At 38.8% G+C, this 72,089-nt stretch overlaps 1 long non-coding RNA gene across 1 annotated transcript; it reads left to right on the top strand.

Moving 5' to 3' along the window:
* The first annotated feature begins 22,720 nt into the window (after window positions 1-22,720).
* On the top strand, window positions 22,721-44,135 carry LOC144306242 (uncharacterized). Its single transcript, XR_013373261.1, has 3 exons — window positions 22,721-22,808; window positions 23,791-23,860; window positions 43,087-44,135. It is a non-coding gene; the product is annotated as an uncharacterized LOC144306242 (long non-coding RNA).
* Window positions 44,136-72,089: the final 27,954 nt, after the last annotated feature.

Raw genomic sequence — 72,089 nt, forward strand, 5'->3', positions numbered from 1 at the left:
ACAATGTCAACTCCGCAATAGGTCACAGCAATAGCCACTGGAGAGGGGAAGAGAGTTAAGAAGGGATGAAGCCACCATATCTGTGAGTCTTTTCTGGGAGAGACCAGGGAGGCAAGAAGAGGCGTGTTTGTGCCTGAGTTAATGAAACTAAAACACTTTTGCTTCTAAACAGGAACTACAGTTTTTTTTTTTTTTTTAAGTAGAACTGCCGGATATATATTCAGCAGGTGACAATCTGAGCATATGCTCTATTTCGGGTCCTATGCTTGGCAAGGCAACAATTCTACGGTATCCAATTATTTACTGCACAAAAACTGGTAATTCAATATTATTAGCTCTCTTTTACATTGAGGAAATCTAAGCTGCGGAGAGGTATACAATCCGCCTAGAGTCACACAGAGAATAATGAATAAAAGCAAGCTTAAAAAAAAAAAAAATAAATAAATAAATAAATAAATAAATAAATAAATAAAAGCAAGTTTAGAAATTCTATCTCTAAATACTTTTTTTTCCCTTTGAACTCTTCTGATGAATGTGACAATATAGACTGGCTTTATAAGCAGATCCTGGGCGTCAATCTAGCTTAAAAAGATCTGATCGATATTTCCAAGACCACTGCAGGTCAGCTCAAGAAGGCCAAAGATCTAGGCCAAACATTTGACATCTACTAGGTAGTAGGTCGACAAATTCTACAATAATGATTAAAATAAAAATCCAGCTAGCAGAATTTATGCACAGCGCAAAGATAAGCTAAGCTGTATCTTAACCAACTGGTATCCCACGAGGTTGAGTGGCCTGCCCAAGGTCATACTGCTAATACACAGGAGGCCTGGGATTCCAGTTTGGGAAAGATGCTTTAGAAGGATCTCTTAAGCACTAGCTGTTTATACCAAGAGGGACAGCCCATTTAGCTGAAACCTCAGTCCCCAGTCTTAGTCCTTTGTGTTGATAACTGGGCTTGTCAGTTGGTTACACTTTTTCCCCTGACATTTCTTTTCTTCCTTCCCTTATCACCATCATCTCTTGATTGACGACCCCGAAAAGGCTGCGCAAAAGTCTCCCCTTGCATTCGCTAGAGCAGTCTACTGCCTGGCTGATATATGTGTCTGTTCAAAGTGTGGCACAAATGTTTGGTTAAAGATAATGACCCAGTCTGAAAATTACTGTGATAAAAATGTCATGTAATTTTCCAGGGTGACTTTGAAGTAAGGCTTACCATATAAATGTGGGGGATTGAGAGAGCCAGCTATTATTTTCTTCCTTGATGAGCACTAAATTAGTGTATTCCTCAGCACCAAGGTAGTGGGCAGTCTCCATGTTGTTCATTTCTCTCCTCCTCTCCTTGTGGCTGGGCTGAAGCAATACCCAAGACCATCCCTGAGCAGTAATTCCCAGGAGCATGGATTTTTTTTCACAACTCACTGCTTCAAATAGTTGAAAAGACACAGTCTGAAGTCAAGCAGAACTTTATTAGAATATCAGCTCTATGTGGATTTACAAGAACTATCTGGGCCCCCATTTTCTTTCCTGTAAAAATCAGATTTCGTTGCAAGCATTCCATGAAATAAAATATGAAAAATACCCGGCAGATAAAAAAGTGCTTTATAATTGTTAGTTTGAATCAGCATTTTATTTGTTCAAAATAAAGATTCTTGGGCCTTGCCCTGTGAGATTCTAATTTAAGATATCTCAATTGGAGTCTAGGAATCTACATTTCTAACCAGCATTCTAGGTAATTCTAACGTAGGCTAGGCAGGGCCATGCTTTGAGAAATATGGGCACTAAAGGACATAATAATTACAGTAACAATAATAACAACATAATTACTGTTCATCCTGTGCTATGTGCAAGGGACTGTGCATTAATCTGCTCTGCACTTGGCATAAGACATGACATCATACTCAGTACATGCCAATGTTTGCCATTCTCCTAACTCTCTTTTTCCTCACTCAGTGTTTTCTAAACATGGAGTTCTTGGAGAAAGAGTAGATGTAAAGGAGGCTTAGTTGTACGAAGCATTGTTGGCTGATCAGAGGCCAACTTAATGGTGGGGATGAATCTTTCATCCTCAGCAGGAACTTCCAGGAGGAATTTGCTTCCCAAATTGTGCCTGGTCTTTAGCATTTACCCTGTCTACATAAACTATTGAAATTCTCCTTCCCCAAGAAACTGTCATGAACTTGCCTAACTACTGTTTTAACAGCCTAGTGATGTACCCACCATCATGCAAAAATGGTGCCATTTTCTCCATGCCATAGGTAGGAATAACACAAAAGACCTTTAATATGCCCCTCTCTGTTTTGGGTTGTGTCTTTTACATATTTTTCTGCTCTTCCTTGACTTTTCTGTGCTATTCCAGCCTTCCAGTTTATATATTTTTTCTTCTTTCCATAACTCGTCTTTCTACCTTTTTAAAGATGAGAAATTCAAGGCATAGGGCCTTACTAATTCATTAGACCTCTTAATGTTTGTGCAATGCCATTTTTTAAAAATAAACAAAAAAAACCCACTAGTATTAATATACTATTTTAAAGACTGCTATTATTTTCTCCATTCTCTCATTGTACAAATAAGCAATGAGTCAAGAGTATTCGCAGGCCGCACTGTGTATGAACTGTGTATGAACAATATACTTTTCTTTTTTGAGATCTAATATTCAGTACGGAATATATATGGTTGACTGAAGTCAGTAACAATGTTCTCTCTGAAGGTCAAAACTTCTGACTAGTGACTCAATCTAATTAGGTTAAGCTTAAGGTGATAATGTGTGGATTGTCAGCGGCTAGAACATTTATTCTTATTTTTTTTTCTAAAGCAGTGTCCTTTAAAACAGTCAATTAACATGCTGCAAAGAAGAGTTTCCAGATAACTCGAGATTGAATTGAAAGGCTTTCCTTCCCCTGACAGAGCAGAGGGGTTGAGTACCTGACTTCCCTTTCAAAGTCAGTGATCCATGCAGCACTTCTGATTGGAAAGATGTGAACCTTTCCAGTCCTTCGTGTACATATAAATGGAGAGGCTAAGGAAATTAGTCAGAGTCTGGCCAAGAAGAACTGAAGGATCGAAGAAGCCTAACTGCCCTCCAATGTGCCCACCTGTCTCTGGAGTATTATGATTTATAGTTTTTTTATTTAAAATCCTGTATAAAGGAATTAGTACAGGATAAAAATATCTAAAGTAAGTGTGAGTCACAAAAAAACCTCTGTAAATTAAAATCATTTCTATATTATTTAATATTTTATTTGAAATTTGCCCTGACAGGCTTTTACTTGGGGAGCTTTAATAGAAAGCTGGCAGATATGATCAAGAACCTCTCTTTATATTAAGAACTGTTGGACACCCGCATTTATTGTTTCTATAATCTTTAAGTGTTCACAGAGAGAGACAAAATGTGATAAGAATTTCTTAGGAATAAATAGGCCCCCCACAATACACATGAAGTGTAAGGACTTGAGCTAAAGAGAACTAGAGGAGCATCATTGAATGAGGAAGCCTTGAGATAGTCCCCAGACCTGGCTTTCTGAGAAGTCTGTTTATGACTCTGGACTTTGATCTTCTTACCCTTATAATGAGGGTACAAACTAGAAGAATCTTAGGTCCCTTGTGCATAAATGACTTTAATCTAAAACTCAGTAAATGAATGAATGTTAGGTGTCAATAATATGTGTCAGGTATCGTGGCGAGCCCAATCAAATGCATTGTCCATACCACACCCCAGCGGTAAATTACATATGATGATGACGGGGAAAACTACTGAAAAGGAAAAGCATTAATTCTATGGGAGTATAAGAAAAAATGGCTTGGCCTAAGATACAGGACACCAAGGAATTAATGCAAAAGAAAATCTGGGAGAAAGCGCAGAAGGTCATTGAAAAAGGGTTGAGGCAATCGGAGAAGGACAAACATTATATGTTCTCATTCATGTGGGGAATATAAATAATAGTGAAAGGGAATATAAGGGAAGGGAGAAGAAATGTGTGGGAAATATCAGAAAGGGAGACAGAACATAAAGACTGCTAACTCTGGGAAACGAACTAAGGGTGGTAGAAGGGGAGGAGGGCGGGGGGTGGGAGTGAATGGGTGACGGGCACTGGGGGTTATTCTGTATGTTGGTAAATTGAACACCAATAAAAAAAAAAAGAAAAAGGGGTGAGGGCAGACAAAATGTAGTAAGAATTTCTCAGGAATAAATAGGCTCCCCTATTTATTTATTTATTTATTTATTTATTTATTTATTTATTATTAAGTATATTTACTTCGGGCTGAGGGAGGCATTTGCAAAGGGTCAAGGGTCAGTGGCAGAAAGGAGCAGGATAGAGTTGATCACTGACAAAAAGAGCAGCGTGCATGAATCACAAAGAAAAACACAAGGTAAGTACAGGACAGGAGTCAAAGGGCGCATCAGCAAGATTCGGGGGTACACTCTAAAACACGGGGAAGGCATTGCGGATTCCAAGCTTTGCAGTCATGTCGTGATCGCATTGCATTGGCATTTTAACTATTTGGGCAGCTATTTGGAGAAAATACTGGAGGAGAACAAGAGTGGATGCAAAGAGCCCAGCTTGTTGCTTACCATGTTCACCTTGTAAGGGGTGATAGTGGTTCTAAGAAGTAGAGTGAGAAATAGTTATGGAGAAAATCATATGGAGTGGAGACTCGTGCACTAGGTAAAAACCATGAGAGGGACAGTGAACGCAGGGTTTCACGCCGTCTGCCATCGCGATTCCCTAGAGGTTTTGGAAGAAATTGAGGAGACATGTTTAAATGCTTATCACTTCTTCAATACAAAAATGAATACTGGAGTAATAATCACGTATTGAGACTCCAGCTCTTCACACATACTTAAAATATGCCTTCTCTTTTTTAATTTCCATAAGGAGGCATTCTCGTATACACATAACCAATGAGAACAAGGAAGTCCTTTTTGCAAAGAGTTATAAAAATGTTTTGACATTTATGACAGAACCATGGGTAAACACAATTTAATTATTCTTCTGATCTTATATAAGTGTCTTATTTTCTCTGAGACTCAGTTTCTTTATCAGGCAAGGAGTGAAATAAAGTAATATCTAAGCTTTTTCTACCTCTGAGATTCTGTTCTTTCTTTATTTTTTATTTTTTAATTTTTTAAAATTTTTTAAATTTATTTATTATAGTCACACACACACAGAGAGAGAGAGAGAGAGAAGCAGAGACACAGGCAGAGGGAGAAGCAGGCTCCATGCACTGGGAACCCGACGTGGGATTCGATCCCGGGTCTCCAGGATCACGCCCTGGGCCAAAGGCAGGCGCCAAACCGCTGCGCCACCCAGGGATCCCTAATTTTTAATTTTTAATTTTTTATTTTTTGATTCTGTTCTTTCTTAACCCTCTTGCCAACTTTCCTTCAAAATCCTATGGTCAGCCTGATTGCTGACCTCGTCTCGTGATGTGTCGGAGTCATTGAGCAGGTGCTTGCAGCTCTCTTGTGCATCTCAGGGTGTGACTGAAAGGCCCTGATCTCCCCCGTCACGGAGTACTGGACAGAGACCCTGAGAATCCTTAGATCAAGAGAAAACCAAAGCTGTTTACAGCATGTGGGCCTCATCTTTCATTACATAGGTCTCGTTTTCTGGGACACGCCTGGATCTGCATTTCAATCGGAAGCACACGCACATCCATTAATCAGCCACACAGGAGAGTAAGCACAGAGCTCTGACCATCTCCCTCCCTCCCTCTCTCTCTCTCTCTCTCTCTTTCTCGTTAGCATACATTACACTACACCCCTTGGATTTATTTTTATCATTATTCTTTTTCTAAAGGAACGTCAAAGCCTAATTTCTCTATTAATATTGATGTGTTCAAGTTCTTGAAGCCAATTACTTTAGACAGTTTAAGTATTTAACCAATGCTTAGAATCTCAAGGATGTTAACATTAGGATCTGTGAGAATGATTACATGATGCATGGTGTAAAGCATCTTGTTCATTTAACAATTATAAAAGGGGAGATGTACCATAAAATGTCACCGTGGTACTTTGAGGAAGCCAATTCAAGAAAAACCACTTGGCTTGTATTGAGTACCCACAAATACTCAGATAGTACTATTTGCCTTTTCAGGATCAGGATGGATGGATCAGAGGATGGATCTTTTATTGTCATGTCTTGCACCGGCTCCAACCCAGTTAATTTGTTTGTTCTCAGTTGCTGAGTCCCTCTGGTTTCACTCGGATCCGTGACAGCTCTCCATCTCTGTTGCCACTGACTTCCTTCAGCCTACCATTACTTTTCATCCAACTGTGGCGATAACTTTAGAACAAATTCCATATCTCCATTCTTCACCTACACCAAGCATTCTCCACAGGAAGTCCAAGAACTTCTAACATGCATTTTTGCCTAGAGAATTTCAATGGCTTTTCACCTTTAGTGGGGGAACTCTGAGTCCTTCCTGGATGCAGAGTGGCCCTTGGGACTCCCCATTGCCCTCTCTTCCATTCTCATCCCGTCATTGCCTGTCCTGCCTGTCACTGTTCAAGACAAAATCAAGGCCATTTCCTCTCATTAGGTCATTTAGAGATACGTTTTAGGCTAAGAGAGCACCTTGGATTCCTAACAAACATCTTCAGGCAACAAGAAGGGACTTTTGGGGGCTATAACACAATGGTAAAAGTAATGGGGAATAAATCCAGAGATATAAACAGAGGATAGATGATGAACTATTCTAGAAATCATATGAAGGAATTGCTGATGAGGCAGTGTGATCATTGGAACCGTTTATCTGGGTGGACATTCCATGTCTATTCACCAACTCCAAGAGAAGTCATACTTCTCAGAAACCTCTTTGGTATGCCTGGCATCAGAGCACAAGATGTTGGTTGTGTCAGGCTCCTGGAATGATACCCTAAATCTCCACATTAGAGATTTGGACCATAACCTGGACTGCACAATTTATGTCTCTGGAACTCCACGATTCATCCGTTGGCCCATTCTTTCCTTAGATACAGCAACATAATTTATGCTAAAGCAGAATTTGTCAAGCCAATCCAACTAAAATTCCCTTGAAAAATCTTTAAAATCACCCGTTTCTTGAAGCAGTGTTCCATGGTTCCCCCTAAAAATGTCCCGATACATGTGATCTGATACTTGCTGGGGCAAGCTCCTTCCACATGCAAAAATTATCTACTCACAACTAAAATGGGGTGTAGCCCTTGCCAGCCAACAGAGATGGATTCCATCTAAGGATTGAGGGAGAGATGAGACAAATGCATTGTGATAGTTAAAAAGTGATGCAGAATATAAAATAACCGTGAAGAAAATAGTAGAATAGTTATCACCAGGCAGCTCCTGATAGACTACAGTGTGAGTGGCAGGGACAATAATCACAATAGAATTGGAAGAGCGGTCAGAGGAGCCTTTGAAAAAGAGAGGGGATTGGTGATAGGTCTGAAAGTACACGCGAGATTTGAGTGGTGGCCAGAGAGAAGAGGGACATTCTTGGTAGGTGGGTCTGTATGCTGAAATTACCTTTTTAAACAGATGATAAATTATATCTAATGTACAGTGAGGTTCTCTCTGAGACAAATTATGCAGCCTATCCTACAAATGGGACTTCCCTAGCTGTCAAGGGGTTCCGCAGACTGAACAAGTGATGGGCAGGTTAGAGGAGACAACAGTGAAAGGCCTGTCTTTTGCTAAACTCAAGAAAGGCATCAGACTGGAACTCGTCAAGGGAGAGATGTCATTAAAGTGGGGATAAGCTGTTTTTATGAGGCCGCCTGCCACCATCTTCTCACTTCCCACCTTCTTTCAGGATTTCACAAGGACTTGTTGAGTGACTACTGTGTGCCAAATTTGGATGTCATTCTTTAGCTGCATCTGAATATCCCCTGCTGTTCTCCATACTGTCCTGAGAGGCATCGCCTTTCATTACTGTCCCAGCACAGTGAGAATGAATCAAAGCCATGTCTTTGTAAAAGAGACCTTGACTTGAATCCCACCCTTTTTTCTCCCTATCTCTCTTACCTCTGTCAATCTCCTGACCACCTCTGAATTTCAGTTTCCTCATCTATAAAACAGAAGTAAGAAAGCTTATCTTACCATCCCACTAGCAACCTCAGTAAAGCAGGTTTCTCAGCCATGAGTATACATTAAACAATGTCTGGGTAATTTAAAAAAAACAAAACAAAAACTAAACACATCACACACACACACACACACACACACACACACACACTTAGGCTATGTCCCATCTCCAGAGAATCTAACTTAATTGAACCGAGGGGGAAGTGGACATCAGTATTTTTTACATTTTCTCCATGTACTGTAATTGTCATCAGAAGTAAGAAAGACAGAAATTAAAATACATAAACTGGCAAGTACCACACTTGAGCACAGGTTTCTAGTAAATGCCAGCAAGTGCTTTTTACGTTTTCTCCAGTTTTGTGATGAAAACTGGAAATAAGAACATTTGGAAGATATTGATCCATAAAAAAGTTGTATCTGGGGGGGCCTAGGAGGCTCTGCCAGTTAGGCAGCTGACTCTTGACCTCAGCTCCAGTCTTGCTCTCAGGGTCATGAGTTCAAGCCCCATGTTGGGCTCCACACTGGGCGTGGAGCCTACTTAAAAATAACTTAAAATAAATAAAAGAAGTGTTATATCTGAAATGTATAAATAACACAACTCGGTAAAACAACTCGGTTAAAAATGGGTAAAATATTTGAATAGATATACAAAGAGGAGAAACAAGATAAGTGAATAGAAATGTGAGAAAGTATACACAAAATAATTTCTTAGAGAAATGCAAATTCAAACCACTGTGCACTATCTGAAATGGATAAAATTAAAACGACAGACCCTACTAGCTGTTGAGGAAACGTAGAACAACCGAAACGCTCATATACTGCTGGTTGGAATGTAAAATGGTACAACTACTTTGGAGAACATTTTGGCAGTTTCTCAAACTGTTAAATATTTATTATGTGACCTAGCTGTTTTAATCCTAGTTATTCACCCAAGAGAAACGAAATATATGTCCACATAAAGACTCGGTGTACAAATGTTCAAAGCAGCTCTATTTTGAATAGCCAAAAACGGGGTGCAACATAAATCTCCATCAACAGGCGAATCAACAAACAAACAGTGTCATATCCCTACCAAGGAATGCTACTCGGCAATAAAAATAGACTATTTTGGTACACACGGCAATATCCGTGCATTTTAAAATAATGCCAAGTGAAAGCCCAACAAAAGGTAGTACGTACTGCATGATTCCACTTATATGACACTACAGAAAATGGAAGTCAATGTAAAGGGACAGCACGTATCCCTGGTTTTCTGTATTATACGGTAGGGCAAGAAGGAGGGCGGGATTACAATGAGGAGACTGGAGAGATGAGAGAAGTTTTCATTATCAATTATGGTGGATAATATGAATATATTCAAGTATCACAACAGATCAGATTTTACATTTCGAATAGGTGAAGCTTGTGGTATCTCAATTTTACCTCAATAAACCTGCATAAAATACTAAAAGGAAAAAAGAAACACGCCTACGGATAGAGGGCTAGGTAGATAGACAGCCGAAAGACTCATTAAAATAAGCTGCCTACCTGTTCCAAATATGATGTGTTAAAACTACTTTTGAGCCCATATTGCTGTCTTAACAAAGATTTTACATCCTGTATGACCTATATTTTATTGCAACTTGTTTTAGCTATCTATTACTACCTAGAAGATTACCCTAAAATTTAGGTGCTGATTTATCTTCTCAGCTCAATGACGGAGGCTTGGAATCATAGACCTGGGCAGTCTCGAAGCATCATGAAAGAAATCCAGCTATATGGAAGTTACGATGTTGGAGAGATCAAAAGGAGATTTTTCTTAGAGGTAGAGGGATGTGCCCAGGGAATCCCATCTGTTCCAGTGTCAGTCATTCGAGTCCTCCCAGACCAGCAACACACATAAGTGAGAAAGTCTTCTGATGACTCTAGCTCCAGCCTTTGAACTGCCCCAGCCAGGATCTAACGGAGCAGAGGTGAGCTACCGCTGCCAACTGCAGGCCAGACTAGAGATCCTTTAACAAATTGAACCCTGTTTCTGTTCAGAGCCACCACATCTTGTCGTGACTTGGTTCATGGCATCAGGCAACAGGAAGATATTTTGGTACCTGGGAGTAGAATGTCACCTACCATAACAAAGCCTAAAACGTGTGTTTGGGAGTCTGATATTAAGTATAAGCTAAAAGAACTTAAGGACATTCTCAGTGAATATGTAAAAGGCCTAAAAAAGACTATTAATGGAATCCTGGAGGTTCCTTAGAAGGCCTAGGGATGGAGAAAGGGGCCTTCTTTTGGATCAAGAGCCACAAACGAGGTGCCAGGGCACGTGCCCATTGACTCCAAATCAGATAAATTAGTAGAATTTCATTGGCCATGCAGATTTTATTTGAAGATCAGAGCAAAACCACTGGGTAGTTTAAACACGGAGGTGACATGGTATGATTTATACTCCAGAGGGATTACTCTGGCTTTCACGGAGAGAATGACGTCATTGATTCAAGTTGACATAGACCAGTTAGGAGACTACCCTGTTAGTCGGTGTGAGCCGTGTCGGAGCCTTTGAGTAAGGTGGCGTGAAGGGAAACACAGAGTGAATGGACTCAGGAATTATTTTGGGGTCGAGATAGCAGCCAGAGCTTGATGGTAAATGGATGTGTAGCAAAGAAGAGTTCCCATTTGTATCTGAGTGAATCTTAAGAGGGTCAAATGAAATAATTGGCGTGTAAGTGCCTTATAAATATAAAGCTTCTTTTAAATTCTCATGCCATGTCATGTCGACTGACATATCAAGAACCCAAAGCAGTTTTGCTTGACTGTGTTCCAGCTCTGTCCTCTATAGCACAATTGCATCTTGTTCAATAGCCTTAATGCGTATATATGAATACTACATAATGCTTTACCCGCTTTATGGATGAACACCGACTATATCTAAATGGTATCTATATTTCCTTTGAATAGTGCAAACTGGTATTTGATCATTTCATTTTCCTACAGAAGATGAAACATTATGATTTTCAATAATCCATAAAGGCAGACATTTGTTTCCTTTGTGAAACTGTACCCTCCAATGATTATTCCTCACATTAATCATAGTAAAAGCAATGCGTAAGGTAATCTCTTTCTTCCTGCAGATAATAAATGTCTGCTGTTGACAGAAGAAGTGTGGAAAGGTGAAAGGCAGGGTGAGCTCTGTGTGTTTGTGAGATAAACAACTGTCAGCCTTCCTAAGACTGCTGTGATCGCGTGAGGCCAAAGTTGCCTCTTTACATAACGATGACAATAAAACTAATTTTTCTCTGACTGAGGATTCAAAAGATTTCACTGGGGATATCTACCCTATAATTTGTGTCTAGAAATCTAACTTTATTAAATGCCCCAAAATTCATAGTTCATATTGTTAAACACTGAAGAGATTTGCATCTGCAATTGTCCGTACAGCTATTCTCTCCCTTAAAGCCGCTGCTGATGTGTTGGTCCACTAAAGTGTGAAATAACCTAGTTGTTTCCTGATCAGAAATCACCAAGACCTTAACCAAATGTGAAATCCTGAATGCGAGTTTAATCTGGGATGTAAAAGGTAAAGCATGAAATACATTTGAAGAAAAATAGGTGTTTTCCTGTAGCGTTCTTGGGGATAGGTTGTAAAGGTTGTATAGCAACGGATTCCACTTGGTATTTCTTGTAAGCAAAAGGAGAAGGGGGTTGACATTTATTTAATGCTCATTTGACATTGCACTTTATGAATAGTTTCAATAGATTGCCTCATTTAATTCTGATGAAAGCCAAGCAAGTTAGGTGTCACTATTAAGCTTTTTATCAGATTTTTAAAAATGAGACTCAGATGGGGGAAATGTGACTCACATAGGTCGTGAAAATTTCTGAAGATCTTATAAATGTCGCCATTATTAAAAGTACATAATTTCTGATTCCTAGCTCGTGTTTTCTCCATTATGACAAGCTGGATGAAGCATAAATATTTCAATGGGGTTTTTAGCAATTTTCAAAAGAAGTTTTAACAGTTTGGGGGCACCTGGGTAGCTCAGCTGGTTAAGGGTCAGACTCTTGATTTTGGCGCAGGTCATGATCTCAGGGTTGTGGGATCGAACCCCACATCCATGCTGGGTATAGAGCCTGCTTAAGATTCTCTTTCCCTCTCCCTCTGCCCCTCTGTCCACGTGCTCTCTCTCTCAAAAGAAAAAGAAAAGAAAAAATAAATTTTTAACAGTCTTATTACTCAGCCATTAGAAATGACCCACCATTTGCTTGATGGAACTGGAGGGTATGATGCTGAGTGAAGTAAGTCAATCAGAGAAGGACAAACATATGTTGTCATTCATTTGGGGAATATAAATAATAGTGAAAGGGAATAGAGGGGAAAGGAGAAGAAATGGGTGGGAAATATCAGAAAGGGAGACAGAACATAAAAACTCCTAACTCTGGGAAATGAAGTAGTGGTGATGGAAGGGGAGGAGGGCGGGGATTCACCCCACCGGGTGAATGGGTGACGGGCACTGAGGGGGGCACTTGATGGGATGAGCACTGGGTGTTATTCTGTATGTTGGCAAATTGAACACCAATACAAAATAAATTTATTATTACAAAAAAATGTTTTATTCATAGTACCACACATGCCTCACAAAATTTCTAAACCCACAACCATATACCTCAAATCTCCTCTTCCTGAATGTTCAGCCTTTCTGGAGACCTCTCGCATGAATTCAAGATCCAGATATCCTGATCCAGACCAAACCCATTCCCTTCTGGATTGAATGCTGTAACTCCTTTTTTTTTTTTTTTTTTTTTTTATTTATTTATATGTGAGAGACCCAGAGAGAGAGGTGGAGACACAGGCAGAGGGAGAAGCAGGCTCCAGGAAGGGAGCCCGACATGGGACTTGATCCCCAGACCTGGGATCTGGCCCTGGGCCGAAGGCAGATGCTCCACTGCCCAGCCACCCGGTGTCCCTGGATTCCCCAGCAACTACAGGAAGCACTTACTACTGCCTCGCCTCCTCCCTCACCACACATGTATACCCATCTCATACCACACTGCAGTGAAGTAAATAGTTGTATGACAGTCTATTTGTCTCCTCAAGCTTCCTGGGAAATATTCCAGGGAAGTGACCATATGTTAGTCAACTCTGAATCTTCAGTACCTGGCACACGGTTAGATGCCTGGCACACAGTCATTATATTAATCTTTTCTTAATGAATTAATTGATAAATGGACACATACTAAATTTAAAACATTATAGTGCTTATATCTCTGATATAAATATACTTATATATCAATTTATTTAGCTAGGTAAGGAAGACAGCACATTTATAGTCACAAAGAAATATTAATTTCTAAATAATTAATGGCTATAAGTTCAGCTGCTTTAGTCCTCCAATCATAGTGCCCATTTTGTAGCTTAGGAAGGGGAACATTTTAGGTGTTTTCTAACATATCTGGAAGTCATAATACGTGCCCTACATAAATACATGAATGCATTTTGATGAATATGTTGAGTGAAAGGATGGATAGCTGGATGGATGAAGTTCTTACATACAATGAGGTATAAAACTTAGTTCTAATCATACAGATATCAGACATAGTATGTAAGAGACATCATTTTTTCCTTTGAAAAATGAAATATGTAAAGGTCAAGACAGATTCAATACTATTTAACACATGCATTACTACTTATAGCAAGGAGATAGCTATATTTCTTTTCTGTTCTGCAAAAATATTGAAACCAGATGTTTCCTAAATTGGAAATTATTTTAGGAAATGTGAATAGTTAAATGCTTGTATCACTTTGGAAGAAAAGTGAGTTTCAAGGTAAACTGAGAGGAATTTAATAATAATAGCTAATATTTCCTTCACCAGGTTAACTGTCTAATTCTGATCTGAATTGCAGGCACCCTACTAGGGGCTTTAATACGTGAACTCTGGTCCTTAAATAGGGTAACCGACATTGGTCATGTTTTGTAGCATATTTGGATGAAGAAATAATTTCAGACAAATTGAGTGTCTTGTTTGTGTCTACACAGCTTATTTTTCTAAAAGTTTTACTTATTTTAGAGAGAGAGAGAGAGAGAGAGAGAGAGAGAGCGCACACATGAGGAGAGGGGCAGAGGGTGAGACTGGCGGAGAATCCCAAGCAGACTCCCAGCTGAGCAGGGAGTCCAAGGTGGGGCTCGATCCCATGACCCTGATATCACTATCTGAGCCCAAACCAAGAGCCAGATGCTTAACCAACTGAACCACCCAGGCACTCCCATGGCTACACAACTTATAAGAGATTGAAGTCCATATAGATATAATAATAAAGTCAATAAAGATGAGCACAAATGGAGGCAAAAGGAAGAAAGGGAGAGAGAGAGAGAGAGAGAGAGAGAAGATTATAGCTGTGTTCAGGATCAGGAACGTCAGAGTAGACCAACAGTATTCATGGCATGAATCTGAAGAGGTAAACAGGAATCCCCCAGGCAAACAAAAATGAGAAGGAATTCAAAGCAAAGGAATTACCCAGTGCAAAGTTGTGTATGTGTAGGAAGAAAAGAGAGGAAAGAAACTTCTTAAGAGTTGTTACCTTGAACAAAATCAGGTCAATAAAAGACGGAGGATGGGGCTGGAGAGGTAGGGCTAGGTCTCAGAAGGTCTTTAAAACCATGCTAAATTTTTTACATTTTTCTCTGTGAGATATCTATGAAAGTTTGAACAAATCATGTTGCCATTCTAGCAAGGCTAACGGTAGTATGGTTAGCTTCAATGGGGGATGGTGGTGAATTAGGTGGTAAGGGATGCGTTAGGAGGGGATTGTAGAAGACCAGCTGAAGAAATTGGCAGGAGAAAATAATGAAGATCTGAACTAGAGCAGTTCTTGTGTGATAAAGAGAAGTCACATGAGAAATAGCTTTATGGGGCAAATTAGATATGAATTTATAATCTCTTTTATGTGCTTGAGAAAAGGAAGGAAAAATTCAGGATGTGCCCTGGGTTTCCACACAGGTGGTAGTGGGAACCCTCACTATCAGACAGACGTATATAGGTCAAAAGATAAAATATCTTAGCATCCAGTTCCTGTTTACAAGTGTACATTTATCTTTTAGTTTTAAAATATGTAAGATATTTCAAATCATTTTGTCAATTGTGATCAGATATTTCTGACTCTATAGAAAAGAGAAAAGAAATTAGGAATCTTCCTAGCTCTGAAACTTACACATTGTAGGCCTCTGAATTTTGTTTTTATGAGTGAATTTTTATGTTCTATCTTTATGAATTGATACTCTAAATTATGTACACACAAGAGATACTTTTTTGCTTCTGAGATTTTTCTGGATTGTGCCATCAAGTTGTGACCCACTGGCTGTCTTTATCTTTTTTCCATGATTTAGCCCATCCAACCTTTTAAAGCACCCCAACCTTCTACTAATTCCTAAAAAAAATATCTAAGGGGAACCCTCTTACATTGTTGGTGGGAATGCAGACGGGGGAAACCACTCTGGAAAACAGTGTTGAGGTTCCTCAAAAAGTTAACAATAGAACTACCCTACAACCCAGGAATTGCACTACTGGGTATGTATACAAAGGATACTAACACAGTGATTCGAAGGGGCACCTCCACCCCGATGTTTACAGCAGCGATGTCCACAATAGCCAAAGTATAGAAAGAGCCCAGATGTCCACCAACAAATGACTGAATAAAGAAGATATGACATATATACACAATGGAATATTAACCATTAAAAAGAATGAAATCTGCCATTTGCAATGATATGGGTAGAACTAGAGGGTGTTGTGCTAAATGAAACAAGCTAGTCAGAGAAAGACAAATACCACATGATTTCACTCATATGTGGAACTTAAGAAACAAAATAGATGAACACAGGGAAAAGGAGGGAAAATTAAAATAATGCAAAAAGAGAGGGAGCCAAACCATAAGAGACTCTCAACTATAGGAAACAAACTGAGGGTTGCTGGGATGGGTAACTGGGTGATGGGCATTAAGGAGGGCACGTGATGTAACAAACGCTAGGTGTCACATGCAACTGATGAATCGCTAAATTCTACCCCTGAAACTAATAATACAGTGTGTGTTAATTAACTTGAATTTTATTTTAAAAAATTTAAAAATTAGAGTGATCAGACAGCACTTTGATTACCTTTGAAGAATTTCCAGTAAAGAAGGAAGGGATGGGGGAAAGGTTATGACCTCTAAAATCTCATAAAGCAGCTACCGGCAAGAGTTTATACCAGGATTTTTATCAGAAACTCTTCAACTTTTCCCATGTTTTAGATGATATATCCACCAGTAACCAATGGCTGGGAAATTGTACATTTGAATATAACCATTTATGTTGCTTCATTTATTTTTTCAATACTTTAATGTTTAATACACCTGGTTGCCTGTTCCAGCTATGGAGTGGAATTTCTGCTTTGGGTTTAGGTTAGTTTGCTGGTGTCCCAAAGATCAAGTGTGCTTTCAGGAGGACACCCTTAGTGTTAAGTTCTAGGAACTTGATGGATGGAGATGTACAAGATAGCTTAAAACTGTCATGCTTTATGAAACAGCCTGGGACATTAATTGAAAGTCTAACACATTATATTTCATTTTGTGTAAAATGTACAAATGTTCCTTACAACTTTGACATTTCAGTAATCACTTAGAAAAAAAAAATCTTAGGCAAATCATACAGGAAGATAGTTATCTTCCGTCCTTAACAAATCTGACTGCTTTAGAAATAATCAACTCATAAATATTTAGCTAATATACACCCAGAGCAATGGATTGTGCAAAATTAAATGCCTCATTGAAACAATTAATTTCAAATGCAATGATTTATTGAGCATACTTTACTGGAAATTTAATAGAAATATGGACTCAAAGTAATTTGAGCAGAGGATGTTTGCAGTGTCTTTGATTTCTGGCCAAAATATATTCTTTCCTACCCTGCAGGTGAACCTCAAGAAAGAGCAAACTTCCAGGAAAGCTCTCTAATTGAATCTGTGGGTCAGAGTTTGATGAGAGGAGGCAATGGCCATATGCAGTAAAATAAAAATATGTAAATAAATAAATAAAATAAAAAGACTAAATAAATAAACAAAATGAAGTAATCCTTTCATTTTTCACGTACCTCCTGCAGCTAAGCCCTCAGGGAAGAAAATGCCACTTCAGTAAAAGCTTGTTGTCATCATGAGTCCATTTCAAAAGAATACAGCTCATGCTTCTCAGAGCATCAATAACCAAATACATCCCCCAGACATCTCTGAAACATTCAGTCCCGCAATTTCCTGTAAGCAGGTTTGCGCTTGGGCTTTAAGCAAGTGTTCCACAGGGCAATGGAAGGCGGCATGAGTAGTAAGGAAGACCTGGATGGAAAGATGGAAGAGTGTGGATGGAGATTCTGGGGGGAGGGTACGGGGATGGAGCAGGAGGTGACAGACAGGTGCCGACATAGTGTCTTGGGTTAATCCAATCTATTTGGTGTAATTAAAAAGACCCTAAAGTGGGACTGAAGACCCGAGTTCTAGTCCCAATCTAGCTATTATCGATCTCAAGGAAGTCACTCTCTTGTTTGTTAGATGTAGTTTTCTTGCCTGTAAAATGACAAGAGACAAACAGGCCAGGTAACTCTAAGATTTCTTCCAGTTCAGGCACTTATGAACTGACTTTATCTTATTACACACCTTTTTTCAACTTTGCCAAAGTCAGCATTCTTCTAAAAAAGTGGAGTGTATGGTCTGGTCATGTTATTTTCTGAATGTGTGACTATGTAAACAATGTGCAAACAGATGTTTGTTCCCAATGAGCTCAGCACTTCTAGAAAATTAGTGAACATAAACAAAATCTGGGTTCCTTCATACCTTAATGATGCTACATTTTAATTTACCTAAACAGAAACTTGTATGGTTAGTCCCAAAGTCTAGCATATGGACAGATACCACTCTCCAATCATCCTTTTAAGAAGGAAAATACAAAAATATATGCATATAATCACACAGAAGTGATGGAAGTATGTGAATTTTTTTTTTGTTTTTTGTTTTTTGTTTTTTTTTTTTTTTTACCACTTGCTTACTGTTTGTATATACATGGATATTTTCGTCATACAGTTTCTTCTTCTGTTCATAGAAATGAATATTTTCTATTATTCTTTTTGCTTAACAGATGGGGAAACAATATATATGTGAATGGATTTGTGTGTGGGTATTTTCATAGTTTTGTGTAGTGCTTAATGTAGGGGCCTTCACCAATACCCATATCTAGAATTTCTCCAAATTTTCTTCCTTTAGGAAAGCAAAAGAGACTTCATAATGTAAAGGCCAATACCATTACCATCAGCCAAGTTAGAGCATTTTTCTGTTAGCTGGCTTTGTAAGACATTCAATAAGCTTGAATCATCAGGTCTGAATTCCAATGTGCTAAGAGAAAAAGGTGGAGTCTTGCTTTCTTAGCCTGTTTTCTCTTTCTATAAAGCATTCCTGAGATAAGGGCTTTCTCACAATAGATTATTATTTGGGAAGTGATTCCAAGAAACAACAGTGGAAGAAAAGGATGAGCTGACAATGAAGGAAGGAAATAAAAATCCAAAGACGTTATTAAGTTGGCCCGCACGGGTTGCAGCTAGGGCTCAACTCTGAAGGGTGACCTCTGTGGAGCTGAGCCGAGGATGCCTCTGAATTATCAGCCCGGGAGATAGAACACAGGAGTTTTCATACGTTCTACTCCTTCAGAAGCCCTTTTCTGCTCTCAGGTTATTTGATTCAATGAATATTGTCTTTATTCTGTATAACACATTAATTAGATCATAGTTTTCCACCTCAAAACTATTGACATTTTGGGCCAGATGATTGCGTGGGTGGGGCTGTCTTGTCTGCTGTAAAAGGTTTAACAACATCCCTGGTTTCTAGCTACTAGATGTCAGTTGAACCTTCCTCTTCAGTTGTGACGGGCAAAGATATCTCTAGACGTCACCCTATGTCTCTAGGGGGCAAACACCATCCTGCCATCCTAATTAAGAACTGCAAATCATTGAGCTGGGTGATACTCAAGACACAACTACGACTTGTATTTGTCTTGTGAGGCTTGTTCTCAAGAAAACTAGTATAGTCTTTTTTTTTTTTTCTTTTTTCTTTATTTGAAAGGAGTCTACAACCAGAATTTTGGATTAAACTTTATCTCATGAAATAGTCAAAGTTAAATGGCTCTCCGGATGTTCCTGAACACTAACTATTGGTTAGCCAAGAAAATGAACTTTTCTCCATTCAAATCTTGACCGTTTTATTATGTAGGTTTCCTGCCTAAACCTGAATGATCTTGAGTCATTTCACTGTCATTTCACTTTCATTAGTAAACAAGGAGGAGAAGTAATAACATTTCCTCAATCAACCATCATAACAAAACCCTGTCAAACAAAACACCTACCTCTGTGATTAACACTCTACTCAGTAAGTGATCACTGTTCTCAACAGTAATCACTACACTTCTTAAGAAAACAAAATATAATTTTGAAGCAATGTCTTTTGTATAATGATTGTAGATACCTTCAATTTCCTCTATAATTTGATGGGATGCTTGCAGTTTGCCTTCATTCCAGAATAAACTCAAACAAAGTCAATTTGATCCAATATTTCAAGTAACCATTAGTTACTCTGAGCTGTAAAAATTAAATGAGCTTGTGTCAGGCACTGTGCTAAAATTTTACATACATTTTGACAAAATGATACTGATCTTTCACCTGCTTCTCTCCTTCTCCTTCCATCACGGGCAAGACATTTGCTAGGTATTTTAGGAGATTCACAGCTGAATAAAACCTAGATTTTTTATATAAAGGAGTTCATGGTATAGTAAAACAATATTTCTCAAAACCAAATTTGCAAGCGAGTCAACTAGGATTCTAATAAAATGCAGATCCTGATTTTGTAGGTCTGAGGTAAGATCTGAAATCACATTTCTATCAAGTTCCAAGTGATGCCAGTGATGCTGGTTTCAGGACAGTTCTTCGGTGGAGGGCAGTAGTCACGCTATGAGGAAGAAGATATCAGTCCTTCCTAGCTGGAGAAATTAAGGATGGTTTGTAATCAAATCTTCTTGTGGCCACAGACCAAATTTAGTGCCTGACACATAGCAGAACCTTCATACATATTCAATAAATAAGTAGGTTAGCGAAGACAACATTTAAGGGAGTTTTAGTGGCTGCATTGGTTTGAAATTGTGGCAGTGGAGTTCAAAGGTGTCTCAGGGGTGCCTGAGTGGCTCAGCAGGTTAAGCTTTTGACTTCAGCTCAGGCTGTGATCCATGGGTCCTGGGATCTAGCAGGCACAGGGCTCCTCCCTGAGAGGGAAGTTTGCTTGTCCTTCTGTCCCTCCCTCACTTGTGCGCATCCTCTCACTCTCTCTCTCTCTTGATTAAGTAAATAAAAATATTTTTTAAAAAAATTTAAAAATAAAACCAATTTTTTAAAAAAAGATATTTCAGCTGAGGATCATAAGTCGTAGGTGTGAAAGAGATCAACACGTGTTTAGAAGTAGTTCCCAAGGTGTGATCAACGAGGTGAACAGCATCTGAAAACTCGTTAAAGGGATCCCTGGGTGGCGCAGCGGTTTGGCGCCTGCCTTTGGCCCAGGGCGCGATCCTGGAGACCCCGGATCGAATCCCACGTCGGGCTCCCGGTGCATGGAGCCTGCTTCTACCTCTGCCTGTGTCTCTGCCTCTCTCTCTCTCTCTCTCTCTATGTGACTATCATAAATAAATAAAATTTAAAAAAAAAAAAAAATGAAAACTCGTTAAAAATACAAATGGTTAGGTCCTACCAAAATCAATTGAATGAGAACCCCTGGTGTGTGTGTGTGAGGGGGGGATAGGGCCCATTACTGTGTGTTTTTACAAACCCTTCAGGTGATTCTCATGCATGGTAAAATTTGAAAACTAATAGCTTCGAAAGCAGGTACTGGTTCCGTTATCTACACTTTAGACTACATAAAATTTTTGTTTAAAGGCCTAAATGGAATTACAGTGGCAAGGACATGATTGATATCTCTAGCAGGCTGTTTGTTCTAATCACAGGCTGACAGGACAAGAGATTTGATTTCTCCCCTCCCTTCATTCTCAGGGTCTGAAGCCATCAACATCTCCCACACAGACACACTTGCGCCTCATCACAGATGCACAGGAATCAGGATGCCTAGTGAGGACCAGGGATTGCGGAAAATGCAGCTGAGTCGAGACGAGGAGAGGCTCAGGCGACACACTGTGAAGTAGGCATGATCCAGAGTGGGGGGAAAAGGCTGAACCACCCAAATCCGGGGGCATAGCAGAGAGACCGGGAGGCACTGAAAGCAATCAGAGATCTCAAATAGCTGATCTTAGAGCCCTAAGCTGTGGAGCACTGAGCCCTGGATTCCACACCCGAATGCCAGGAAGTCTCTGGAAGACAGAAGTGTGGGCACAGAAGGCCAAGAATCCTGTATTAGTGGCCACTAAAGCATGGACATCTTCTTATTAAATATACACAGGGGCTTCTTGTTGTGAAATCCTGAATAACTTCTTTAATAAAAGCTGACAGCATCTTACTATTTAAATTATTTAAATTTGTACAAACCAAAAATCTCCCAAAGTCAATGGAGGGCTGAAATGGATGCTTTCCCGAGAGCTCGTGAGGGAAGGGGGAGGAAGGGCACGGCAGTGGGGGTGGAAAGAGTCCTGTATTGCTGAAATACAGTTGCAGCCCCACTTCTGCTGTGACTTTTGGTGAGTTTATCCCTCTCTTTAAGCTTTTGTTTCCTTATTCATTATAATACAGCCCTTTACCTTTCCGCTAAGTCTCAACATTAAACGCAATAACCCTTGAGAAAGTTATTTTAAGACTGCAAAGGGCTAGGTACAGTTTTATGGAGAACACTGGTCTGAAACCACTCTTACCCTTCTTTTCCTCCTGGCTCTTCAGCTCTCTGATCCTCTGAGCTTTTGCTAAAAATTCATAATTTAGCCACATACATATATACACTTATAAATTATTATCAACTCTTTTGCAGTTATTCTCTTTGAAATATCTAACTGTAATTTTCTTCGAAATTTTCAGACTATCACAATCATGGATACCATCAAATAAAATGTAAATTCTCTATCCAACCCAGGAGAAACGTATAATTTATTGATGAAACTGCAGGCTGTCTATTATTTATTTTTTCTTGTTTACTTATATGTTTTGTGCATTTATTATTTAGTGATAAATAAGAGGACAGGCATTATTATCTTTGTCATATACCATTTTCCTTGGAAGAAGGCACTAAACCTTTGTTTCCTCATTTACAGTATAAGAAAATTGTTTATCATTATAAGAGCTAATATTTATGAGTCCCTACTACGTGTGCTTAATCACATTTATTAAAATATCATAGTTACCAAACTCATCAGATGGCTGAGTTAGACCCTTTCCAGATAACTTGGGTGAGTAAATCATCCAGGTGCTTAACCTGAATTATTTTATTTATTTCTCATAGATTACTAAGTTCTCCTCTATTTCCATTTTTGATGAAGAGTTTAGACTTAATGTTAACAAGGAACGTACTCAGCAAAAGACTCTTAACCATTACCTCATGGTGTGGATGGAGTTAATCTCATCAGGATTCTTTTTCTGTCATTCTGTTCATTGCTTCTCTTCTGTATTGTGATGCGTGTTTTTCTCCAGCATTCTGCAAGCACAGTTTCTAGTACTCAGTAAGGTCACAGTAAATGAACTTTGAACAAATATATTGAATACTTATAAGATAGTCCCTGGGTTCAAGGTGAGTGACAGATTAGGGGACAGGAAATGGGCCATCATTTGCACTAAAGAGGGAAGTACTCCAGGAACACATTAAAGAGCAAACTCGTCATGAGAGGAAGGACAAGCTTCTCATATTTTCACAGTCTATATCCTGGGGTCCCCAACCCCAGAAAAATAAAATAGATTTGGCATTAAATACGTCAAAGTCAACACAAATATCTGATTCTTCACTCAATCAGCACACATCTCAGTTTTGAGTGATGGGGTAGGAGTGAACCAGGAAATCGGGGAGACAATCCAAGCAGTCACTTGGAAGCATCCATGCTTTGGAAATTAGAGAGACTGAGGAGAATAAAGGCAAGCGTTTAGATTGCAGGGGTAAGCAGGAAGATGTTATGTGACATTGGCAAAGAATCGGAAGTAGATCCTGGAGGTAAAGCATTCCAGAAGGGGAAGAGCAGGCTCATCATTTTTTAAAAGATTTTATTTATTCATTCATGAGAGACACAGGGAGAGGGAGAAGCAGACTCCATGCAGGGAACCCGATGCGGGACTCGATCCCGGGACCCCGGGGTCATGCCCTGAAGATACTCAACCGCTGAGCCACTCAGGTGCCCCAGGCTCATCATTCTGAAGGTGAAAGACCTCTCCGGTAGTTAGGTGTAAGGCAGAGTAGATGGAAGAAGGCTGGACTTGACACATAGAGGATCAGGAAAAAGCTATTAAATCAGTTCACGTGAGAGATGATGGAGCTTGGAATTAAGGCCGTGGCATCAGTGAGGATGGAGAGACGATGTGAGGGTGGGAGATACAAATATATATTTTGTTTTTCATAAGGGGATCATCCCATGCCCAGGGCTAGAGAAGAGGTGGACCAAACCAAGAGATGTCCCCCAAGGTGCTGACGAAACACAGTGGAGGAGCAGATTCCTTGGCTTGTCTCCAAATTACATTTCGTATCCTCTCTCATTGCCTTATTAATTGTCTCTATTCCTTTTTAGCAGCATCAGGCAAAATGAATTTCAAAATCCAGATGTGTGGAAGAAGTATCGCTAACTAGAGCTTCAGCAAGTATTAAACTCCTACTAAACATATTTAATTTAGAGTTAATAAGGTGGTGGTATGAAAATTAAATCCCCCATGATTGTCGGGGAAGAGCACCTATTGAGGTATAAATATATGAAAGATAAATCTACTTGCAATGTAATTAATTCAAATCTGCAGAACCAATAAGTGTGTGACGATGTTCCTATTATTACATTACACTTGTGAGGAATGCTCAGGAATTTAATTAGCATTTACCCATACAACTAAAGAAAATGAGATATTAAGCATGCTATCTAATTAACTAGCTATAGATTGCCTGTTAAATAAATATTAAATGTATAAACACTTGAGACTGGGCTGAAAATATGGCCCTAACTAGACATCTATATTCTCATGAGTCTCTCTCTCTGTCTCTCTCTCTCTCGTTAACAATTGTTTTAATTCCAAGAACTAAAAATACACAGAGGACGTCAGTGGGATCTGCATGCTTTGTCCATACTATGATTGTCTTTTTAAGGTCAATTATACTTTGCCCTCACCCTCTTTCTCCAAAATTAGGCTTTGGAGTGGGGACCTGTATGCATTATCCAAGGAAATCACCACAACCCTGTCAGGTTTGTCAGACTGTCAATATCCCCATTTTATAGGTAGAGCCGATGTGGCCATGTTGTGCCCAACATCATGCAGAAAGGACAAGGTGCCCACTATCATTGCATGTTGCTAAATAGCCTCTGTCTTCTACAAAGCAACCATGATGATCTCAGTGTAAATTAGATATTACTCCTCCACTCAAAACTCCCAGATGGCAGCACCTGGGTGGCTCAGAGGCTTAAACATCTGCCTTCAGCTCAGCTTGGGTCACGATCGCCAGGTCCTGGGGTTGAGCTCACCTGCCCCCACATCTGTCAGGCTCCCGGCTCAGTGGGGAGTCTGCTTCTCCTTCTTCCTCTCCCTCTACCCCTTCTCCCCACTCATTTTCTCTTTTTCTCAAATGAATAAATAAGATCTAAAAAAGAAGCAAAACAAAACCAAAAGCCCTCCCTAGTGACTTTTCATACCACGAAGAGTATATGCTTCAATCATTATGGCGCCACCTGGTGTGGCCACTGCTAACCTTCCCCCTGACCTCACATCCATTACACATTTGACTTCATCTTCTACAACCCTCCCATATTTTTGCTGCTTCTGGACCATTCTAGCCAAGCTCCAACATCACGGCATTTGCACATACTGCTTTATGCCACTTCTTCTTCCTTCACATCTCTGCACACATGTTGCCTTAACAACGAGGGCTCCCCTTCCCATCACTCTCTATCACCTTAACTTGCTTGTTTTTCTCCTGCCATAAGACTTATGACAAATTTTACATACTTACTTGTTACCTATCGATCATCCCTGGCTCTAGTAGAAAGTCCAGGAGACCAGGATTCCCATTTGTTCATTACTACGTGCCTCGCACACAGGCTGAGGGTGCCTGGCACAGGACAAATGCTCACTGAATATTCAATGAGCAAATAAACACATGCTCTGTTAATAACATCTATGCCACACTGGAAGGTTCCAATTGGCTAAAAATAATCCCAATCTGTATACTTTTCAAAGCTCGGGTTAATTACTATAATATTTTATATGGTTAAAAATGAGTATTGCTCTTTGCTTAATATTTTTTCTTGGATTTTTAACATATCCCCTCATGCATATTCAGGATAAAATATATCATCTTTGGATCAAGTTTACTTTACATTCGCCCAAAATATTATTAGTTATACACCTATTACCTTGCTGGTTTTTTGAGACTTCCATCATATAGTTTCTCTAATTCAAGAGAGATCAAATTTAACCATTTGCTTCAAATATCATGTAAAATGATCTCACAAGGAATTCTGTGCATCATGAAATCATTTTTCTATATACTGCTGAATTTTCTACTCTGGGAATCTACACCATATTTTTACGGTAGACCTCAGGGTATTTTTTTGTTAAAATAGGGATTTGCAATGTGTGACCACTAAGATCACTTCTAGGGAATAGAGTGGCATCTGATGAGCCATCATTTAGCTCTTGGATACTCCTAGAGTACGGTCTGATATGTTTTTTATATTCATTGTCTCAAAAATATGTTTTCTTTAAAAAATTCGAGGTGATTACCACATAACTGTACCCTTAGGAAGCCCATGTCTAAGGCACAGAACTAAAAATATTGAAGCCCGTGTGGAATTCCTATCCACCTGACTCTAGAGCCAGTGCCATTTCTATTTTTCCACTTGAGCCTGATAGTATATATTAGGGGAAAAAAAGTGAGAAGCTCTTTTCAAATGCAAGTGTTTTTATTTGTTTGTTTGTATCTCTTATTACTTTGATTGGTATCTTTGGGTTTACAGTTTGCTTGGTTGATTGACTGAAAGCTGGCTCCAGAGATGGCTTATATTGAATTCAGCTGAGACTCTTAGCCTTTCTCGATATAGAAAATTACTGAAAGGCTTAGGGAAATCAGAATTCTGGTGAGAACTCACCTGCTTGGCCACTTCTGAGCTATGTCCCTTGAGAGATTCCAGAGAATATTCTCTGCACTAAGACTTTGAGAAATGTATTAGTAAGGGGAACAATGACATTCTTGAGAAACTCTGCAATAGGTCTTTTCCGCAGGCCAGGAAAAACACTAGATAATGCTGCCACTTAACTGCTTCCCGAATCCAGTGAAGATGATGAGAAGCCAGATGGCAGGGGCCGAGTCATGACTCCTACCTGCCAGAGATAAGGTGGCTGCGGTTACCATGACGAGTGGCAGAAAATCTGGTGAACAAAAATCTTAAGTGAATAGTCACAATAAAGAATTGCAGCTTCTCAAAAAAAAAAAAAAAAGAAAAAAAAAAAAAAGAATTGCAGCTTCTCAAAGAGTTTCAAGATTTTCACTGGTCCACAGACTCAGAACCTCGGAGCGGAGGCACGAGGCAGCATCAGCTTACCACCAGAATTTTATACTGAAAATATCCCCCCTAGCTTTTGCCAGAGGGTCCTGTGACCAGTTTCAAAAGTAAGTGTGCGCTGGGAAAGAGAGAATGACCGGTCTTTGCAAAGATTACTGACACTGATCCCAACTGCCACTCAGCCGTAAAGACACACGATGCCGGTGTGGTTCGCCAGGAGACTCCAAGGAGAGAGGTCAGTGGTCAATAAAATGTTGGATCTGTTCCACTCCATGGTGAGTTTGGGTATGTCCCAGAACCCATGCGATGGCTCTTTTCCCAGTTCTGAAACATGCAATGGAAATGCAACTGGCCAAATCTTCACACTGATGTCTAGAAAGGGGCAAGCGACAGCCTGGAGTACTGCCTTTTTCTATCTTGATGATAAGGCAAAAGTATTTGTGGATTTCTGGAGGAACTGCAAAGATTAAACCCACAATACAGAATGCAAAGGGTCCAGGGGCAGGGATTCCCAGCGCATCTATTCACCACATCATTCTGGCCAATGCAGAAGGCAGATTGCTCTGGGAAGGGATCAATGGGTTATCCTAAGAGTCACCAGTTAGTTAGGCCAATTGTGTTTTTTTTGTTTTGTTTTGTTTTGTTTTTTCGTTTTTTTTTTTTTTTTTTTTTAATGTAGCTTCTTGGTTGGAGTCTGTGTCATTGTACCTGTCCAAGTTTTGACATTATTGGCCTTCTTAGTCTTCGTTTTAGCAAGCTCTCATTTGAGTCCGATTTGTCAACTCTTTACCATTCCCAGAATGCTATGCCTCAGAATGTCATTCACCGTCAGCTTAAAAAATCCCTTTGTGTGGCTCCCAAAATAAGATACGGGCTGACGTCCTAGGTCTTTGGGCTCCTTGCTCCACATTCTTGGTCACTCTTCCTACTGTCATAATGTAGTAGTGGGCCCCAGGCTGCCCGTAGACTAGGTGTTTGGCACTGATTTGAGATCAAGAAGAAGAAAGATTTAAGATACCAAAGTGTATCAAGTCCTGACTGTAACCCTCAGACCAACCCTATAAAACAGGTGTTACATAGGTAAACGTATGCGATGCCAAGAGTCTGTGGCCCTGACTACACAGCTCTTTTTCTCACTTTGTTTGGCATCTCTTCTTTCTCATTCTGCCAAAGTCTAACGTCTAAGAGTTTTAAATGGTCTGTCCAAAGTGACAGCTTAGATCCAGGAGAGGAAGACTTGTCCAATGCCACAGCTTTGTTCCAAGGCTCCACGGCTTTCTTTCGAAGAAAATTTACCTAATGTTTAGACTTATAAAGTGCTGCTCTCGGATATTCTTTCCCCTTCTACTGTTGCGTATTGCTACACATATTAGGCTGAAAACAAAGAGGATTAGACCTTTGCCTTACAGAATGGAATAAAAAAAATAGAATTCAAAAATTAATATTAATTAATTAAAAGAAAATAAAAGAATTCCTTTTTCTTCCTCCTCTCCTAATCATCATTTTGTAACAAGGAAAGACTCTGTGTGTCAGAATTCATTTAAAAGGAAATATCAGAAAGGGAGACAGAACATGAAGACTCCTAACTCTGGGAAATGAACTAGGGGTGGTGGAAGGGGAGGAGGATGGGGGGTGGGGGTGACTGGGTGACGGGCACTGGGGGCACTTGACGGGATGAGCACTGGGTGTTATTCTGTATGTTGGTAAATTGAACACCAATAAAAAATAAACTTATTATTTAAAAAAATAAAATAAATAAATAAAAAATAAAAGGTAGATGAGATATTTACTCTTCTTTCCTTGGTTACCATGATCTGGCCAAAAACCTGGCTCACAACGAAGTCAAATTCTTTTGACTTCTTCCAACCACATAATTATGAATCCAGCTGGCCTGGACCACTGCATTTTTTTTACCAGCATGATAATTTCTTTAGCTCCATTTTCATCTGAAGATAGAATTAGAGCAAAATATAGCTTTTTAGCAGGAAAATTATACCAAAATTCAAGAAAGAGCTCTAATAAAATGGGAGAAAAATACCTCATATTAGATGTCAGAACAGCATCATCCAAGGCATATCCCACCACCTCCACCGCCACCACCGCCACCACCGCCACACCACAGAGCCCGTACTTCCAGAGGGAGCATCCTTGGATTTTGGTCACAGTCTTTATCGTGATAACCACCCCCCCTACACATACACCATCACGCGCACACACACCGTCACACACACACACACACACACACACACACACGAGAGAATTCCTTGTACAGAGCTCAGGTCTTCCATTCCGAGTAATGAACGGAAGTGGAGATGCTGAAGTCAGACAGGAAAAGTTCTCCTATTCAGACCACTTTTCATAAGTTCCAGAATTTCATCCATTCTGGACCTGCTGATGACAGTGCCATTGACTTAGTCACCGTATTTACGGGCTGACCATGCTCCACCAGAGTCATTGATAGGGTCATTTTGTACTTTGGCGCAGCCCCTTTTCCCCAATATTATTGAAGCCTCTACTATTAAGTGGTACTAAATGCTTGATACGCACGACCTTATCTAGCTGTGGCACCCCGTCCTCAGGATGCAGCTGATGGTTAGTTACTAATGTCAATATTTTGAGTACGTGTTGGGCCAAATATGATTGAATGCCTTGCTCAAGACTGAGCGCCCAGTAGTAGTTGGAATGAGGATTGAAACTCAAGTCTTGTTGTTCTTGTTATCACTGCCTTCGTTCTCTGTGGCTTTTCTTGATCCCCTCTGGAGTAATTACTACTTCTCTCCTTTCAGATGTTTTATTTCCTTTATATTTTTTCTGTCCAAACTGTGCTCCCTTGCACACACTGAACTTTTAAGTTCAATCAGACTGTTTTTCACCACCATGTTCCAGTACCTAATGAGATGCCTAAAATACAGACTAAGTAAGCCGATCCCTGTATTTATTTGGGAGGATTATCTAAAGGAGACGCAGAAAGGTGAAACCTCCGGACTTGACATAGGGCTGATTGATCTTCACTTGCTGTGGGGCAGGTGGCGAAAGCTTTCCAATCCGGTTGGCGTTGGAGGTGAGCCCTGAAGCATGGATAATCACAGCAGCGGTTACTTGTGATGCTTAGGAAGATGGGATAGGCGGTTAGGTGGGAGACAGGCGCTGCGGCCAAGAACGTTCCAGTGCCCTTCTAGGTCAATGAACGAAAACACTCCCACAATGCGGAATTGACCAATTATCTGTCACCAGACTTCAGGTCCTTGCAAGTCAGTGTTCATAAGGTTAAATTCTGATAATCAGAGAGCTGTCCCCTCCCTCCCCCTCCAGCGGCTCTGTGCCTCAGGTGTCCCCTCCCTCCCCCTCCAGCGGGTCCCTGCCCCGACGTGCAGGCCCCCTACCCCATCCTCAGTGGATGGAACCAGTCCCTTCCGTGCTCATGCCCAGTAGGCGTCCTTGGGGGTGGTGAGGGCAGGACTTCAGGGTGAGGGAAAGAGAGAGGGCGCCCCACACAGGGTGGCACCCTGGAGCTGCGGGCCGGCCAGTCCCCATCCCAGGTGGGGGGGCACCCTGGAGCTGCAGGCCGGCCAGTCCCACATCCCAGGTGGGGGGGCACCCTGGAGCTGTGGGCTGGCCAGTCCCCATCCCAAGTTGGGGGCACCCTGGAGCTGTAGGACGGCCAGTCCGCATCCCAGGTAGGGGGGCACCCTGGAGCTGCAGGCCGTCCCCATCCCAGGTGGGGGCCCACGCTGAGCCCCGGCTCACTGTGAGCCTGGACAGTCTCCTAGGCTGGCGGGCGGCCGGCCTATGAATGGAATGAGTAGGTGCACAGCACTTGATGCAAGATCCCTCCGTGAGCCACAACCCTGGGCCAAAAGGCCGCCGTGTCCAGGCACGAACTCGTGGGTGACTGTGCCCTGGAGGTCGAGTCTACGGAAACAGTCGGCGCAAACTGTGTGAGCACCAACGTTTGATGAATCACTCTGGTCTGACCCTCGCAGTGTCCACCGTGTCACATCCGTCTTACACGATCGCAGTAGAACTCGGGGAATGTAAGTGGACTTGACCACACACCCAGCTGTAGGCACGTGGGATTGCAGGCCCGAGTCTGTGGCCTCACAAGCTGCTGCCCCGTGATTGTGGACCCCTGCCATTATTCTAGTCGTTGGGAAACTACTCGGGTTGCTGTGTCCATGAGAATTTATCCCCGTCCTTGAGAATTTTCATATTTAGCAGAGCTGAAAAGCCCACCGTGTTCACAGTGTCTGTGTGTACGTGGCTCTGCTACGGGGCCTTGGCAGGGAAAGTTCAACGAGAAATCAGATGAGATAGTGATTACCCTGGGATGAGACAAACATGAGAAGGTGGCCTTAGCCTGGCAAGAGGGACCCACGGAGAGAAGGCGTCCGGGGAGCAGCACATGCAGACGCCTGGCTGGGGACCGAATTTCTAGGGACCCTCTAGCTCTGTGGCCCTGACTACACGGCTCTTTTTCTCACTTTGTTTGGCATCTCTTCTTTCTCATTCAGCCAAAGTCTAACGTCGTAATTAAGCCCACAGAGCCGCTCTCTGTGTTACACACGCACCCCTTCCGACAGAGGCACCGAGCGTTGCACACCAGGGGGCCAGTGGTTCATAACCCAGGGAAGCGTGTGTCTGTGGTGCAGCCTTGTGCCGGCCACAGACAGGAGTCTGCATTCGCTGGCACGATGTAAACCCTGGTGTATGATGGATTAGGTTACATATATCAAATTATGAAATGCACAATTCTTTTTAAATTTCTCTAAAGGGTGCCCTCTTATCATTTTTTATGCATTCTGGGGCTGTGGTAGATATAAATTTGTCATTTGAAATTCAAATGGTTATAGTTATAAAGCTGCTGACTCGTAAAAACAGGAAATCTAGCACATATCAGGATCTGAATGCAATGCATGATTTGCTAAACTTTTATGATAATTTCAATAAATTATTGAATTAGCTCTGTAGTTTTACAAATATGCTTGAAAAATGTTCAGATGGTTACAGCAATGAATAACACTTTTTTGGTCTTTTGCCTCACTCAGAAAATAAATTTCAGCTGACAAGCAAGTTTGAAACATAGAAGCCACTCATCAAAAGAACAATAAAATTCAATTATTTAAATTTTTGCAAGGTCCACTGGAAAACTGACTTAAACTCTTATTATCAATCTGGCTCTTGCTGCTCTACAATATTCAAAATGTTATTGACTTCAGCATTTCTCCACAAAAAAAAAAAATCTTTAAAATTAAATCTAAAGTTCATGCAAAATAGTTCAGGCTGATAGAATTTTAAAGGATTTAATTGCGACCTCTAGAAATTGGAACTGGAAAGAGACCCAGGATTCCAATGACAACTGAGATGGAAATGCATGTCCACGACCATTTAATATTTTGCTGACACCTGCACCATCTAAGTCCTATTTATATAAATATGGACCAATTGGACCCTAACACAAAGTTGAAGTGAATCTGTCTCTTTCCTCTCATCTAAATGTGTAAGCAATATGCTAGAGTTTGCTAACACTTCTGAGTTTAGATGGCTCAGAACCTCAGACTGCCTGATTTTTTTCCAACTTATTCTTTTTTTGCCCATATTTTAATAGAAATACTAAGCTAATTCAGCGTATCTGGTTTGGGAACCACTATTTTTCACTCTGTGTATAGGCTTGAATTAACTAGGTAACAGCTAATATCCACATCATTGGACAGACATCTCCTGAGGTGTCTCTTAGTCGATGCATTTATTTTTTATTGATATATTTATTTATAAATATATTTATTTATTGTACATCACAAAACAAATTCCTACCAAGCACTTCCTCTGTGCAAGGAACCTTGTTCAAAGGTAGAGATACTTTAGTCTACCATCACCCCTTAGATCCATTGGCATTTGCCATTCATAAAGCGTGAGTATCACTCCCACCCCAATTTATATCCTTTAATACACTTACATGAATCTAAGAATAATATGCAAGTGAACAGTATAGAAACATTTATGTAAATTAAATGGAAAGTTCTATCAGTGGGACAAGGAATGTCATACTCAAGGCCAAGGATTGTTTAATGCATTATTTAATGTAATGCAATATTAGTTTTATTTTAGTGAGTTCAGAAGTTATTGACACAGTCACTGACATGACTGGTGAAAGTTGATCCACTACTTGATTCTCTCAGCCAAGTCTGTGAGGTAGGTAAGAAATATTATTAAAAAAAAAGAAATATTATTTAATCTGCAATATTCAATAGATGAATTTTAATGCAAGAGCTTTCTCAAGCTCACATTTGGCAAATAAAAACAGAGGACGCCCATTTAAACTTAAATTTCAGGTAAATAATGACTAATTTCTAATATAAGCATGTCCTATATCCATATTTGGAATATTCCTATGCTTAAACAAACAACAAATTAAGTATTTAAATAGGTTTAAATATAACTGCAATTCTGCATTTTATCTGACAATCATACACATAGTCGAAGTAGTTATAGGATTCGAAAACATATTTTTTTATTTCAAACCCATCATGCTTTCTAATATGTCATACTGGCTTAAAATGGTGACTTTAAGCCATCAAAATTTCCAGCCACAGGGTAATGGCAACTCAATATCCATATTTTAGATACCTAGCAAAGCAGAAACCATTGATACAGTGATCTAACCAATACTACCTGTGTCAAATAAAGGATGATCATAAAGATTTGGATCAGGTGTCCTTTTGTTGTGATCTTTCCAAGCCATGATCATACACATTTTTTTCTTCTCTTGTCATCCCGAGTGTATGTTAGGTGTACTCTTTCGCCATTAACCAATACAATTAATTAAATTAGTACAGAATTTGATTAAAAGGTATTGAAATCTAGGAAAAAAACAGTTACCTTGAACATGCATTATATCTCGTGTTAATCATTATTATTATTTATTAAATGTATTTATAAATTATGATATAATTTATTGATTTTTTTTTAGTACATTATGTTTCCACCTGGAATAAAAATTATGTTTAAAGCCTTCTTTTGTGTTGGCATGCTAATCATAGTCCACTATCATGTTTTCCTTGTGAAAAAAAAATAATATAGTTTGTTTTCAGTAAAATACTCAACGTGCTGTTCATAGCACACCATTGGATTATATAATAAGCTTCCTCTTCATCTTTGATAAAAGTTTCTCATCTTTTTCTGGGTCATTTACTTTAATATCAAGTCCCAATGAAATTGATACTTTAATATCAAGTCCCACATATCCTTAAACATTCCTTGGATAACAAAGATCAGTATTTGACAGGAAACTGTATTTGCCAAGTGATTAAGATGACGGCCTAGAAGTCAGACTACTTGGCGAATCTGTGTCCTTTTGATTGTCACTGTGTGCCTTTGGCAAGTTACATGGCTTCTCTCACCCTGAGATGCTTCCAACATAAAATAGACATAGAGACAAAACAGTACAGATGCCTCTTCCAACCTTTGCAACAAGAATAGACAAGTACCAAAAAAAAAAAAAAAGAAAAAAAGAAAAGAATAGACAAGTACCCACTTTCCCAATGGAAAAGCACCTGCTCCATCCTGAGCTATTATGATTCTTACTATCTACACCTCGTGGAGCAAGGTTCATTTATTTTCCTATCTATTTATTTATTCCTGCACTCCCCTGTCAAATTTGCTCTTGAATATAACATTATCTTTCTGCTTTTTTTTTTTTTTTTTGGAATAATTTACTCTTGGTTTCATTCTTTATTGTTATTGTTCTATTCTCCATTCCGTCTTCATCCTTTCTGATTATTACTATTAGTACTAGTTATAATAGCCAGATATAGATAGCGAACAGAGTTCTGTTTTGGGAATCAGGAAAAGAAAAACAAACTATCTTGTATGTCCTAAGTACTACGGATCTTCTGTGACCTTGGGACATTTATCTAAATCCTCATCTCCATTTTGTAGACTGAGAAACTATGTTATCTGCAAGAATGGATGTGAGAACTGGAGATTAAGTATCCTAGGCTTGGTGAGTTCTCCATAAATAATGGCTATTATCCCACTCAGTGAGAGGAGAGGTCTATTTTAAAGAGCAGCCTTGGGATCACAGCCTTTCTACTAATTTTCCTCCACTCCCTTTGCCAGTAACATTCACATTCACCCTTGAAAGAAAGGAAATTACAAAATATGTTTGCCTTCCTGAGACAAGCATGTAGGCCCCTTCTTATCCTCCCTTTATAAAAAAGAAAGACAGTACGCAGTGCGTGCTCACCGCGTGTGGGTCCAGGGCTATGCATTGCTACATTTCAGGGTCAGAGGAAAAAACAGTGAGATTATTTCTTCCCATCTTAGAAATGAGTCAGATAAACTTAGATCAGCATTCTATACACACAGACTAGTTATTCTCTCCATTTCATAGATGACAAACTGAGGGATGAGGAAGTGAACTAATCCTCACAGATTGTGTCGGGTAGTGTTAAAGAGGCTGATTAGCATAAGTACTAAGCATTTAAAATGGGACTCAAAGATGCCAGTTCAACCCCAGATACTTTCCAAATCCATAGTGAGCACAAGGAGTTTGGGATTATGTCCCCTCCAAAGGCACCCTTGCCTGGCAATCAGGGGAAATGGCTCAACCTGGAGTGTGTCTGTGGCGGATCGGGTGTTTTCAAGAAGCAGGGCAAATGCAGGGTGGAAACCTAAAGTGTGGTGGTGACAACAGTCACTCCCACATTGGCATTCAGAGAGAGGAGTGCTTGTCAAGATCCAAACGCCCATCAGAGCTGGCTGGGGAGGTCAGGTGCTCCCCGCTGCAGCCCAAGCAGCGGGTCGCTTAAAGCAGCTGCACAGCATGTTAGCACCTCGTCCCAACCGAGCTGTCTGTGCAAGACTGATGGGAAAATGGGAAAATGGTCGAAGGTAAAACGAAGGAAGCAGATGTTGCATGAACATCCGACTGACCACGATTAGTCCTGCTCATTAGAAGTGAGTGTTGCTCAGTCCAGGTCCCACTTAAAGGGAGGACACTTTGCAAGGACATGAATTCCCTGGATCTGGGGGTTATTGGTCCATTTGAGAGACTGTCCACCATATCATGTACCTCACCCACCACATAAGACATGCTCAGCAGGGGTGCCTGGGTGGCTCAGTGGTTGAGCCTCTGCCTTCGGCTCAGTTTATGACCCTGGGGTCCTGGGATTGAGCCCCACATCAGGTTCCCTGCTCAGTGGAAATCTGCTTCTCCCTCTCCCTCTGCCCCCCAACCCCCGGCTTGTGGTCTCTCTCTCTCTCTATCTCAAATAAATAAATAGTCTTAAAAAAATAAAAGACATAATAAATGTCAGTTGAAATATGTTAGAAAGAAAACCATAGGCCCAAAATGGTGTCACTTAGGCCAAGTCTGGCAAACCAAGACTTAAGACCTAATCCAACTGCAGTTTCAACCCATTGGGAGCATAACCTTTCACCAGTCAAGATGGGATGTGCTGATCGGTACTAGGAGATTTACCAATAGAATCCTTCTGCTCCCCTTAGGAGGAGCAACCTTGCCAAACAATGTGCTCCTTGTTAATTAATTATTTTGTTTAAGCCCTCTCTGCAATTAAATTTTTTGTTTGTTTTGTTGTTTATTTAGCTCTGTGGATCATCTCTTTATTTGCCTTCATCGGATGTTACCTGATTTGTGAATGGGTCAATAAAGCCAATTAGATCTTCAAATTTATTCAGTTGAATTTTTGTTATTTAATATACTTAAAGGCACAGAAAATTTATTTTCTACAGGTTTGTCTTAATATGTAAACTAGGTATAATGATTTTTTTGTAGTTGTTTTTGAGTTTATGTAAGTTTTTCTATGTGAACTTGTTTTGTAGTAACTAAGGAGTATCAGTTCTCTTCCATCTCCTCTCCTTTAAATCTCAATATTCCTAGATCTTGAGTATTTTATGTCACATCCTGTAAAATCTGCAGTAACAAGTGAACTAACCAACTCACTCTCTGCATCTCAGAAAAAAATATATTTTTATTGTAAATAATTATAAGAAAGAAATCATTGTTATCCTAATGGGCAGGTTTAAGATTCTCAAGAATGAGGATTATCCTAACGATGATGATTTTGGCATGTGTTTCTTGTTTTAATCTGCAAATAAATCCCTACCTCCCCACATAATCCCTTTTATCAATGCAAAATAGTGACATTAAACTCTACAGTGTACTATTTTTGCTCTAAAAAGGTATAATATACCTAAAATATGAGGTAATTGTTTCTTCTTAGGGGTCTTACTTGGTCGCAATCATCATTTTAGGATAGAAATGGGAAGAGAGAATCACAGTCATCTCAATGGACGGTTACAAGGGCTTCCAAGATTTTACATGGTAGTTATATGAGGTGCTTCTTCAGAATGCTGATTTTATAGACCTCAGATATCAGTTATCTGTTAATATCTATATTGAAAATTCCACAAATGATTCTGATACACTCCAGTCTATACTGATCATTTGTCTACAGATACTTAGATAATATCTTGGTCTATATCAATAGATATCAGTCTCCATCTCTATTCAGAGCTACATCAACATAATAAATGTAATTCCAGTCTTAGCATTTATATCTTTTCCAGTGAGGAATAAAAAGACATATAGTCTGGTAAACTAAAGTACTGGAAAGTAGCCCAGTCCTGTCACATGGATGGGAAAATTTTTTTGACAGGGACAAGGGAAGCGGCTTTAGAACTCTTCCTTCTTATCCCATCAAGCCATTTGGCTGGCCATCCATCCATAAGCTGCCTAACAAATACTGTCTCCTCCCTGTTTCCCTTCCTGAGGAGAATCTCATGCTGATCAAAATCTTCTCAAAAGTCCTCAGCCCCTCCTACCCCACAGGAATGCCCCTATTTGGCCAGGTATTCAACTCAATTTTCCTTTGCCTGAACCTCCAGGGGGAAAGTCATATGGTGAGTCTTTCTTGATGCCTGAGATTTGTCCAAATGCATGACACAGATTCAGTATTTCTGAAAGCGAGGCATGCGTTTTGGCCACAGTTCACAGTGAATTTGAGCTGTTCGTTTTCTGTCAAGAAGTTTCTTGGGTTCCTTCTGGCTAAGATGTAATTTGAAACCGATGGGTCGTGCTTTTGTTTATTTAATAGACATTGACCTTCTATATGTTTACGGAATAGCTCTAGAACCTCCGGGCAATTAAAACAAAACAAAACAAAACAAAACAAAACAAAACAAAACAAAAAAAGGGAGTTAGATGTGCTCCATGACCTTAAGAAGCTTATAAACTCCTACATGTAAAACAGATTGTTTCACTAGTAACCATAAGGGTCTAATAGCACAGTAGTCATTCACTAACTATTGGTAAATTAAGGAAGTCCTAGAACAGAATTGTCATCATGCTACTGAGAAAGCTAGAGGAAGGGCTACTAATTTTCATGTTGTAGGACAGAAAACACCCTTCTTCTTCCACTTCTCTTTTTATTTATTTATTTATTATTTATTTATTATTTATTATTTATTTATTTATTTATTTATTTATTTAATTTATTTATTTTTCCCACTTCTCTAAATATTGAAATCTGCTGCACCTTAACCATAAGTGTGGAAATAAAAAAATTCAAGCAGAAACTTCTGCCTGGGTAAAGTAGACAGGTGAAAAAAATGTATGATGCATCTGAGAAATGATGAACAGATTGTGGGATTAGGGATATGGGGAATATCAGATGGATTTAGGCCAAATATAGAATCATGATAGAGACAGGTTAGGGATGATAGTTTGTGACAAATAACATGTCCTCTAAGAACATCAAGAACAAAACCCCAGGCATCCGTCCCTTTCTTCTCCAGTGTGTCTTTCCTCACCTGTGACTGTCCACCTCTTGCCCTCACATACTTGACAAAGTTTGTGGCATTGCCTTGGTGATCTTACAAAGCTAATGCTCCCTTAGGAGAAAAGGTAACAGAATTGATTTCTGTTTCTAACTAGCAGGCCAGACCATCCTTAGATTCATGAATATGGTCAATTCCATCCTATTTTTTTTTGTTAGGGCTGGATGGACCAATGAATTTATCATTGAAAGTACACTCCCTGAAGAAGGATACTTGTTTGGTAGGTCAAGTGAATGGTGTCAAAATTAATTCCCTCCATGCATAAAATCTGCAGAAAGTGAATAGTGAACTTTCAGGAGCTTGAATGGGTGGATCATGGTATTATGCCCACAGAAATTAAATCCATAACTCAATTCCTCAACATATTTTGTTTTAACCTTAGAAAACATTTTGGGTCCTCTTGGTGTGTTATATGTGTAAATAGTCAAACGTAGGAGGTACTTTTGATATTGAAAATACTTAAATGTGTCTTCTGGTGTGTCCAATGGGCTTGGTCATCTCATAGTTGTGTATGAAAGCTAACCAAAGGGGTGCCTGAGTGGCTCAGTCAGTTAAGCGTCTGCCTTCAGGTCAAGTCATGATCCCAGGATCCTGGGATTGAGCCCGGTAGGGCTTCCTGCTCAGTGGAGAGCCTGCTTCTCTCTTTCCTTCTGCCCCTCCCCCTTCTGTGCTCTTGCACTTGCTCGCGTGCTCTCTCTCTCTCTTTCTCTAACTTTCTCTCTATCTCAAATAAATAAATAAAATCATTTTTTTTTAAAGTAAACAAAAATGAAAGTTGCAGTGGTAATTAGCTCGTATAACTGTTCTGCTGATTGGAGTCTATATGAGTAATCATATAAGATTAGAAGTTTATATAAAGAGAGAAACCTTTAGAGAAGTTAGTGCAATTTGTCATCAAGTGCTGTTATCCTATAGTGTTGTCTACTTAATCATTCTGATTTAGACCTCAAACTTTGACTTGCTCTTGAGAATGAGCAATGTGATCAGCTGGGCTGGGGTTGGACTGTTCGACTTAGGTCACATCCTAGGCAGGTATGTGACAGGAGGAACTATGTAGATATAATTTAGGAATTATACAGATGAGGGATCCCTGGGTGGCGCAGCAGTTTGGCGCCTGCCTTTGGCCCAGGGCGCGATCCTGGAGACCCGGGATCGAATCCCACGTCGGGCTCCCGGTGCATGGAGCCTGCTTCTCCCTCTGCCTATGTCTCTGCCTCTCTCTCTCTCTCTGTGTGTGTGTGACTATCATAAATAAATTAATTAATTAAAAAAAAAAAAGGAATTATACAGATGAGGCAAAAGCCAGGAGTGGGTAATTCATGTTAAGGAGATAGTAACCAGATTACACCTAATGTTCGCTCTGTTTCCACTTCCTTAGCAATTGCCAGATTTTGTGTTTCACAATCCACTATCTGCATGGGGTGGGGAGTCTAGAGAAATTGCTATACACTGCCATTTGTTAAACATGTGAAGGGCGCTAAATAGTACCTAAGCACTTTCCACATCTGAAGAACAAGGATATTCTTATTATCTCCTTCAGAAGGAAACTGAGAATTAAATAATCTAATGCATCTAAAATTTTCAGTGGCTCAGAACAGGTTTTCTTTGTTTAAAATGCTGCCATTTGAAATTATTTATTGAGCTTCCATCTATGCCAGCCAATTTGCTAGGCACTCAGGGTTCGGCACAGAACAAAAGATACAAAAATACTGATTTCATGGAGATGATATTATAGTAGATAAAGACAAGCAATAAACAAAATATGTAAATATTCAAATCAACTGTAGGGTAAGGGCTTAAAGAAATTAAAATAATAAAACGTAAGAAAGTATCCATCAAAAGCCTTCTAGGGGAAATTAATCTTAATTTGAGATTAAATCAACAGAAAAAGTAAATCATATGATAATAAAGAGGAAGAGCAGTTCTCACGATGGGAATTTCTAGATAAAAACCATTAAAGAGGGATCCCTGGATGGCGCAGCGGTTTGGCGCCTGCCTTTGGCCCAGGGCGCGATCCTGGAGACCCGGGATCGAATCCCACGTCGGGCTCCCAGTGCATGGAGCCTGCTTCTCCCTCTGCCTGTGTCTCTGCCTCTCTCTCTCTCTCTCTCTGTGACTATCACAAATAAATAAAAATGTAAAAAAAAAAAAAAATTAAAAAACCATTAAAGGTCGGAGCATCCAAAGACTGAAAAGAAGCCACTGTGGCTTGGAGGAAGTAAGGGCTGGGGTGTACAATGTGGAGTGGTAGGACATAAGGTAAGAAAGATCTATATAAGCCACGTCCTGTACACTCCTGCAGGCCACAGTAATGAGCTTGGGTTTTATTCCCATATAAAGAGAAACTATGGAAGAGGTTAGCATGGCCTGACTTAAGCTTTAAAATGACATCAGTGACTTCTGACTGCAGAAGAAATTATGGGAGAGCAAAGTGGAGGAAGAAGAGAGACTGCTTCTCCAGAGCAGACGGGGGGCGGAGATGCGTTGAGTTAGGGTGTCAGCAGTGGGAGCGAAGAATGATTGCTCACAATGGCACCGATGAGTGGAACTTTCTGTGATGATAATCCATATTGGAGCCCTTGAAATGTGACTAGTATGACTGCCGGATTCACTTTTTAAGTTCTATTTCATTTTAATCAATGTACGTTTAAATACCACGCGTGGTTACTGGTTTCTCCGTTGAGCTCCAGAAAGTAAACAATGGAAATCAAACTGACATGACTTCCAAAAAAAAATTTTTTTTTAAATAATAAAAAACAAACAAACAAACACACAAACTGACATGACTTCAAGAGTCTGTGTTCGTGACCGCTGCCCTTCCTGAGCTGCTCCCTTTCTAGTGCTGTCTGGGCTCCCTGACGCAGGTGTTCTCTATCATCAACAGAGAAAGAACAGAGGTAACGCCACCCACACCCCCCACTGGCGGTGCTTCTGCAGAGGATTGCTGCCTCGCAGCCCCCCGTTGATCATGGCCTGGACTGGGAGGTGAGCAGGGGAGCTGCTCATTCCCCCAGAACGCTTAGCCCTACTGGCAACGTGGTCAGTACCAAAGACCTGCTTTATTTTTTTTTTATTTTTTTATTTTATTTTATTTTTTTAATTTATTTTTTATTGGTGTTCAATTTACTAACATACAGAATAACACCCAGTGCCCGTCACCCATTCACTCCCACCCCCCGCCCTCCTCCCCTTCTACCACCCCTAGTTCGTTTCCCAGAGTTAGCAGTCTTTACGTTCTAAGACCTGCTTTAAATTATGAAGAGGTTGCATTGAAAACTGTCTCTTTCTGGCTGATTGTTAATTTATGGTATCATTATTAGTGACAACCAATAGCTTCCCTGGTATAGCAGAAATGCAATTAGATTGTCACAGACTGTCAGTTGTCATATTTGGGTGTGATTCTTTTTTTTTTTTTTTAATGCATCCCTTATGTAAGCCTCTCGTGCTAATAATAACAGAAACAGGACTTGCTGTTTTCTTTTTAGGGAATGGAAGTATTTGTAAGCACATTCTATTATATTCAGAGTGAGAAGTGTGCAACCAGGAAGCTGCAGTGAATATTGGGGTCCTCAAGATTCTCCTTGCTTAGGGCTTACATTTAGTAAGAGCTCAATACATATTTCAAATAATAAATAAATGAATAATGTAACAAAAAGGGCCTTTAAAAATAAAACTCCAGAATGCATATGTCCAAGTTGTGCCTTATTTCTCAAGTGATCTCGTTGGTTGCTGGAATCTTATTCCAGGGTTTCTCTCAAAATATGTGTAAAGTCCTTTTGGACATTTTTCGGTGTCCTCCACATGGTTAGTTAAGGACAGACATAATTGCTAGCCTGGTGGGTGGGTGGTGGGAAGCATCTTAGGAGCTCTGGAAATTTAGATCCTAAGGAACTCGAAGACTTCTGCCGGTGTGCATTGTAAACCCCTCTACTGAGCACCTGAGTGAATAGGGATCAGTGCAAGTGCCTTCTGAGTCCCTTGCTCTATTATAATAAACACCCTCTCTGAGGATCCAAAGAAACATTTCGGAATAGCAAAAACCCAGCTCCATCATGTGGGTGAATAGCGTAGATAATTAAATTTGAAGAGGTTTGTCTTTGTTCAAAGATGCACTGTGATTATAAATACATAAAACAAGCTCATGAACTGGAATGACAGCGAGAGATTTCCCGAGTATTCTCTGAGTCTCAGCAAGTGGACTTTTGCTCGACCTACTCTAAAGGGGAAAAAATACCTTCAACCTTGGTTTCTAAAGACTAGTAGCGTTGAGAAAACTGGAACCCCCCACCCCCACCCCGGAGAATCTCAGCGGCAACCCTGAGAAGTGTGTTTCTGAAGATAGACACACAGCAAGTGCCAGTCCCTCTCTTCCTAGACGCATTCAGGAGACCTAGCTGAGCAGGCTAGTAGAAGGGCTCTAGTGATAGTGGCAACCAGCAATATTCATCTTATTTGTTTCTTTTACAGACCCTGTTTATGTTACTTCACATAACATTTGACATGAAAGGAAAAGGAGAGGGAGAAATACATACGTCGGCTTTAGTAGGCTTCAGTTCTAAATTCTCCAGGAAAAGAGAAAGTTGGTTGTTCAAAACTCACTCTCTGCGATTGCTGTGCCTTCAAGTAGATGATTCCGTGAAAATCCGCTGAGCAACTATGATGTCGCAAGTCCTGAGCCAGACCTGGGAGAGCTGTGGTTCTTGCCTGCATATAAACGTTGGTAGATACATGGCTACTAATGAGATTCCATCTAATCGTTCTTACTGTCCCCTGAAAACTGTAGGACTCATTCTGCACTAAAAATTTCTCTCATCCATAAGTAATGTAGTATTTACCAAGCACTCAGGACTCCCAATGCACCGACTTCTACCCACATGGGCAATAGTGGTCAAGTGACACTGACTACCAAGCTACCAAGACGCTTGTTCTTCTCTGTTAAACATGAATTTTCCCCAGATCCTGTATCTCTGGTGACTCTGGTCTTTCGTGAAATCTAGACTTGGATATCCAGTTGGAAGACAAACGTAAAATGGTTGTCTCAGAATTAGTATGTCCAACATCATATTTTACATACACTCTCTATCCTTTTTCCTATGGTCTTCATCCAAGATATTCCCTCACCGCTTACTCAGTTGTTCATCACAGTTCCCAGGAATTACTGCAATCCCTTTTCTTTAACCTCCACAGCTAATTTCTTATCTGTTCGTTCCAAATGCACTTTGAAGAAATCTACTCTATTCCACCTTCATTGCTACTCCTCTAGTCCAAGCTCCCACTGTCACCAATCTGGACACTATGATACCCATCTTGTTGACGTTACTCCACCACTCTTGTCTTGCTACACACCATTCAACACTAATGGAAGGCTACTACTGAAAGCACATTGCTCTGGGGGAAAAAAAATCATTTAATTGCCATCCATTGGATGTTTACTTAAAATTTAAACTTCAGGCATGGCCTAAAATGTGATCTCTCAGCTGATTATCGAATACAAGCATACCTCATTTTACTGTGCTTTGCAGATATTGTGTGTGTGTAGTTTTTTTTTTTTGTTTAATTGAAGGTTTGTAGAAACTTACATCGCTTCTGGTGGTGCCATTTTTCCAACGCATTTGCTCACTTCATGGCTCTGTCTCACATGTTGATAATTCCCACAAAATTTCAAATTTCTTCATAATTATTATATTTGTTATCATGATCTGAGTTCATCAGTTCTGAGTTGCTGAAAGCTCAAATGATGGTTAGCATTTTTTTTTTTTTTTGGCAATGCAGTATTTTGTAACTAAGGTATGTACCTTAAGAAATGACACTTTCGGGATCCCTGGGTGGTGTGGTTTAGCACCTGCCTTTGGCCCAGGGCGCGATCCTGGAGACCCGGGATTGAATCCCACATCGGGCTCCCGGTGCATGGAGCCTGCTTCTCTCTCTGCCTGTGTCTCTGCCTCTCTCTCTCTCTGTGTGACTATCATAAACAAATAAAAATTAAAAAAAAATAAATGACACTTTGTCCTGAAAGCCCTATATGCTATTTGCTCTGAGGGTTTTGTGAGAAGATGCATGGAAAACTCTTCCAGACATGCACATGTGAGGATTATTTTCCTGAGAAATGTGTCCTGCCATTTTTTAAGACTTAATGTTATCATACACTTAATAGTCTACATTATAATGTAAACATAAGTTTTATATGCACCGAGAAACCAAAAAAAAAAAAAAATCATTTGACTCACTTTATTGCAAAATGTGCCTTATTGGGGTTGCCTGGAACTGATTCCACAGTATCTCCAAGGTGGGCCTGCACACAAAGCTCCCTCTGACCTCAGGAATTTGCGAGCCCCCTGCCAGTAAGTCTGTTCCAGGCGTCTCCTTTGGTTCCCTGGTTTCTTAATAGGACTCAGATCTATCTCTTAAGCAAAACCTTAACTAACTGACCCCATAAAAGGTATAAAGACTCTAAAGTAAGAATCCAGTCACAGAGGCACAAGTACTTCACTATTCTACTTGTAGGAGGCATCCGGAAAAGTCAAACGTATAGGAGCAGAGAGCAGAATGGTGGTTTCCAGGGGTGCGAGAGAGGTGGAGACGAGGAGTCACTCTTCAATGGGCACGACATTCTCAGCCTTGCGACGTGAATGACTTCTAGAGATCTACTGTACAGCATTGTGCCTGCAATTGAAGACACTGTCTTATAGACTTAAAATGTGTTAAGACTTACGTTTCATGTTAGGAACTCTTACTACAATAATAAAATGCAAGGCTTCCCTCGTCCTTATCACAGCACCTGTTGGATTCCTGCTCTGCAATTCTCACGATCAAAACTGATTAATTCACTCGAATTCCTAGTAGGGTACAAATTCCGCCGGGGGTGGCTGGGCAGGAGATACCTTGGGCGCTGTCTTCCCAGAGTATAGCGTCTAGCCCAGCCCTTACTAGATGCATATTGAATATTCACTGAAAGAATGAATGAAGACGCCTTTGATTCTGAACCTGCAGACCATGCTAGCTCCACTCGACCGCTAAGGATATGTCACTCTCAGTCGGGGATCTTCTGGATTCTCTTCCCAATGGAATCCCACAAGGAGGCAGTCCTCACCAGGAGCTGGCACATTATAGCTGTTGAGATTTCAGAAACACAACGCACGCTCTCAATATAGTGCCAAGCGTTCAGTGATTTCAAAATAGCTCTCCCGAGGGTGTTTAAAGGCCTTCACTCAAACAAGCCACCTCACAAATTAATTTGCTAGTTTTAAATCTTTATTAATGCAAATTGACTCGATACAGTAAACATATACAGACAAGTGTGCAGGGTTCCCCTGGCCGACTCCTTGCACTGAGGCAGTGTAAACAGCAAGCTTTGCAGACACAACTTCAACAAAGAACACGGTTGGGAACCTCCTTGTAAGCTGACCGATTTTTATTTTCCAAAAACGAACCCCATACTTGCTTTGAAAGGTGATGTTCCAATTCCCTGTGACCAGTTTACCCCCAGAAAGAGACACTGATGTGATATTTTGGCAACAAGAAATTTTTAGAATGATGGGACCTCAGCACTGCTCGGCTTGGGCAGACCTGTGGTCGAGCCAAGTGGTGCCCTGTCAGCTACTGTGAATGTGAGGCTCACGCAGGAAGGATGCGATCCCTTGCTCAGTGTTCTCCACCTCAAATACACGCGTGGCTTCCTAGTTCAGGATGCCCGAGGGAAGGCAAACCGAGGATAAAGACAGAAGGGGAGGCTCATTTTCTTGGTCTCCAAATAACAGAACGCATTCCTTACAAAAATAATCCCTACATGTGCTCAATGTTGTGCATGTCTAAAAGAGTTCTCCACTGCATCTTCTCTTTCAGTCCTCAAGCTCGTAACATCTAACCCTGTATCAGGACAAAGCATCGTTCTTTTTCCTTTAATTCATTCCAAGTATATATAAAGATAACGAGGAAAGCCTCCTGAATTTTAGGAAAAAAATAAGTTAACAAATGGAGCAGAGGTGGGACATTTTGAATTTAGTTGCAATCTGTACCCAGGAGGTTAATTGACATAAAGATTCAAGTTTCATGCGTGGAATAAATGATTAATTCAAGAATATGATCATGTCACTTTATAGAGAAGAAAACGAAAGCTCAGAGAACTTAGTTATATAAGTAGATATAAGCTTAACTCTCTCATCTCATTATGTCCCCGTTCCTCAGCTACTCTATCAGCGAGGCAAATGCAAACACAATTCATGAGTGAAAAAAAAAAAAAAAAAAAAGATGAGGATCGCAGGAATTTTAAGGGTTAGACAATGTCGGGTTCACTGCTGAAATTAAAAAGCATATAACAAATAACACTTCAGTTAAATAATGGATTAACATTATTTTGTTTTCGAATTCTTTCTTCCCCAGTTAAAGGAGGAGGGAAAAAATCACAACCATTCTGTTCTTTGTCTTCCATTCCTATCTTTGTCCTTGTAAATCTCAGCAAAATAATCATAGGCAGCTGGTGAGATTTGGTGTCCTTTGCTTACATTTCCCTAGTTTTTGGCAATGATCTCAACATACCTCCCATAATTCCATGGTAATTCTAGACTGTCTTTGAAATGAACAATTTGGCTTTTTCCCCACAGGGCTGTAGACTTTTAATAATACAAAACATTTGCCAAATTGGGCAGTGATATACGTGTCCAATAACCAGGGGCTCTTCTGGGTGGCTTGGTTGCTTAAGGCTCCAACTCTTGATTTCAGCTCAGGACTTGATCTCAGGGTCATGAGATCCAGCCCCCAGTGGGTCTCCCCATCCTCTCCCTGAGGTCTCTGTGGTGGGCTCTGTGCCGAGTATGGAGCCTGCTTAAAATTCTCTCTCCCCCTCTGCTCCTCCCACCCCCATATGTGCTCCTTCTCTCTGTCTCTAAAATAACAGTAATTAATAATGATGATGATGATGATAATAATCAAAAACTGTTTTAAGTATCTGAAGAGTAATATTATACAGAAAAAGCTATGGCAGCTTTGTACACATTAAAGATAATTTACTTTTGCCAAATATGAGACTGGACTTGGAGGGTCACCATTCTGTGATACCCATGACACGTGAAGATTAGAAAGGGCTGCTCCTTAGAAGAACACTGTGAAAGTATCAAAAACCAGTTTTATTTTTCATATTGTGAATTTTATTTCTGAATTAGAAGCCAATTTTTCCCCGTAGACTATTTTTTCCACATAAAAGAAAAATATTTATGTGTGCACTATCCAGTATGATAGCTACTAGCCACATGTGGCTCTTAAGCCATTGAATTGTGTCTAGTTCAAAATGAAATATTAGAGCAAAATGCACATTGGTTTTCAAAGACTTAACACAAAAAACCTCATTAATAATTTTTAATATTGATGACTTGTTGAAATACAGTATTTTTAGTGTTGTGGAGTGTTATTCAAATTAATTTAACCTGTTACTTTTTACATTTTACCCCCTTGAGCTGATAAATGTTGAATTCTGATCTTCATTTTGCACTTGGGAATACTTATCCCACAATGTGTGCAAATTATCTTTGATACATCATTTATTTCAATAATTGTGGAGAAAAAAAGCTAATAAAAAGTGCCATTTTTCTCTTTTCATGGAAGTTTAGTAGAGATAAAAGAGAATGGAGAAAGTCTCCTAAATTTCATAAATAATTAGGTTAAAAATGGAGCAGAGGTAGTTGAGGGATAGAGACATTATACCTTAAGATATTTGGAAGCCCACTGACATATTTTTGTTTCATAATTCTGTGAGATAGTTGATATAAGGAAAGGTTCACATGATACAATTCTCAAAAAAAAAAGAAAAACAAAACACATCCACACAATGGCCTTTGGAGGGGAGGGGATAGGGGAAACTGGAGTGTAGGGCGATGCACTTTTGTGTTTAAAAAAGTTATTTTGATGTAATGAGGATAAATTGATACATTATAGGTGAGTTCTGCTTTCCCCTTAGGATTTCTAATTATAAATAAATGTAGGTTTGTTTGTTGTTGTTTTTTACATGATCTGCAATCAAAATACAGAGACTTTATCTGAAAGTATCTCTATCAAAACACAAAGTATTTCCTTTAGTAATTATCCACAAAGCTTTTCATACTAGGCAGCAGCCCGTAGAACTTGCACAGATTTCATTCCAAGAAGTGAGAATCATGAGAGGAGTAAAGTTTCCCGGTGAACGTGGCCAAAGTAAAACACTATTAAAATGTTCTGTGTAATTACCCGCATCCTCCAGTCTACATAACACACAGACTAGGGGCCTGAGGCTGTGTCCATACAATCGGGCTCCCGGGCACTTTTTCAACGCTTTCCCATTTTCCTGATCTTGGCTGTCAGCTCCAGCTGCCCTGGAGAAACTGAATCTAAAACTTTGTGAAATGAATTGAGATGCTTTAGGATTTTTTTTTTCCCACAGAAGAACAAACATAATCTTTTTAACTTATGATGCAAAACGATGTCCTGGTAAATTTCAGCAAAAACAGACCTCGGAAGGGTTAAGAATGCTTTTTGTCACTCCCTAAGCAGGATAAAATGAATCTTTATACTTCTTTTAGTGAAAGGATTGAAGGCAAAAGAAAAAAAAATCCTCAAAAGCAGAATAAAAGGATATGTGGTTCTTTCTATAGGAGATATGGAAAGGAATTTTTATCTAAATGGATAAAATACATTTTCAAATAGAAAATATAGATTTCCCTGGGCATTTGTGCAAGAAAATTGAAAGACTAAATGAGGAGTCAAAGTCATCACAAATAAGAAGGAGACCTTTCACTTGAAAAATGTTAATAGAAGTAAAATGTATGGAATATATCAGAAATTGGCCTGCAGATGACACAGAGAACTGACAAAATATAGACAGATGCCCGTTAAGGTGCCAAGCGTTGAAAGCACTGGAGAAAGTGTCTGTCAGGGAACCAAGACGATTTTCAATGAATTTAAAATGAAAGATTTGTGTTTCGTTCTTACGACATAAAAATATATCTTAAATGTTGTCACAGTGGAAAATTGTTTTATCAATAAGAGGTTTGTTTAGTTTCATAGCTCTTAAGCCTTGAGGGGTTATAAATTTCTCTCTCTCTAATCTGGGGCTGGATTTATTCTAGATAATTCTTGCTAACCAGTTAACATGCTTCTATTTTTAGTCATTTATTAATCCAACAAGTGTTTATAAGCATCTACTATATGTATCAGGCATTATCCTGGCTTTAAAAACATAATGATGGACAGAAGACAATTTTGTCTTCCACTGTTTGTAAGAAAAACTACACACACACACACACACATATATATATATATATATAAAGAAAAACTATGTATATATTTATATTTATATGATATAAATACTCTACTTACTTAGTTCTTACTGGTGTGATGATAGGGAGAAGCGGCTGAGGCATGTGGTCAAGTGCTGAGGTTCAAAGACTTCTCTGAGAAGGTGGCCTGTGAGTTGAGATTGGAGGTATCAATAGGGACTGTCCAGGCTAAGAGAGGAAGTGAGGTCATAAAATGCTTGAGCTTGAAAAAGCAGCCAACGTAAAGATCCTAACTCAGAAGGAGTGAAAGAATAGTAGGGACTCACAGAAATGTGTGTGAGTGGAAAGAAGACTGGAAGAGAGGAGAGACACAAGGAGGTGGAAAGGGAGATGATGCTACACCATAGTTAAGGATTATACAGTTTATCCTATATACAATGAAATCAGAAAGATCAAAGATGTTTTTGAAAAACAAAGCCAAACAAATAGAACTTTGCCATACAAAAATGGGCTCATAGTTACCGAGCACCTGTTAAGTGATTTGGGGTACGTGATCTCATTTTTAAGAGGCTGATGGTTTCCATTGGCCGAAGAGAAGAGATTGTGACGTAACGTCTTTGGGGTATAAAATCTGAATACTTAGTCCTACAAAGCTCTAAATGATGTACAGTGTCTCCTAAGTGTATTTCATTGTCTTCCTCTTGGACATTAACAAGGTGTGTTCCCATATTAAAGATTCTGACAATCTCAGGTAAACACTTTAACTTTACTAATCCATTGTGTCCCAAGTATTCCATGGATTTTAAATTCTATGAAATATTTTTTTCTCAAGAGGTGAGTGAGGAAATTTGTAAAAATTCCTAAAAGGATCTGTCAAACATGTTGGGTAGAATTATCATTGGATCCATGGTTCATAAAGAGACTTTGACAATGCTGAGAAGTTGGATTTTGGATGAAAATAATTGAAACCAGTAAAAACACAGTATTATAAACACCAGGGATCCTAAGAAAAACAACTAAAATGTCATGCTGTGCTATCCATGGTTCTAGAAGCACCATTGACCCCTTACCATAAATATAAAAATTCAGACGTCTTAAACAAAATGCTGATTTCTGCCTGACACTTTTTTTTTTTTTTTAATGACAACTCAGTTATCCATTTACTCTCACAAGTGGCTGGGGCTCAACTTCAGAAGTGAGAATCTGTTTTCAATCCCTCTTGGAACGTGGTAGGGGGCAGTTGAATCTGATGCCGAAGGAGACTGTACAGGCAGAGGGATAGCCTTCGCCAAGGATCTGGCCACAAGCTTTCAGAAAGTGCAGTTGGGCATCACCAGCCTGCTGACTCTAGTTCCAGAAGTCTCTTGAGAAGAAATCCTTCCCACTCTGCCAAAATGTATGTCAGTGCTTGAAAATCTGCAAGCACACATGGCTACTAACCTCATTTTCATGTTGGACCCATTTGAGTCATGAAATTCATTGCTCCTCAAGGAATCCACAAGAGCACTAACTCACAGTGGTTCCTCGGGCTCCTGGCACACCCCAGATTCTCATGAGTGATCACCTTAAATTATGTCACGAAGGGACTTGTGATTAAATGAATGAGCACCAGAGTTTGACAACAGTAAATCAGCAAATAATCACAGGCATGGAAAAATATATGAGTGCAATTTCACAATGCCTCATATATCTGCATTCGCCTTGGCAGGCTTCGGCACTCCCTGCATTGGGCGGAAGTCATCTTTTATACCTAAGTCATGAGAACAAGAATATTCAACTTTGCTTGTTATTCTTCTCCCCATTTATACCACAGTGCCCACAACTTTCGACTTCACAGGCTTCTGATGTGCTTTGAGAATCCTTAATATACTTATTATAATTTGTATGAACTTAACATAATTTGTGGAAGGTGCTGCTCTACAAAATTTTGCCTGGATTTTTAATACTACAGTGATATTTTGCAGATACTGTAAAAATACAATATTTTTGATATGCAAGTATTTCTCTTCTGAGATTAATTCTTTAGACAAGCTCATTACCTTTTATCCGATTTAGGGCTAAGGTATATGTGCAGAATGCTATTGCTGTGGGGATGATTTCTATAGATATGTATTTATAAAAAATTGACACTATTTCAATTTTCCATAACAATATTTAATTATTTCATTTTATTTAACCATGAGAAAAAGTTTCCAGACATGAGCTAACAACAGCAATGGACCGATTCACTGATGATAATCAACTGCCATTATTTATAGGTGCACATTTGATAAATTGATACATACTTTCATGTTTAAGTAACCCTCCTTGAATAAATAGAACTCAAACTAATTCTAAATGAAGACTGTACATCTTTTTAAAAGTTTCTTCTCTCTTCTGTGTTGAAGAATGGGCAAGGGCGACCCCTTACCTCACTAACATATTCTCCCAGAGCCATGGTACTGAGAGAAGTTGATGAGAAAAACACAGACCATAGTCTTAGTCACAGTCAGTGTTCTTCATAAGCTGGCTGCCGTTTTCCAAGAATTCTCTAGAATTTCATATATTCTTCATTTTGAGAGATGTTCTGTTGAGGCTTTTAAACACTTCATCACGGCTTATGGCTATATATTCTTTCTCCTCTACAAGATCATGCCTAAAAATGTTGGCTTTTATAGATCCCCAAACATTTAATTCAGTTTCAAGAGCAATGGTAAACGCTTTCAGAATCTTGATAGTTTGGGGGTCCCTGGGTGGCTCAGTCAGTTAAGCATCTGCCTTTGGCTCAGGTCATGATCTCTGGGTCCTGGGATGGAGCCCCCCTCAGGCTTCATGCCCACCAAGAAGTCTGCTTCTCTCACTCTCTCCTTCTGCTCTTCACTGCTCGTTCTCTTTCTCTCTCTCTTTCTTAAATAAATAAATAAATAAAATCCTAAAAAAAAGAATTTTGACACCTTATTTTGCTCATATATCAAAGGATTAAAAACGACTAAACATGTTGAAAACTGAATTGTAAATATAACTTGAGTTTAGGCAATTTGGTTATGATATTCAGAGCCTGGAAAACCTTTGGGTTTTGTTTTCTTTTTTGTTGTCATTGTTGTCACTTTATTTCAGATGCCACACTTAATATTTGGCATTTTATATAATTTCACATTTCTCTTTAAATTTACAAAAGTGTAAGTTTATTCTATAACTTATTTATCCTTTGAAATTATTTTGAGTATGTACAATGTGCACTGATGATGCTACAGAGGTATGAAACAGATGTATGTATAATACAGATGTGAGACTATCTATAATCCTTACTTTCAAGTAACTCCCTTGAGTGGAAGAAAGAAATCTTAATAATGAATGAGGTACAGAATATAATATATGTTTTAGGAAATGCATAAATCTTCATATAGAGAACGCATTTCTACGTTCCGATGTTCAGGAAAGCTATCATGTAGGGAGACATTTGAACTTGGTGGTGAAGAAGGGTAAAGTTTACACATGTGAAGGAGGTGTTGATCTGTCTCAGGTGGTGGGATAGTGCTAGTAAAGGTAAGAAGGATGAAAAGTATAAAAAATCAAGCATTTTGTATTATGTGAATTAATTGCCTTGAAGTATGTGATCCTTGAAGGGGAGCAGAAGGAAGGGAAATAAAAAAAGAGTGAGATTCTGAGCAATATAACAATACTTTTGATTCCAAGGCTCTGAACTCCCTCTTCTGCTCTAAACTCTTAGTGGTCTCCATTGCCATGCAAGTACTCTGAAAACAGCATGGAAGAGAGAGACTATGGAAACCAGAGAAACCGAAGGTGATAAAGAGCTACTCTCAGGGTTTCCTAAGAGTTAAAACTAGATTGGAATTGGAAATTCCAAAGTTTGGGATTGGAATTACAAAGAGAAGTAGAGAAGCCACAATGCCTATAGAGCTGTTGCAGAGACTATGGTATCAGTTTGCAGGGCTGGTTTGTAAATTGACTCCCTTTTCCCTTTTGTAGCACACACCAAAAATGATGGTGAGGATCAGAACATGGGTTACAGGAATGAACATATGCTGTTTAGTATACATGATAATTTTGGAAAGGGTCTTGAATAGAAATAGGAGAGACCTACTTCTCTTTAAATCTAATGTTCAAAACCTAGTCTAGTTTTGAACATTAGATTTAAAAATATCTTCAGGAGTTCACTGACGTGCATCCTTTTATCAAGTAGCTAAAATTTTTTAAAAAGTAGCTAAAAATCAGAAGGTTGAGGACTTGGTGGGAAAATAATAAAGATTTAGCTATAGGAGACACTTGGTCAGGTGATAAAATTAAACATATTAGATTGGATAGGATATATCATTAGGAGACAAGTCATGTGGTATATCCAATGGTCCATATATCAAATGAGAATAAAAAAGCCATAAAAAAGAGTAAGTTTTCAGTTTCAGCTACTACATGGAAAGAATTTAGAAGTCATCACTCCCATCCTTACAGCAAGAGCAAGATGGGTAGACTGAAAATCAGCATCTTTTCTGGCACCCATCAGAGAACTGAGGCTTACGGGCAAAGAGCCAAACAAAAGCTGGAAAAGCAGATAGTTGGAGAGAAACACAGCAGGGATCTGCCTACCTTGGTTAGAGACCATGGAGCCATAAAATCTAGGTACAACTAAGTGGTAATTTTTGATGAATTTCTGTAGGACTGTGGACTTGCTTGAGATTGAAAAACTGCTGGAGCCACTGTCTTAAAGGTTTATACATCTTAATAGCCTTCATCTCCAGGAATGCCACCAGGTTCTCACAGTGAAGATCTGAGAAAGATCCCCTGGAGATTCTCTGATATTGGGGAGTGGGAGGGGATGTGCCAATAAGTTATTGTGAAGTATGTCCAGAAACTTCTCCATATCAAAGGCATACTGTCCAGGGGGAGATCAAACAAACAACCATCAAAAATTTGCCACAGCCTTTTCCAAACTCTAGAGAAAGAGGCTTATCCCTTCTCCAGCCACTGCTACTCTTCCTATATGGAATGAGAGGGAAAAGAAACGATAGTCAGTAGGAATAAGAGAGTCAACAAAACTGATTGGGGATGCCGCAGCAAGGAAAGGGAACATGGATCAAGAGAAGTTTGGTATACCGATGTAGAAACACTTGTTAAGGTCACAGCCTCAAGACACAGCTCCATGAAAAGACAAAAACTAAATTAGCCAAATGTAGGATGCTCCCATCCCCATCGTCTTGTACTATAACAATAGGAATCCAGTGTATTAACAGTGGATTGTAGTCGAAAGAGCTTCACCACATAGACTTTCTTTGAAGGGGAATATATAGGGAAACCCAGAAGAAACAGAGGAAATGGAAAAACAAGGTATTAGAAGAATTTGAAGGCTCTGGTACCTGTAGTTACAAAAACCGTTATACTCACCTTAACTCTTAGCCAGGTGAACATAGAGATATAAAATGTCTATGTATCTCGGTTCCAGTTACTCAATACAGTATGTCAGTTTGCAACAAAAATATTCAGAGCTAGGCCTAAGGCAAGAAGAAATAAAATATCAAGTGACAAAGCAATCATCAGAACCATGCTCATATATAAATTAACGTACTGGAACAATCTGAAGATCATCCTACTAAAGCAAATATAAAGGTGGCAAATAGCACATGAAAAGGTGCTCCGCGACATATTTCTCTAGAGAAATGCAAATTAAAGAAACTAGGAGATATCACTACAAACCTACTGGAACAACTACAAATTGTTAAAATGGCAGTAACAATTGCCAAGGATGTGAGCAACAGGAACTCTCATCCGTTACTGATAGACGTAGAGAGTGGCACCGTAACTTTGGGACAAGGTGGGTTTCCTGCACAACTAAATATGGTTTTCAGTACAATCCGGCAATCATACTCGTTGAGCTTTGATCATCTTATTTGGAAAATTGTGTCTACACAAAATATGCATTTGACTATTTATAACAGCTTTTTCTCTAATCACCAAAAACTAGAAGTGATACAGTATCTTTCAACGGGTGAGTGGATAAGTAGATAAGCAACCTTTGGTGCATCCATGCAATGGAACAATATTCAGGGGTGAAAAGGAAGGAATTACTAAGCTATACCAAGATACCGATAATCTCAATCACATATGGCCATTGTGAAAGAGGCCAGTCCGAAAAGGCTTGTGAAGTTCTACCTTTGTGATATTCAAGAAAAAGTGGCATTTTAGAGATGGCAAACAAATCACTGGTTACAGGGGATCGGGGAAACTGTTGAAATTGTGATGCACAGGGGATTGCTAGGGTGTTGAAATTTTTGTGACATTCTGATGCTGAAAAAGTGACAAATGTTTTCTCTTTTTTATCAGAGCCCACAGGACAAAGAGAAATCTTTCACACTTTTGCAGATTAAAAAAATCACTTTAGAGGTCAGAGAACTCTAGGATATTAGGTACAAATTTAAACAATTTGAAAGGAAAGTATGAACTTTATTTAATGATAATGTATTGATGATTTTTTGATTATGGCACATTACCACAGTAATACAAGATATTAGTCATAGGATAAACTGAATGACAAGCATTTGGGAACTCTTTTTACTATCTTTTCCAATTTTTCTCTAAATTTAAGACTATTATAAAATTTTTAAAAAGAGAGGCCTGTGGAGATATGGAGCAGGAAGGTACATAAAATTAGACAAGTTCCCCAGGAATTTTTTTTGTCACTGGGTACAAAAGAGAAAATGTTTAAAGAAGAAGAAGATACACAAGTGTGTCAGATACTAAAGAATGATTAATATACCATGGGGAAAATTATTGATAAAAGTTAACATTAAGTAGTAAAACTTGTGACCGTGAAATTCTTCTATGTGGTTGGCAAGTGGGTCTGTTTTCGTGAGGAGCAAACTACCAAATGAAAGATGCTTAAAAAAATTAATAACAGATTCCTATTCTTTTATTTCTATGTGTTGCCTTTAACCATTTTCAATGCTCTGAATTATTGATTTCTTGAAGCCCAGGCAAGGTTCATTTGTGTGAATCTGTATGGGTGTCTAACAGTCAAGCCAGTTTCACTGCTTGGGGGAAAGCGGAAAGACAGCACAGCCTGTGCTTTCCAGCTGGCAAAATCTGGAGGAACAGAGGAAGAGAACTGCTGGCAGTGGACATAAGAAATCCCTGCCAATTCTTTGGTTGCACAGTTAAAAACTCCATGTGCTTCCCGTCACACAGAAATATTTTCACACCACTTGTGCCATTAATTAAGCTCTCTTTATCATCCCAAATTCAGGGAAGAGACCCACATCATTGAATGTTGAGATCCATTTTTAATAGGGGCAAGCATGAGATATATATTTAATATTGGATGGTTTTCCCATATTCATTTCTGCGTAGTCAAGCTGAGTGAGATGTGAAACACCATATATATTTGCCGTAGCGATTGATCTTGTCACAAAGTTGAACCTTTTGGGAATAATCATTCAGACCATCTGTCTGAGACTGAGTCATAAATTGCATATTTTTCCATAGAATTTTAATCTGTAGCATTAGTATGAGTTGAATAGTTATTAGCAGACTGTGACTTGAATAAATGAATTCTATGAGATGTCAACAGCACTGGGGAATTTCAAAATTATAGCGTGAATAGGTATACATATAATACTTTAACTTATGGCCAATCTGGACATTGTCTGTAGTCATCATTTAAGTTAGTTGCCTAGGCAAAGGAACTACCAATAACAAGGAGGTCTTATTTTTAATATTTTTTGCTTTATTATCTATTGTTCTTTCTGAAATAAGTGTTTTCTTTAATTTTAATGTTTTACTGTGGAATAATTTTGATTCATGGGAACTTTTGAGAAAATGTATAAGAGGTCTCAGGTACACAAAACCCAGTGGAAACATCTTTTAATACTGGGGTACGGTATCAAAATCAGGAAATTAATATTAGTACTGTCCAGAGAGCTTATCCAGATTTTACCAGTTTTATTTGTATGTGTGTGTGTGTGTGTGTATTTTTATGATTCTTTTTTGCATATGTTGATTATGTTGATACATGACTCAACACAATCAAGATGCAAAACTATTTTGCCACCACCAGACTCCTTTGTGCTACATTTTTGCAGATACACCCACCCCTTCCCTGTCCCTAATACTTGACAACTACTAACTTTTTCTTCCTCTTTAAAATTTGTTATTTCAAGAATATTGTGTAAATGGAATCCTACCAACATAACTTCATGAGATTGACTTTTTTTTCACTCAGCGTAATTCCCCTGAGATGTTTTAACTTAAAAATTGAATAGCAAATCTCCACTGATAAGTAGAATTTCTTCAGTCACTTTAAAATTATGGATTACTGAGTTTAGACATGAAGGATTTTTGGAGATTGAGAATGTGTTTTCAGATTGTATTGGCTAAGGATGCTCATGTGGCATGTGTCAGAAAACTAGATTCTTAAAGTGGAAAACTTGAGGTCTCTGTGAGAATAATCCATCTCATGTTCTTCTTTCTAGAAGTTTGTGTTAAGAGCTAGGCTTCTAAATATGTAAAATCTTTAGATTCCATGATGCAAGGGAAAGAGCAATTGTATATATTGCCAATGCATCCTGGCGACTAACGGGGTGCCCGACCTCATAAAGAGATTAATAACATCTCGAATAAACAACACTAGGAGGTGGCAATTATCACCTTTTTATGGTAGAGGGACGAAATATTAACATATTAAAACAAAATGGCCAATATCATATATTTCTCATTATACACTAAATGTAGACCAGAAAGATTTAGAACTTTATTTTGGTAAACTCATAAATTGATTAGTAGTTGTTTATCTGAGTGTTTTTCTCAGCTACCATCCAGACTTGCTCAAAATTCATAAAAAGCAAGCAGAATGTCTGGAAATCCTCTTGAGTTACAGTCATTACAGATGACACCAAATATAGGACACGGTTTCTAGAAAAATAGTGGAACAGGCTTTTGAGAACACCGCTCTGTGCTTGGTTTGCTGCGAGAATGGGAGCTATTTGATAACAAAAGAAAATACTTCTTCTTGGCATCCCCATTGTCTAACGCATGGCCTGGCACACACCAGGTCGTCAATGAAATTGTGCTGTCCTGATTTGAATTATCCTAATCAAAACCAATCACAAAATCCTTAGGGGAATGGGTGAAATCAAATGAACTAAACAGTTTCACTTTAGGTTTGAAAGGCACTGTTTTTTGTCGTTTGTTTCCTTTTTCTTTTTTAAGTAACACAATCAGGAGAGATGATTTCGTTAATTCGCCTTCCTCTCTGATACTGGGCCTTTACCCTAGGAGGTGGCCTGCAAGGTTTTTTCAGAGGATGGCTTCCATTACATACTCACAAATCACTAAGCCCTGAGTTAGGAGCTCAAAACTATTTGTATGGACAACAACTAACGAATCCTCACAACCTCCAGGATCACAAATATCCTAACTGCTGGGGGTTCAGACTTAAATTTACGTAATACTAGGGGCAGAAACATTCACATACCATTTCATATTTCTTTGCACAGGAGAGAGGTAAAGTACCTCGTGCTGGGGGATAGCTTTAGGGGTCTTGCCAGGGCTGTTACCCACTGAAGGATTATAACTGTACTAATTCCTTAACTAAGGGTCTAATACCCGTTAACAGTTTGAAATATTATTTCAAGTAAAGACCTAATGACTTTACAGAGTGTTATAAGACCGTATGTATCTCATGTTAAAGGGAGGGGACTTCTTGTTATCAGGAGCAAAATTAATGCACAGAAGGAGAGTTTTAGCATCAGGTTTGCTACAGAGGCCTCCACTGAGCAAATCCCCCACAGATACAGTATCTCAGGTTATACCCCAGAGCTGCCTGGTAAACATGATCACAACTGCCATGCTCTTTACGAGAGTATGAGTGCATAATTTTATGAGGCTGCTGCCTTGCATCATTAATTTTAATGGAGCTTTGCATAGGGAAATATTTTTCAGGTATTGTATAATGCACAGCAAGGCCCATGAATCCTAAATAATACCACTAATATTATTCCTCATATAGGAATTAATAAAGAATTCTGACTTATGATTTTAGTTAGCAACTTGACACCAACCCCCGCTTTCAACCAAGGGCTTCATTATCAACTCCAACATGACTGTCACAGTTCAGAAACCATGTGCCATTTTTGCCAAAAAAAAGAAAGAAAGAAAGAAAGAAAGAAAGAAAGAAAGAAAGAAAGAGAAAAAGCACATTTCATAGAAAGGGCATAATGAAAAGGATTCATTATGTAGCAGATTACAGATGAGTTCTTTGTGATTAGTCATTTTGTGGAGTGAAGGAAAATTCATTCAGAATAACATTGAAAGAGACTATTGATTTTTTTTTTCCCAAAAAGGCAAGAAACAGCCCCAGCTCATCTTCAGTAAATGCAAGTTAAGGGAGGATGTGTTTGTACAAATGACAGAAGACCGCAGTGGGGATCACATAAGGTTCTCAAAAAAAAAATCCCCAAAAACCAAAACTTCAGAATCTAATTTATGCGCCCGAAGCACACGAGCTGCAGTACCCGGTGAGGTTGGGCAACAGAAGGGCCTGCCCAGGTCTGAGTCAGATTCATATTCTGCTACGGCAGCTAGGGGTGTGCATTCAATGTGATGCTTCGTGTTCAGAAAGGAGCCCTGCATTTTGGCTTTTGCTCACATCTGTCAAGTTCCTAGATGGGAAAATTGAGAGGTATTGGCTTTACTCATAGATAGTTTAGTACCCAGCAAGAGCCTCCCTTCCATTGCTCTTTCTCCAAATTTCAAAATAAGAGGCACATTGGTTTCTACAGAGTAATCCTGATTCCTACCATTTCCATAGGAAATTCTCATTGTTTCCCAACTCACCTGGACAGTAATACCAAGGACTTAGGCCGCATTCGACCTTCAACCTTGTACTTCCAGACATCTGCTCATGTGAAGAGGCATGGGTAGATAAGGGTGGAATCGGCAGAGATTTGCAGGCGCCGGGTTTGACTTGTCCTGAATGTCCCTCCGTTCATGAATTCTCTCCTCAGCCTCCTAAATGGATATGATTTGCTTGTATCAAAAAAAAAAAAAAAAAAGAAGAAGAAGAAGAAGAATCACCTTCTAATTTGTATAAGAGTTTCATCCAGAGGGAAGATAAATTCTCTAGCCATGTAAGGACATGCTCAGTCTCCAGCATAGGATCTTGACCACGGTATTAAAAACAAAATAATTCACATTAAAGCAAGAATTTATGGTGCTGTATTGAGAGCAATTGCAGTATTTTATGTATTCACATAATGATCCAAAATTTGCTTCTTCCCTTTGTATGCTTCCAGACACCTAAACCAGAAATTTAGAGGGTTAGGGCATTTAAGATGGATTATTTAACCATATGGAGGTGGTTCTTACATTCTTCTCATTTCTAGCTTAAATATCTTCAGTGTCTCGTTACCAACATTAGCTCAAATATAAGGGTTTAACAAATGTTAACCTCAAAGTCATGTCTTGTTCTCAGCATCTTTTCATGCTTTCTTTGCTAAATTTTCAACAATCTACAATGTAGGTGTTATTGTTAACCTTTCTGATTGGTAGATTGTCTACAAATATGGTAACAAAAAGTTCCCTCCCTACTTCTTCCAAGAACCTACAGTTTTGTATAGTCCATTTCCACACAGATTCTGGCCTTGGTCCTGTACTTTCTTTGGCCAGTGAGTCATTATCTGGGTACATTTTTAATTTTTTAAATTTTATTTATCTATTCATGAGAGACACACAGAAAGAGAGGCAGAGACATAGAGGGAGAAGCAGACGTGGGACTCGATCCCAGACCCCAGGGTCACCCTAAGCTGAAGTCAGAAGCTCAACCGCTGAGCCCCCCGGGCATCCCATGGGTAACATTATTTAAATCTGACCCTCCTCAGAATGATACCCCTGGACTCTGTAAGTCATAGGTAATTTTTTAAGATTAATTTTTAACTATCTATTTTCTATATTATAGATATGAGTTTTGAAATCTTTCTTTTGATATAGAAAGTATCTATTTTAGTAACAGGATATATACTGAAGACATGCAGTAAAAATAAGGACATACATAAATGTTTCTGTATTGTTGGACACCTACATTGCTCCCAATTTAACAATATTATAAATGAAGAGTCAAGGAACATTTTGAGCCCGTCTGTGGATTATGAAATACATTTGGAGCTTACATACTGGGATTTATATTTATAAATGTAGTAGAGAAAATTGGAGTAGACCACCCTGAAACTGCCATCTGTTTTTTTGGTCTCTCTTCTAAACTACTGACTTTTAGCACAAACGATAGTCCTGTGAGGTAGTTATTATCTATACATCATAGATGAGGGAAAGGAGGGCTAAAAGAGGGAAGTAACTTTTCTGCCTTATTACAGCTAATAAGCAACAAGATCAAGACTCAGATCTTTCCCTCTGATTCAAATCTCACGCTATTAAGTATGGTCTCAGACCTAGGCTGCACGTTTCTGCCAATAACAGAAGCAGATCCGTTTGTTTTAGTGATGACATCATTCTTCCCCTTCATCCTGTGAAGAAGGGGCTGGAGTCCTTGTCCTCTCAGATCACTGGGTGGAGAGCTTGCTGACTAATTGCCCAATTGCCCTTGATTGATATGAAGAAGACTGGGTCCTCCTGTGTCACAATACAGCCTTTGCCCTTGGATAAGTCACAAACCGCCTCTGATCCTCCATTCCCTCCTCTGAAAAACTGAAAATGTCTACCTTAATAAACATCTGTGACGTCATGGCTTTCTAAATCAAGGTTGCCACATTAGGAGCTACATTCCTGGGTTCCACCCTGTTCACATTTTACAAGTCTTATTCATTCTTGAGTCTTTCCTCTGGTGATTATAGCCGTTGTCTAACATTTCAGGGCCACTGAATTCAAACATCAACTGAAATTGTATGACAATCAATATATGAAATAAATGAAAATTAAGTCCCTGGAAGGGAGTACAGTGTTGGGTTGGGGGCCTGCTGCTGGGCCTTACTCTTGACCACCCTGAAAGCTAAGACATTGCCAAGGAAGTCACAAAGATCTAGAGGCACGTTGTGAAAATGCCACCGATTAAGTGGATCTATTCTTTCCCTTATTCTGAGCCCCTGTCTTCATTCTCTGTCTAGTACAGTGCCTGGCTCATGAAAGGATCCCAGTACAACCATCCATTCACAGGACTAAAATGCACAATTAAACAATAAACCCCTGTGGCCTTTCAAAGAAGACCTTCCCCCCTATTGACAGACTGAATGCTCTCCACCCCTCAGACTATCAGTCAAGCTCTGTCAACCATCACATAGATCCAGTTCTTATGCCATGTTTGTTTCCATAATTAATAGGCTGATTTACTTAACAATATCTAGTGATACCCTTAAAGAAACTAATTAGGAAAAGACGGTACAAAATAATTCAACAAAATTAATACAGAAAGGGAAGTGACTTTCACCTAGTGAATGTATGTTGTTTTGTAGCGATCACTACGATCTACTTTAGATACACCTCAAATGCTCAGGAATTCCCTCTAGCTACCACAGCTAGCGTTATGTTGACTTGGTCCTAATTGTATCTCCCCTCAACTTCTTTCCTGATCCAGATTAACTCCCTTCTGTTACTGACTTGTTGACTTATAAAAACTTTCAATGAATATGTGTGTAGAGATGAGAAATTGGGCAGGCCACACGACATACTGCGAAACAGCTTACTCTAACTTTGATGCTGAAAAGACCTATTTAGGAGGTAGGAAGTAACTAACCCCACATTAAATGGTTTAATCACTGCTGAAGACACAATGAAGTCAGTCCGTTTTTTGCATTATATAACGCAAATATAATGAGACCCGTAGATGGAAGGAAGTAAAACATCAAGAGGCAGTATGACGATTAGCCTGTTTCCAGGTTAGGCTGATGTAGTTGTGAGTTATAAAATCAGAAAAAAAAAAGTTTTTAATAAAGTGTTTAATTCTTTTAATTATTAAGTTCAAACAATGTATACAAATTTGAAAAATAATTGCACTACTACAAAGGTTGTTGAGCTAACAGTTTTAAAAGAGTAAAATCAATAAAAATGAAACTATTGACTTTGTAAAGCTGTGCAACCGTTTTGCTTTAATCTTATTTTGTGATCACAATTTGTCATGACTATTTAAAATATATAAAATAGGTCATTGATCCAAGAAAACAATACGAAACACTTATTTTGTGTTTGCCATGTTTTGGGTTCTGAGTAATTTTCAGAAATGTGAACTTGGAAGTATTTCTGCTCTCCTGGAGGTAATATTCTAGTGCAGAACAACGGATAGTAAATAATTAATTTTATAATTAATCATTAATGTTATTTGTGCAAATTACTTATCACCTTTAAGCCTTCATTTTCCCATCCATAAAATGGGGGCAAATAATATGCACATCTAGTGGCTATTGGGATAACTGGTGGTCCTGCACACATTAAATGTCTGGTACAATTAATCAAGTAGCTAATATTTCTCTTTCTTGGTCTCATTTTAAATGTTATTTTCAGATAATGCTTAGTACTTTGCCTGAATATTTATATAACTAATACCATTGTATCCCAAAAATATAGTTTAAGATTCACGTGCAAAATCAATCTTATGGTTCAAGAAATAAAATAAAAATCAATCATATAAATAGTCCCTTTCTAGAGCGCTAAAGTTCTACTTGTAAAGTGGGCTGCAAATTCCATGACTCTCTTACCATTTAAACTTCCTCTCTTCTACTACGCCAGCCATTTTATGAGCAGATCGGCTACCTCAGCTGAACGTTTGCCAATGACATGTGGTTTGCTACTTTCATACTTTCAATCTGGGTCACTCCAGTTTTTTAGTAACCTGTTGGAAATGATTCACATTGCTCAGCACTTTCCCACTCTAAATAGAGAATGGTCATTGAGTCAAGGGGCAGCCATTCAGTCTAGGGAAACTTAGAGGGAAAAAACAAAATGCAAAATTTGCTAAGTAAATTTCTAATCATTCAGACATAAAACTGTGGGGTCATAATGACATACTAGAGTTTGTGGATCTCAACTTAAAGAACCAACCCCAGGATGTCAAAAGTTAAAATATGACTGATATTTCTTCGCTAAAATAAATGCATAATAGACAATATTGCATAATTCATATGAATCTAAAGTATTACAGCTTTATATGATCTCACCATGGCTCATGTGGGTTTCTTTTTTAGTCTTTTTGTGGCTATGGTGATAATACAGTTAGCATAAGATCAGGACAGCTTTGTGAAGGCAGGGAACAGTCCTGAAGAGTTTTGCTTTAAAACCCAGAGCACAGAAAAAAACAAAAACAAAAACAAAAACAAAAAACAGCAACAAAAAACAAACAACAACAAAGAACATTATAGCACAGACTGATATGTGTGTATATATATATATATATATATACACACAATATGCATTGAATCAATAAATCAATAAGTTACTTGTTTCACAACACTTCATTAATTAGCCAAATCTGGTTAAAGCACAATGACAAAATTAACTTGTTTAGTCCTTAAAATGGTCTCATTTTGTGTTATGCCCACTATACAAACAAGACAGTTGTCAAATTGAAGAGGCATCATTTGAACATGAATGTTTCTGTCCCTAAAACACATCATATTAACCTTCAGTTCAAACAGATTATGTTCATCATACTGTGATGTTTTTGGAATATCCAAAAGTTTAGTTTGTGTTCATTCACTCATTCATGTATTCACTCATTGTCTTAGTCCATCAAGTAGTCACAATGGGCTATCTTTTATGATACAGAAATGGAACTGTTGGTGTGTAGAAACAGACGTGGTGTTTGCTCACCTGAACTCACAGTCTAATGAGAGAGAGATATTTTACTCAAGTTATAATTCTGACTGTTATGAGTGAGACGTGCGTAGTGTTCAGAGATTAATGAAAAGGAAACCTGGCATTATATGCGTAGTCAAGGATGACTTCACTTTGAAAGGGTAAAGTAACTCGGAAGAGTAAGACAGGGATTTCCAGGCAGGGGGACCATGGTATGAATGTCCTATGGCAAGAAAGACTGGAGGACACTGGGCCAGAGAGGCCAGCAGCAGGCTAGTCGACGTCGAGCTGCAGAAAGTAACTAAGCTCGTCTTGGTTAGCCTCATCTTGGTGCAATGGCAATTCCTTCAGATGGTTTAATCAAAAGGGTGACACTATCAGATACATGCTTTAAAAAGGAAACAACGGCTGTCGGTCCCCTCCTCCCAGATATAAACCTACTTAGAAAAGGAAGCTAATTAATGGCTAGGATAACTCTTGGACTGTAATTATCTTTGCTCTCCTTTTTGCCCATCAGAGGAGGATAGAGAATTATCTTCATTGATGCTTTAATCACTGGAGGACTGTTCCACTTGATCAATGCTCAGTGTTCTTTTAATGCTATCTGCTTTACAATAACAGAAAATCCCCCAAGGGTCATTCTTGTACTCTGGGTACAAATTTCATAATTATTAACAACAAAAAAAAGTTCAAATCCATAGTCCGTTTACCCAAACTGAAAGGTTGCATTAAAAATACTTTAACAACATGGACTTATCAATGGAATCATTAATTAAATTACCTAATGGTAAAATTTAGGAATCAATTACAAAAATAATTAAAGTAATGAGACTAGCAACATTTAGAAGATAGTATAAAGAGAACAATTGTGTGAAATGGCAATTGTCCCTGGACACACTTAATAATTACAAGCACTTAAATGCATTATTTGTCCCAAAATGGTCCCATGTGCTGTAAAGATTCATTCTTCAGATACTATTCTGAATTCCTTACTAGAAGTATGTTATGTGTATTAATTTATAAATATATATTAAGGTTGGATTATGCAAATAAAGTCATTATTTTTAAAATATAAAACCACTGTTATATTTTTAAAACAAGGACAGTTAATCTCTTGGCCTTTGAACTGGTTCATAAACCGTTTTGCATCTCTTCATTGGATTGGTTGAAATATCCCCAGTATTTCAAATCATCATTTTCCATATTAGTAAACATGGATATATATTTTCTAATTGAACATATGAAGTATTGTAAAGTCCTTGTGATTTGGTGTCAGCTATGCTTGGGTTCAAATATCAGCTCTGCAGACTCAGACAGAAGGTAATCTTAGGTAAAATGCTTTAGCTCACTTTAGAAATAGAGATATTATTCAAATCCATGTCATAGACCTTATTCAAGAATTAAATGGAATAATTCACACAGAGTGCTTAGACCATAAAAGTCCTTATCATTAATTATTCACTTATTAAATACTTCCCAATACTCAAGAAAGGTATTTAAACAGTTTTAATAGTATATTGCTTGATAGGGTATGTTTTACCCTTGAATCAATTTTTTAACAGAATTCAAAGTTTAAAAAAATGTCCTCATCTATTCCCTATATTTCATGACAAACACTCTGTGCATCATCATGTTTCCCTCTTGGTATTGCTGTCCAGGGGCTTCAAGTTAATGTTGGCAAAATCCAAGCTACCGTTCTCAGTCATGTGCCCCCTAGTCTATGAATCCTCCTTCTCTAAGCTTTCGTAATGACTAACATCTATAGATTAATCTCATTTTGATTATATATATATTTTTTTCTATTTCCAGAAAGAATTTGACATGGACTAAAGTCACAAAAATATGGCAACAACTATAAATGCAGACAGACTGTGCATAGAGGGCCTGGTCCTCATCCATATCTCTAAAAGCCCCTAGGAATGGTCTACTCCATCAGCCACCTTGAGTCTATGAATAGTCGTGATATCTTGGCAGTCCCCATCATTTCAGCTGCTCAGCCCTCCTGCCAACCTACTTTAACTTATAGATTCATTGGTCATCTCTCCATCTCTTTCCCTCTGCAGTTGCATACCTGTTATCACTGTTCCCTCCTAAAATTTGGTAACTTTGATTTTGATTTGTCTTATTTATTTGTACTTGACACTTTTTATTTCCATTTTTCGGGTGGGGCAGCTCTGTAATTAACCTGGGCTTACTGCTGGGAAGTAGGGTTTACTTATGTAAGGTTGGAGTGTAAGTGGGTTATCTTATTAATTCTAAAAGCTGAATCCTGACAGAGACCTTAGTCAAACTCAGGAGCTGGCTGCTACCTGTGCCCTGGAATAATTTGTCTCTTTATCCTCCTGCCTGACTCATAGTCAGAACAGTCATACGTCTACATTGATATTTTATAGAATAAGAACTCTGAAAAGTTGAAAAATCATTTCCCATTTCTACCAACTAGCAGTGTACTCTTTTGTACTATAAGCTCCATAATTTAGAATACGCAAATAATAGGCATCTATTCCAATAACAAATTCATCCAGTTATTAAGAAAGACAAAAGGGATGCACTTTTAAAATAAAGATGGGACAGGATTAGAAACCAATGGAGATCATCAGAAATTTGAGGAAAAAATATTTTTTCCTCTCTCAGTTAGCAATTAGACAGCTGTATTTTGCACAAGCTAAAATTGATACCAGGAATACAGTGCTCAAGTTGCTTGAGCTAGAAATAGAATTGAATATAAGTTATGGGGAATAAATTCTTCCTGAAAAGCCCGTAAGCCTATTTCACCCTTATCTGGCCTGTGTTTCCATATTCATGGCTAAGTGAATTTTTTCCCTCTTATTGAACTGCTTATCTGACGCTTTCTTCCTTCTTTCCTTCTCTTTCTCTCTTTCTTGCCTTTCTCCATGCTACTTTCCTTTCTTTTCCTCTTTATCTTTTTCTGCAAAATGGCAGAATTTCAGTGGGAAAAATCCAATGGTACACATTTAAGGCAAAAAAAAAAAAAGAATAAATAAGTATAGAAAGATTGGGGAAAGAGAGCGACACTACTTGAACCTGGGACTTCTCATATCTATTGAGCTTTCCATTCAGCTACTTAACTTTTCATCGTGTGTGTATATATGGTCTCTAAATAGAACATAGAAGGACGAAGTTAACTGAAGGATTTTTTTTTTTTAGACTTTAAAGTAGTCGAGCTCATGATTTACTAACTTCACTAAAGGAACATATTTGCCTATCTTTGGAATCAATTAGTTGATGCAGAAATCATTTTTGTGGCAACCTACAATGCTTTCTGGAGCTAATATGTGATATTGTACTCAGGTGAAAGTACTAAGGTCAGTTTTATTTAAACAATATATTAACTATTTATAGAAACAAAAATAAGGAATGGTATTCCATTGTTTGCCTTCCATTTCATGAGAGATTTTGGGGAAAAAAAAAGTAATGAATGAGTAGAAAAATAACATCTTTTGCCTTTTCAGTTGGCTTATATTTAGGAGGAAGATTAGACTATGATGGAGCAATTGAGTTTGCAATTGAGCAATTAGTTTGTAGTGCATTAAGGCAAAAGCACTCTGTATGAAATCTCGTGAAAAAATATACACAGCATGTTGTATGACAAAACTTCCATTAGCATTTTATTGTACCAATGATACAGCAATTACTCATACATTCTCAAAGTCCTTTGAGTCACTGAATTTTGAACAATGTCTTAATAATACATGTAATAGCATCTTACCTGTGGTAGTAATATTATTGATCTAACACCATTAACATTTGCAGCATTTTTAAGACCCATTACCTGCTTGTATAGTAGCCCTGCCTGGCAAAAACACATCACTTTCACTGTTAAAGTTTGGCAGACAACAACACACACAAAAAGCAATTTTACCTGCTACAGTGTCTGTCTGACTGCTTGATAATGTCAATCAATAAGTGAATTCACTTTCCTATGGTCCCTGGTAAACAAGATGTCTGCTCCGTTTCAGATGCAAACAAAAAGAAAGGAGCCAAGATAGGGGTGGCTCAAAATAAAGTGTTTTGGATAATATTTAATGGGCATCTTGGGGAAGTGTTGTGGTAGAGATTCAGAAAATTATATTATCTAAGAGAAACATTGAATAACCCATGGAAATAATGGTATAGGGGCCCGGAAATTTTTAGAATGGAGACAGATAGGAAGTTTGTTTCTTTCTTAATAGACTTATGATCAAAAGCCATTTGAATTAATTAATTTTAAATATTCATAGAGAAGATATGCTATCTAACTATAGTCTTACCTACTTCGCTGTGTATCATCTATCTATCCATCCTCCTATTATCTAATAAGCTTGTTAGCTAAATATTATCGTATTTATTTGTTTGCATATCTATTATATGCATTGCTTTTCTACCTGGTGAATGAGGGACATTATGAAGACAGTTACAATCTTTAATAAATGTTTGGAGTAGTTTAGGGGAATTTTTTCAAGGCACAAATAAATATAAGGCATTTTAATATAGCTATAGAACTAAAGAGCACAAAGGCGTAAGTAAGCCTCGCCACCATGAGCACTGGGTGGGTGTGTGAGTAGATAGTTTGGCTCATGGTATGCCTCTGTTCTGATCCCTGGTCTAGTGTTGATATGGATGAAATGGAAACTTGGATTGTGGGTCAAACTATTATAGTAGTGCATTTTTATGACAGTCATACATGCAAATCATTCACAACAATCAGTCAAGGTGTCTGGGATCAACATCTCTGTCTGGTTCCTTGACAAACACTCCTCTGACTTCTTCCTCACTCATTTGTGTCCCACAAATTTAGGCATTTTCTTCTTTTTCTAATGATTTCAGGTATCTGATGTCCCCCAAAACAAACTCCAACAAACAATATAAAGGATGGATAGATGATAGATAGATGATAGATAGATAGATAGATAGATAGATAGATAGATAGACAATAGAAGGGCAGTTTTGTAATGATCTGACTTTTTTCCTACCTTAAATATTATAATTATGATAATAATATATTCTAACAGCTTTTAGAGATTATTATGTGACTGTCACTTTGAAGCTTTAAGATCTTGTCAGGAAAACAGATGGAATGCTTAAAAGGGTTTATAAAGAAACCATTTCAAAATTAAAGGAATGTAAAACATTGAAGAAACTGAGAAGGGTTGGCGAGGCACTAAGGGATGACTCAGAGAAACTTTTGACATCCTGAAACCTGAAAAAGCCAAAGGAGGCAGTTATTGGAGGCTGAAGACAGCTAAAGAGGCAGAAGAGTTGTCATTGGGGATCTTAGCCTTGGAGAAACTCAGACACGAGTAGTGGTAAAAAATCTGACCTCTCTTTCCTCCTGTTCTACAATCTCCTATAAGTGGTCCCATTAGCTGGGCCAAATAAGAAGCTGCAAAGCATGGCAGACCCAGAGTGTGCAATCTATAGAGGTCAGCCTGTGGGGCCATAGGCCAGTGATTAAAAAGTAGAGGGAAGGAACTATGAGTAATCAGGTGAAATGAAGAAAAAACTGCAGGATGCTCTACCTCAGTTAAGTCTCACCGCACCCCTAAAAATATTTCATATTTCAGTTGAAGAAATCAAGAGTCAGAGTGGAAGAGTGACAACTCAAGTTCAATCTGGGTTCAATTCAGGTTCTGCCCACCACTGCCACTACCCATCCCTCCCACAGTCTATGAAAAAAAAAAAAAAGATAAGAAACATTGGAATCACGTCTGTTGAACAAAGACCATTCAATAGTTTGGAGTAAGTTATGAAATAAAGAACCTTGTGGTTCACAAACAGAACAGAATTGCAATTGATTTTCACAGCTATACTATTGTTAGGCCTGAAAAGGAGCTTTATCCCCATTTGTAGACAAGGTGATGGAGGAGGAGTTTGTTTTCAGTCATACAATCATTGTTGAAACTTGCTCTGGAATCCAGGCTGTCTGAATTTCAATTCAACACTATCATCCCCCACCTCTGCCACCATATGACATTATTCAGTAGGGCTTGTGCATTAAAAGAGACAGTGTTTTATAACTGTATCATTAATCTCTTAACGTATTTATATAAAAATAACACACCTATTCCACATGAGTTACTTCACAACTATTGGTAACCTCTATTTTCATAATGTTTGTATGTTTCGATTTGTGGATAATCCTTGGCTTACAAAGCAAGTATTAATACATTATTAACTGATCCCATAGTACAACTGGTGATGACCTTTTCAAAAACTGAGATAAGCAGATGAGAGCAGCCCATGCAAAGTAATAAAGGTCATTCAGATTTTATCATTTAATTTTCATAATGCAGATGTCAAATAAAGCCTACTTAATAACATGTATATTTTGGAGAAAAAAAACAAGATGACACCATGAATTATATTAGTTGAACTGCCACAATGAATTTTAGTGAATATTTTCTACATTTCACAAACTCCAACGTTTATTCTCCATGAAGAGAGGAA

Source organism: Canis aureus, chromosome 3, assembly GCF_053574225.1.
Source record: "Canis aureus isolate CA01 chromosome 3, VMU_Caureus_v.1.0, whole genome shotgun sequence".
Taxonomy (NCBI): domain Eukaryota; kingdom Metazoa; phylum Chordata; class Mammalia; order Carnivora; family Canidae; genus Canis; species Canis aureus.